General features: G+C 39.9%; 1 protein-coding gene across 1 annotated transcript; it reads left to right on the top strand.

The window, feature by feature from the left end:
* The first annotated feature begins 14983 nt into the window (after nt 1–14983).
* LPL (lipoprotein lipase) lies at nt 14984–44333 on the top strand. Its single transcript, XM_003256730.4, has 10 exons — nt 14984–15732; nt 24977–25137; nt 28605–28784; nt 30140–30251; nt 30930–31163; nt 32756–32998; nt 36107–36227; nt 37979–38161; nt 39176–39280; nt 42382–44333. Coding segments are annotated over exons 1-10 (1428 nt in total). The 5' UTR covers nt 14984–15644; the 3' UTR covers nt 42383–44333.
* Nucleotides 44334–72089: the final 27756 nt, after the last annotated feature.

Below are 72089 nucleotides of genomic sequence, written 5' to 3'. Positions count from 1 at the left end.
ACAAAATTTAAGAAATTTTAAAGCAATATCTAGGAAACCTATGAATATTTGGAAATTATTTCTAAAAGCTCATGTGGTAAAGAAAATTAATACGAGAAATTAGAAAATATTTGGATTAGATGACAATGAAAATAAAATATATCAAATTTTGTTGGATGTACCTAGGCTAGAGTGTTCATAGATTGGAAAATTCAGTACTAAGTTGTCAGTTCATCCCAAAATGATAGATAGGTTCAATGTCATTGAAATAAAAATACTAGTGGGTACTTTGTAGAAATCAACAAGATAATTGAAGAACTTAAAAGGAAATTCAAAGGACCTAGTAAGTAGCTGAAATAATTTCATAAAAGAGAAAATTAGAGGTCTTAAATTACATGATTTCAAGATTATCAGAAAAGTTACAATAAAGACAGTGCAATACTTGGATAAGGATGCATAAATAGATTTAAGAAACAGTATAGAATAAAGGACATATGTACAAATTTGAAATGAGAATTGATAATGATACAATAATAGTAGAAGACTCTAATACTTCACTTGCAATACTGAATAGAACATCCAGGCAGAAAATCAATTTAAAAATTAACATCAGACTTGAAAAACATTATAGGTCAAATGGACCAAATATACATATACAGAACCTTCCATTCAGGAGTGAAAGAATACATTCTTCTTAAGCACACAGAACATTCTCCAGAACAGATCACGTGTTGGGTCACAAAAACAGGTCTTAACAAATTTAAATGGCTGATATCATTCCAAATATCTTTTCTGGCTACAATGGAATGAAACTAGAAAGGAATAACAATTGGATATGGAAAAAAACTACAAACGTGAAAACTAAACAACACACTCTTGAGCAATCATTGAATCAAAGAGGAAATCAAAAGGAAATTTTAAAAATGTCTCTAGACAAACGAAAATGCAAGTGCAACACACTTAAGTGTATGGCATGCAGCAAAAGAAGGGAGTTCTAAAAGGTAAGTGTGTAGCAAAATGCTCGCATTAAAAAGATACCATATAAACAACCTAACTTTCTACTTTAAAGAACTAAAAACAGAACAAACTAGGTTCAAAGTTATTAGAAGGAGAGAAATGAATATTAGAGCAGAAATTAAACAGAGAATAGAAAAACAAAAGAAAAAATCAATAAAACAAATACTTGGCTTTTTGAAAAGATGAAATCAGTAAACTTTTATCTAACAGAAAAAAGGAGAGGAGACTTAAATAAATAAAATCAGAAATGATAGAAGAGACATTAAAACGATTGCCTCAGTAATAAGAAGGATCATAGGGGATGCTATGAACAATTATATGCCAACAAATTGGATAACCTAAAAGAAATGGATATATTCCTAGAAATATACAACCTATCAAAACTGAAGCAAGAAATAGAAAGCAGTAACGAACAGAGCAATAATGAGTAAGGACATTGAATCAGTAAACATGAACCTCCCAACAAAGAAAAATCCAGGATCAGCTGCCTTCAAAGGTGAATTCTAACAAACATTCAAGGAAGAATTAATACCAGTCCTCTTAAACTCTTCCAAAAAATAGAAGAGAGAACAGTTCCAAATTCATTTTATGATGCCAACATTACCATGATACTAAAGCCAAAGACATAACAAGAAAAGAAAACTACACACTAATAACTCTAATGAATCCAGACAGAAAAATCTTCAGTGAGATGCCAGCAAACCAAACTCAGTGGCATATTAAAAGTATTGCACACCAAGTGGGATTTGTTCTTGTGATGTAAAGGTGGTTCAGCATACACAAAACAATACAAGTGATATACCACATTAACATAAAATGAACAACAGAAACCACTTGATTATCTCAACTGATGCAGAAAAATCATCTGACAAAAGTCAACATCTGTCCATGACAAAAACTCTCAACAAAATAGTTATAGAAGAAACTTACCTCAATGCCACAAAGTCTACATATGAAAAACTCACAGCTAGCATCATAATTAATGAGAAAAAAACTGAAAGCTTTTGCTGAAAGATCTGGTACAAGGCAAGAATGCTCATTCTCACTACTTCTATTGAACATAGTACTGGAATTTGAAACCAGAGCAATTAGACAAGAAAAAGAAAAAAAAGGTACTCATAATGGAAAGAAATAAGCAAAATTATCTGTTAGCAGATAACATGATCATATATAGAGAAAACTCTCAATACTCAATGACAACTGCAAACTGTTAAAGCTAATAAACAAATTCAGTAAAGTTGCAGTATATGATATAAAAATACACAAAATGGTGGCATTTCTATACATTAACAAGGAACTATCCAAAAAGGAAATTAACAAAAAATCTCATTTACAATAGCAATAAGAAGAATAAAATACTTAGGAATACACCAAAGAAGTAAAAAACTTTGCTATGGTTTAAATGTGACCCCCCAAAGTCCATGCACTGGATACTTAATCTCCAATGTAATAGTGTCAGTAGGTGAGACCTTTTTAATTTTTTAATTTCTATATATTATACAGATGCGGTCTTGCTATGTTGGCCAAGGTAGTCTCGAACTCCTGGTCTGAAGCAATCCTCCTGCCTCGGCCTTCCAAAGTGCTGAGTTTACAGGTGTGAGCCACCTGGTCAAGCCACAGTTGAGACCTTTAAGAGATAATCAGGTCATGAGGGCTCTGTCTGGATAAATAGATTAATGCCACTATTGCAGGAGTGGATTAGTTATTGTGGGAGTGGACTCCTAATAAAAGGATAAGTTTAGCCCCATTTTCTCTCTGTCATTAGTGCTTACTTGCCATGTGATGCTTTCTACTATGTTATGACCCATAGTGTAAATAGCTGACCAAGAAGATGCCAGAGTCATTGCCTTGGACTTCCCAGCCTCCAGAACCATGAGCCAAATAAATCTCTTTTCTTTGGAAATTACCCACTCTGTGGTGTTTTGTTATAGCAACAGAAAATGAACTAAGAAAGATGTGCACACCAAAAAGTATAAAACATTGATGTAAGAAATTAAAGAAGACACAATGAAAAGACTTCCCTTATTCATGAATTGAAATAATTAAAATTGTTAAAATACCCATGCTACCAATAGTGATCTATGTAGTCAATGCAATCCCTATTAAAATCTCAGCGGCATTCTTCACAGAAGTAGAAAAAAAAAAAAAAACTTGTATAGGAACACAAAAGACCCCAAAAAGCCAAATCAATTTTGAGAAATAACAAAGATAAATATTTTCCACTTTCTGATTTTATAATATACCACAAAGCTATGGTAATCATAACTGTATGATACTGGAATAAAAACAGACACATATATAAATGCAACTGAATAGAGATATATAAATCCACACATATTCCATCAACTGATCTTCAACAAGAGTGCAAAGAACACACAATAGGGATAGGATAGTCTCTTCAATAAATGGTGTTAAAAAATTAGATAACCACTTGCAGAAGAATGAAATTAGATCCTTATCTCACAGAATAAACAAAAATCAACTCAGAATGGATTAAAAACTTAACTGTAAGATCTGCAACTCTAAAACTACTAGAGGAAAACATAGAGAGAAAGCTTATTGAAATTAGTCTTGGCACAGACTTTTTGGTCGTGACACCAAAAGCGTAAGTAGCAAAAGCAAAAACAGACAAGTGGGCTTGCATCAAACTAAAAAGCTTTGCACAACAAAGGAGAAACTGACAGAGTTAAAAGGCAATCTATAGGATGGGAGGAAATACTTGCAAACTATATATCTGATAAGGGGTTAATATCCAAAAAATACAATAAACTCATATAACTCAACAGCAAAATAAATAAATAAATAATAAAAATAAAATAATAATAATAATAAAATAAAAATAATATGATTTCAAAAATGGGCAAAGGACCTGAATAGACATTTCTCAAAACAAGATACACAAATGGCCAACAGGCGCATGAAAAAGTTGCTCAACATCACAAATCATCAGAGAAATGCAAATGAAAACCACGATGAGATATTACCTCACAACTGTTAAAATGATTAACAAAAAGATGAAAGATGAAAAGCATTGGCTGGGTGTGGTGGCTGACGCCTGTAATTCTAGCACTTTGGGAGGCTGAGGCGGGCAGATCGCTGGAGCCCAAGAATTTGAGACCAGCCTGGGCAACATGGTGAAACCCCATCTGTAATAAAAACACAAAAACTGAGGTGGGAGGATCACCTGAGCCTGGGGAGGTCGAAGCTGCAGTAAGCCATGATTGCTCCACTGCATATTCCAGCCTGGGTGACCGTGCGAGACTTCATCTCTAAATAAATAAATAAATAAATGTTGGTAAGGATGTGGATACTAAGATGTCAGCTCACCCCAAATGATAAATAGATTCCATGCTCTTCGCTCTCGAACCTTGAAACTACATCACTGGTTTGCCTGGGTCTCCAGCTTGCAGATGGCAGATTATGGAATTTCTCAGCCTTCATAATTATGTGAGTCAATATCTTATAATAATAAAGCAGATATGTGTAAAATGAATCATATATAGGTAGAAAGACAGATACGTGCATACATACATATCTCCTGTTTTCTCTGGAGAACCCTCTCTAATATACCTGGGGCAAGAGATTCTGGGTGGAGACATACAATGGCACCTAAGGCCCCAAGCAGAAGCTGGTGGGAGAGTTCATACTCTTCAGAGCGACTCTCACTGAAAACACATAACCCCAACCCAGAAAATAACTAGTACTGGCAAGGAGGCGGAGAAAGTGAAATCCTTGTGTACTGCCAATAGGAATGTAAAGTGGTACAGCTACTACAGAAAACAGTATGAAGTTTCCTCAAAAATTAAGCATATAGCTAACATATGATCCAGCGATTCCACTTCTGGGTTTAAAGCCAAAAGAATTGAAAGCAGGAACCAGAACAGATATTTGTGTACCAATGTTCCTAGGACCATTATTCACAGTAGCCAAAAAGTGAAAACCACCAAAATATTCCGTGATGAGAATATGGATAAACAAAATATAGTCTATATATACAATGAAATATTATCCAGTATTAAAAAGAAATGAAATTCTGATACATGCTACAACATGGATGAACCTTGAAGAGCAAATTTTTGTTTTTGGTTAAATGAAATAAACCCAAAACAAAAGGCAAATAATATATGATTCTACTTACATCAGGGATCTGGAATAGTCAAATCATAGAGAAAGAAAGCAGAGGCCGGGCGTGGTGGCTCGTGTCTGTAATCCCAGCACTTTGGGAGGCTGAGGTGGGCGGATTGCCTGGGATCAGGGAAGTTGCAGTGAGCTGAGATTGCACCATTGCACTCCAGCCGGGGCAACAAGAATGAAACTCTGTCCGTGCCACCCCCTCCCCCTCAAAAAGAAAAAGAAAGAAATATTCAGGTAATGAAAAAGAAGCCATAAAGGATGAATAGAGGGGAACAAAAGATGTGACACTAAGCAAACAAGAAGTAAAGTGACATATGTAAATCCAACTGTACAATTACAGCATTAAATGTGAATGGATTAAACAATCAAAACGAAGAGATTGTCAAATTAACTTTAAAAAACAAGACCAACTATATGCTGTGTATGGGATGCACTTTAGATTTCAAGATACAAATAAGTTGAAAGTAAAAGGATAGAAAAAGATGTATCATGGAAATAGCAACCATAAGACAGCTGAAGTGGCTATACAAATACTCAAAAAATAGACTTTAAAACAAAAAAAAAGCTACTAGAGATGAAGAGGGATATTTTATATTGATAGAAGGGTCAATCCATTGGGAAGATTTGGCAGTTATAGACACATGCACCTAAAAAGAGACCCCAAAATACATGAAACAAAAATTGATAGAATTGGAGGGAGAAGTAGGCAATTCAGCAATAATATTGGAGGCCGAGCATGGTAGCTCACATCTGTAATCCCAGCACTTTGGGAGGCCAAGGAAAGAGCACTGCTTGAGGCCAAGAGTTTGAGACCAGCCTGGGCAACATAGTAAGACCCCGACTCTACAAAAAATTTTAAAATTAGCTCGGTGTGGTGGTGCATGTAGTCTCAACAACCTTGGAGGCTGAGGTGGGAGGATTGCTTGAGTCTGGAGAAGGTCAAGCTTGCTATAATCACACCATTGCATTCCAGCCTGAATGAAGGAGTGAGACCCTGTCTCAAAAAACAAAAACAAAAACCAATAACAGTTGGAGACTTCAATGCCCCATTTTCAATAACAGATAAAACAACTAGGTAGAAGAATAAAAAAAAAAACTGGGACAACACTGTAAACCACCTAGATTTAATAGATACCTATTGAACATTCTGTCCAACAACAGAAAAATATTCATTTTCCTTGTGCACAAGGAACATTCTACAGGAGACACTATGAGACACTATACACGAGGTCATAAAACAAGCCTGAGTAAATTTAAAAGGATTGAAATCATACAAAGTATGTTCCCTGACCACAGTGAGATTATAAACGGATAGCTTATAGAAATTCAAAGCACCCAAAATAGCCAAAAGAATGTTTAAAAAGAGCAAAATTGGAGGACAATTTCCTGATTTGAAACTTACTGTAACACCACAGCAATCAAGGCTGTGTGGTAGAGACAAAAGGATAGACACATAATCAATGGAATAGCACTGACAGTCCAGAAACAAATATTCACATTTATAGTCAATTGATTTTTGAGGAGGGTGGGGAAAGAAGAGTCTTTTCAAAAGCAGTGTGGAGTCACTGGATATGGTGCTGAGTCACATGGACAAAAGAATAAACTCAGATCCCTACCTCACAGCGTACATAAAAAATTAACTCAAAATGGATCACAGACCTAAAAGAGCTAAAACTATAAAACTCTTAGAATAAAACATGAGTAAATCTTCATGACTTTGGAGTAGGTGATGGTTTCTTAGATATAACACCACAAGCATACGCAATAAAAGAACAAAATAGATAAATTGGATTTTATCAAAATGTAAATCTTTTTTTTTAACACTTTAAGTTCTGGGATACATGTGCAGAACATGCAGGTTTGTTACATGGGTATACATGTGCCATGGTGGTTTGCTGCACCCATCCAGCTGTCATCTACATTAGGTATTTCTCCTAATGCTATCCCTCCCCTTGCCCCCCACACTCCAACAGGCCCCAGTGTGTGATGTTCCCCTCCCTGTGCCAATATGTTCTCATTGTTCAACTCCCACTTATGAGTGAGAACATGCAGTGTTTGGTTCTCTGTTCCTGTTTTAGTTTGCTGAGAATGATGGTTTCCAGCTTCATCCATGTCCCCACAAAGAACATGAAATCATTCTTTTTTATGGCTGTACAATATTCCATCAGTTTTCTCAAGCTGATGTCAGTCAGCTTCAGCACATTACATGTGAAGATTTACAGTGCTTGAGTGAACAGGGCTTTCTATCTTAAATAGCTGAGACTGCTGATATCCAAGTGACTCTGGGGCCCACTCCAACTTGGCCCAGGAATCAGCCCAGAGCTCCAACTTCTGTGGTCTCCTGCCCTTTCACTGTAGACCTTGCCACCTATTCTCAGTCTTCTCCAAGTCCTAATGAGATCGGTTTTCTTTGGCACTGTTCTTCACTGAAGCTGCTAGAGCTGAAGTTTGAGATGGAAAAACTTCCCGCATTCACGGAAGACTGAGCTGATGGGACTGCCTAATTTCTCCTGGCCAGTCAAGCAGACAAACCATGTTCAAGGCCTCTAGGGAAGGCCTTCGTAATGTAGGATCTAGGTCCTGGCAGATTCCTGCCCCACTTACATTGCTATTAAGTAATAAGTCAACTGGGTTGACCTTCTGAAGCATGAAATGATCCCAGGAGTATGTCTAGGATAGAGTGTGTGCAGAAGGCTTGGGATGGCTGTGGAGAATGTTGGACATGGGTCAATCAAATGCCTGCATACTGAGAGGTGATTGATGTGTGAAGTCTGAGAGTAGAGCTTTTAGACATAATTCTGAAGATCAATCCGTGTGCTGATTTTCCTGGACAGTTGTTTGAGAATCAAGGCCAAGCCCAGGCAAATGTTCACTTCTGAGTGTGATGCTTTTGTTTTCACAACCATGAAGCCTGCTTGTATGTAACACGTTGTGTTATTTATTAGACTATTTAAATATCTCAAGCCAAAGATATTGGTACTGAACAGCATAAAATAATTTTTTGGATAAAACAGTACTCTGACAGTGATGAAAAATAAATTCATAAAAATTTCTTAAAAATGGCAATTAGCCTTACATTAAAATATCAGTTGAAGTAAGAGTAAAAAGTTACCTATGAAATTGTATCAGTTGCTATAATGCATTTAAGTAACATAATAAAAATAAAAATGGTACCATATATAATTAACAATGTTTATGACAATGTAAGCTCAGATCTGAATCTTCGTTTTTGGTTTTGATTTCTTGTATTCAATTATAAATAAGATAACAATGCCATATTCATTTATATATAAACTGCTTTAAAACTCAAAGATTTCAATTTATCATTTTTAATTCTGGCTCTTTAATTATTTTGTGAAGAAAACTAAAAATTGAGTTGTAAGATAAATTAAATAGCTGGCAGTATATACTGATTTTTACCTTTCAAACTTTTACTTCTTCCTTTATTCAATCACTTGTTCATGGAAATGTTTGAGTACATACTCTGCTACCCAGCTCTATTCCCACTGGTAAGGATACCAGGACTATAAATGAGATTTCATCCCCAACTTGGGGGAAGTCACAATTTCATGTAATACACAGACAGTGAATAATACGACATTACAAGTACAACAGTCAAGATGTGAACACCAATTTGTAACACAAGGAGATGGTGACTCACTCTCAGAGGGAAACCTGGAAAATTCCATGGAGAAAGAGGTGTTTAAAAGTCTAGCAGTTCCTCAAAGACTTAAACATACAGTTACCGTGTGACTTAGCAAATATACTCCTGTATACTCCAGAGAACTGCAAACATATTGTCCACATAAAAACTTGTACACAACTGTTCATAGCAGCATTAATCAAATAGCCCCAAAGCAGAAAGAACCCAAACATCTGTCAACTGATAAATGGATAAATAGAGTGCATGATATATGGTGGAATATTATTTGGCAATAAAAAGGAATGAAGTACTGACACATGCTTCAACATGGATGAACCTTAAAAATAACATGCTAACTGAAAGCCAGTTATGAGAACCACGTATTATATGATTGTGTATATGAAATGTCTAGAATAGGTAAATCTATAGAGACAGAAACTAGCCTACAGTTGGAGGCAGGGGAGGGGGGATTAACTGCTAATGGGTGCAGAGCTTCTTTGGAGGTGACTAAATGACCTAAAATTGGTGATGGTTGCATATCTCTGTGAATACACTAAAAACCATTTAATTATATACTCAGTAGATGAATTGTATATTTAAACTATATCTCAACAGACCTGTTTTATATTAAAGTAGTTCATCTATATGAAGCTTTTAGAACAATGCCTGGCACACAGTAAGTGTTATATGAAGGTTAGTTATTATGATGATGATGATGGTATAAAATATAAACTAAAGAAGAGACCACGTTACACCTGCAAGATTGTTAAATAGTTCAGCATCACACAGTAACAGCCAGAATGTCTACAATCAATCATTCTACACTGTAGGTAGAATGTAAATTTGTGCAGTTTCATTGGCAGACAGGTGACTTTACTTATTAGAATAATAAACACTTATGCTTTTTGACTCAACAATTTTAAAGAATTTGTATTTATTATAGCATGGTTTATATTACAAAGATATCTAAATAATTATCAATAGGTGTCTGATTAAATAAATGAAGATAAAACCAAATAAGAAAATCTTATGTGACCCAAAGAAGAAAGAAACAAAATAACTCTTTCTCAAGGAGCTAATCTCTAAGACATGTTGTCAGGTGAAAAATATAAATTGCAGAAGACTGCTCATGGTATGCTGACATTACTGTAAAAAGTAAGTTGTATGTGTGTGGATAAATACATACACATGCACACATTTACAAACACATGTATGCTTGTGTGTTCATAGACTTTTCTGGAAAGGTAAACTTTATAAGAAGGGAAACTAGCAGCATAACTAGGGGATTGGAAGTCTTAGATCAGAGAAAGATTTTGTTTGCTTGTACCTAATTTTGTAGTGTTTGAAATGTCGATTTTAGTGTTTTTGTTTTTGGTTAACAGCAGATTGCTTTTTCAACTAAAGAGTTAGTTAGAAGAAGAGACTGAACAACGTGGCTCACACCTGTAATCCCAGCACTTTGGGAAGATGAGGCAGCAGGCTCACTTGAACCCAGGAGTTCAAGACTGCCTGGGCAACACAGGGAGACCTCTAGCTGTACAGAAAGAAAAAAAAATTTCAATGAGCCAGGTGTGGTGGCACACGCTGGTAGTCCCAGCTACTCAGGAAACTGGGGTAGGAGGATTGCCTGAGCCTGGGAGGATTGCCTGAGCTCAGGAGGTAGAGGCTGCAGTGAGCCATGATTGCATCACTTGCACTCCAGCATATGTGACAGAGCAAGACTTCATAAAAAAAAAAATAATAATAATAATAATAAAGAAAGGAAGGAAGAAAAAGAAAGAAAGAAAGAAGAGAAAGATACCATGCCAGCAAAATTTCCAATCAAATGAAGTTGTCCTCCACTTTTCTAACCCAGATTTGGGCTACGTAAACTTAATTATGTGTCTGTGTATGTGTGTGTGTGTGTGTGTGTGTGTTTGTGGTTTTGTAGTTGTAGTTTCATAATTAATATATCTAGTGAAAGTTTAAAATAAAAGGAACCCTGCTTTCTCCCCCATTTGACACTGGATCATCTTTTACTCGTGTTGTTAATTCACCCAACAACTATTGGCTAAGAACCTCCTAACTTCCCAGCACCATTAGATGCTGTGGGAAATACCCCAGACAGGGAAAGAACAATACCTTCCTTCAGGTTACTTATGGTTGAACAAAAGAAACAAGAAAGCTCAGATCTGGCCCAGTGCCTCATGCTAGTAATACCAGCACTTTGGGAGGCTGAGGCAGGTGGATCACTTGAGCCCAGGAGTTTGAGACCAGCCTGGGCAGCGCAAGACCCCCATCTCTACTAAAAATACAAAAGTTATCCGGGCATGATGGCGCACACCTGTGGTCCCAGCTACTCAGGAGGCTGAGGTAGGAGAATTGCTTGAGTTCGGGAGTTTCAGGCTGCAGTGAACCCTGACTGTGCTACTGCACTGCAGCCTGGGCAACAGAGTGAGACCGTCTCAAAAAAAGAAAAAAGAAAAAAGAAAGCTCAAGTAACAATATAAGAGTTTAGAGTTTATTCATTCATCAAGTCAATTCTATTTCAAGCCTGTTACAAGGGCTTTTTTGGGATATTACAATATCACCAGGAAGTCAGCAGGGGGCATCTCAAACTCATCTTCTGCTAAATGGGGCTAAACTCGTTTTCAGAGCAGGCCTTTGACATGGGTCTGAAGTAATCTCTGAATGTGAAACCATCAGCAAAAAACATTCATGATGTTCCATATTCCAATCATTAACTGGGCCTCAAAGTTTTCTTTAATATTCCACATGGACTTAAATTTTTAATTTTGTTTTGTTTTGAAAAGGGGGGAACTACTCATAAACGAACGTGAATTAGAAATCCAGTGGGTTATTTGTGGGATATTCTTTTTGTGTGTGTGTGAGTTGTGCTCCCCCTTGGTTCCCCAGTTCCTCTGGGACATCATCTGGATAGTGTGCTCTATTCTTTTTCTTTTCTTTGTTTCTTTCTTTCCTTTTTTTTTTTTTTTTTTTTTTTTTTTTTTTTGAGATAGGGTCTCACTCTGTCGTCCAGGCTGGAGTCCAGTGGTGTGATCTCAGCTCACTGCAACCTCCACCTCCTGGGTTCAAGCAATTCTGGGGCCTCAGGCTCCTGACTAGCTGGGATTACAGGCACCTGCCACCACGCCTGGCTAATTTTGTATTTTAAGTAGAGATGGCGTTTCACCATGTTGGCCAGGCTGGTCTTGACTCCTAACTTGGCCTCCTAAAGTGTTGGGATTACAGGCATGAGCCACCGTGCCTGGCCATGCTCTTTACTTTTCCCCTTAACATGAAGTCTCTTCGTGGAGGCATTATTGCAATGCACTGGCTTTTTAAAGAATTCTCTCTTTGTAAAAATTATTTTGAAATTTACCTTCTTAATTTTATTCAGACAAATCTTTTAATGATGATTCTATTATTTCTTCTTCTCTCTTTATGTAGTTTTGCTTTTCTATTGTTTTTGGAAAGGGGAAGGGCATGAACATCCCCAACTCAGGAAAACTAAAATCTTTGAAATGTGTCCAGTCATTCTACACTGTAACTTTATGGTTTGAAGCAGTTCTCCCCACATCCCACCATATCTCCAGGTCCAAGAGCTGCCAATCTCAACTTCATCCTTACCTTCAGCAACACATTATCATCTCTGTTCAGAGCCAGTTTGTGCTACAATTTAAAGGACAGATGTGAGTGGGTAGTGGTGGGAAAGCCTTTTATGACAATTTTTAGTAAACATCTTTGTTTTTTCTTATTTAAAAAGTCAATAGATTTTAGAATATATTTTAATATTTATGACTTTGTATTTATACTTTTTATTTGTATTAGTATGTTTTCTTACATTAATTATACTTTTTATAAGGACAAGATCCGACTCAGTACTGATGTTCTTTAGAGCCTACTTACACATTTCATTGTATTTTACTTTAGTAAGAAAGCCACAAAATAAAAATCTACATTAGAATATGTGTGTACAAAAAAATCTGATTCCCAGCCTATTCCTGTTTTCAATTGCTGCAACATTAAAATATAGCACATCGAATACATTTTTCTTCTCTCCTAGGATCGCCAAAGAAAAAACATCTTATGATTTGTGGTTGCTGTTATTTAATCTTCCCTGAGTTTCATCTTCCCTCGTCTGTAGAAGGGGAATACCATTGACTTTGGAGTACTTTTGTAATAATTAAACGCAGTAGAAGATGAAAAGTGCCGAGTGCAATTAGCAGGCCTTCAATCAAAATAACCTAGCTAGCTAGCTGGCTGGCTGGCTAAATAATGCTTCCCTACATCCAGAATTTCCAGTTGTTTCATTAGATATGCACATTCGACTTTTTACTTAGGTCATTTTAAATGTGTCCCAGTGGCAAGTGTCCTGCTATAGGGATACTGTTAGCTTCTTCTCACCTAAAACTTAGTTTGCTCCAAAAGAAATGCCAATTATGGAAAAAGTGAAGCCTTGAGCTACTAAAGGCCGAGTAACCTCGCCAAAGTTTGGATGAGTCGCTTCACTAATGCACATGCAATTCTGACCTAGAGATCATGTGAGTTTCTGCGTTAGAAGGCAGGCACCTGATCGCTCCCAGTGCAGCCAATCCGGAGAGAGCGTTGCCGCCACACCCACCTGCTCCGCGCTGGCCCTGGGAGAGTAGCCAACCTGTCTTACTTTTTTTTTTTTTTTAAACCAGGCTAAGCTGCTGTAAATTAAGTCTTCCTGGAAATCTCTGCAACTCTATTGGACGTGCTAATGGCACAGTTCACTCCAAACTGGATTCATATTTAAATATTACATATCCTCCAACTCTTTTGAGTGCTTTAATTTTGCTATCTGGTTAGGCTGGGAAATCATTTTTAAAATACGTTATAAGTATCGGACTTTCCCTTAGCAATTACATGAAATCTCCTTGCAGTTTTCTGAAAGGCACAGAAGTGCAGTTTCGTTTGGTTGTCTTATCAAAGGATATTTACGCATGAAAATAGGCTGCAGGAGTATTCTATATAAGATAGCAGGCATTTCTGCACGTCTGTTTATATGCCATTCACACCATGAACACATCCAATGCAATTGTACTCATCTTCTGTCATTTTTTAAAATTAGAGTTTACTACATGATTTTTGGAGGACAGCCACATCATAGTTATTCATCCCTTGCATGGTCTGTTCTGCCACATCTAGAGTTCTGCGACGTTTAATTTTTGGCAGGTTTCAAGATTCTCTACATACTTTGTAGGATAGAGTGAACGTGCACAGTATATTGTGTAATAATTGCAATACAAGATGGTGTGTTGTGTTTTGGCACGGAATGCATCAACTTAAAGACAGAACTGTTGTGCAGAATAGAGACCTTTGAAATATTTGGGTATTATCAACTGTTATTTCATTTTTTGACAAAAACTTAAAAAGCGAGCCCAGTTTTTTAAAAAGCTTTTCATTGTTCTAACCTACAATTGTGCATTGTGTGTTTGTGTGTGTGTGATGGAGGGTGGGATGAGTAAAAGGGGACATTAAAAATATTCAGGCCATAAATATAGTAGATTGGAGGTTCTGATTTGATGAGCCAGTTTCTCAGCCATAAACTGAGAGGGGGTTGGGGATACACTTCATTGTCCGTCCCGGCTAATATAAATCCCTTATATTTAAAAAGATATTTAAAAGTATTCCAAGCATTTTGGCAGAAAAGCATAGTATCCAATGTTATTTTTTTCTTATTTTATGCGCATGCCTCTTATCCATTTAAAAATAGCTTTGTTGACCTATAATTTACACACTATATAATTCTCCCATTTAAAGTGCACAATTCTGTTGCTTTTAGTATATTTACAGAGTTGTACAGCATAAGCATAATGTAATCTAGAACATTGTCATCAACTCCCCCCAAATCTCTCTATTCTTCCCTTCCCATATTAATTACCCAGCCCCAGGCAACCACTGATCTAGTTTTGGTCTCTATAGATTTGTCTATTTGTGGACACTTTAAATTGAATCATACAATATGTGTCTTTTCTGACTATCTTCTTTCACTTATCATAACTCAATACGGCTTTAGATTATTTGACCTCGATGTTCTGCCTCTGAACATAAAATATTATCCTTGCATTCCTTGATGAGTTTGAAGATTGAGAATAATTTGCATGAGACAAAAATTAGAAACTAGTTAGAGCAAGTAGGCTTTTCTCCATCACATAAGCTGATCCATCTTGCCAATGTTAAAACACCAGATTGTACAAGCACAAGCTGGGACGCAATGTGTGTCCCTGTATCCCTACATTGACTTTGCGGGGGTGGGGGTGGGGTGCGGGGTGAGTGAGGGAGGACTGCAAGTGACAAACAGGATTCATCAAAAGAGAGGTGTATTAACGTGCCGAGGAAATGTAATTTAACAGCTTAACTTTCCCTCCTTGGAAAACAGGTGATTGTTGAGTATTTAACATGAATGGATATAAACCTGTATTTGGTGCTTAGACAGGGGGTCCCGGGTAGAGTGGAACCCCTTAAGCTAAGCGAACAGGAGTCTAACAAAGCAAATTTTTCCGTACGCCCTTTCCCCTTCTTCTCGTTGGCAGGGTTGATCCTTATTACTGTTTCCTCAAACGTTTAGAAGTGAATTTAGGGCCCTCCCCCCAACTTATGATTTTATAGCCAATAGGTGATGAGGTTTATTTGCATATTTCCAGTCACATAAGCAGCCTTGGCGTGAAAACAGTGTCAGACTCGATTCCCTCTCTTCCTCCTCCTCAAGGGAAAGCTGCCCACTTCTAACTGCCCTGCCCTCCCCTTTAAAGGGCGACTTGCCCAGTGCCAGACCGTGGCTCCAGCCCTCTCCAGCCTCCGGCTCAGCCGGCTCATCAGTCCGTCCGCGCCTTGCAGTACCTCCAGAGGGACGCGCCCTGAGATGGAGAGCAAAGCCCTGCTCGTGCTGGCCCTGGCCGTGTGGCTCCAGAGTCTGACCGCCTCCCGCGGAAGAGTGGCCGCCGCAGACCGTAAGTTTCGCGCGGAAACTCCCCTCCACCTGCAGACCCGGCGGGTGGCCACTGCCACCCGAACTAAGGATGCGAAGAAGGAAGTTGGAAGGGGCTGTGGATGCGCCCGGGGGCTCTCCCAGCCTGGGCTCTAGCCCCGAAACGGTCCCTGGAGTGGGATCCAGGAGGGGCCGGGAGGGAATCTCCTCCCGATCGTGAAGCGGCGGCCCCCAGTTCCCGCTTTTTCTCTCTCCCGGGTTCCCGCGCTATCCCTTCCACTCTGGCTGGGACTGCGTTCCCGGGCGCTCGGGCACCGCCGGGGAGGTTCCGGGGTGTGGGGGGCGGGACGGCGGAGGCGGGAGTAAGGGCCCGGCTGGCGGTGACCTGCAGTCACCTCGCTGCCGGAGGGGCCCTGGAATGAAAGGCGCGCGGGCCAAGGTGACCTCGGCTTGGCTGGCGCTGCGGCTCAGCCCCCGCCCGGGGACTCGCGGGCCGATCGTGGCCCCTTCTGGGGAAGCCGGGGCGCGGGGAGGCGTTCCAGGCATCTCAGCCGCAGGGGGCACGCTCGCCCTCGGCGGGGACCCTCGCTCCGCTGTGGGAGTGGCAGTGGGTGTCGGGGTGGAGAAAGGACGCGTGGCGCGGAGTCCTGGGGACCCGGCGTCCCACCCGCTCTGGAGCGCCCGGGACTCTCCCCAGCTTCCAGGCTCGCATGCCCCTCTTTTCTTAGTGCCCTAAGAACCCAGCGAGGAGCTGACTGTCCCGAAACCGTGGCGCAGCCACCAGCAATCTGTGGTCGCCGACTCGGGGGTTGCCAGGTCTGCACTTGGCCACCCTTCCTGTCCTGGGGGCTGAGGCCAGCTCCGGGCGCCCGGCCCCGCGGCTCGGCTGCGAGCACGTGGGGTTGCCGGGCGCCGCGGGGAGGCAGCGGGCACAACCGTGGTCACCGCCGCCAGGGAACCGCCCGCTCGCTGGGGTCCAGGCGTTCGGGGCCAAATGAGAATGTCTCAGACCTGTCCACAATGGAGGCAGCCTGCTTAATTAGAACCTCGATTCAGTTAACATGCAACAGCAACATAGAGAGCAGCTGAAGCCATTCATAACAAGCGCCAACATTTCCTTTTTTCTTCCTTGCTAGAATTGCAATTAGGGCGGTGTCGCTTGGGTGTGCTCTCAGGCGGCACGTCCCCAGAGGTTCAAGTTATGATCCAGTCTGTCCATGGCTCTGATTACCGCTGAACGTTTGTTTTATTTTGGCATTAATTTGTGAAACATTTTTGTTAGGTTAAAAAACAAAAAGTTGGCAGGAAGCAGTGGCTCACCCATGTAGTCCCAGCACTTTCGGAGGCCGAGGCCGGAACACAGCTTGAGCCCAGAAGTTCGATATCAGCCTGGGCAACACAAGGAGACACCGTCTCTATAAAAAAAAAAAAAAAAAAAAAAAAAATACAAAAATTAGCCGGGCGTGGTGGCCGGTGCCTGTGGTCCCAGCTAGTCAGCAGGCTGAGAGATCACTTGAGCCAGGGAGTTTCAGGAGACTGCAGTGAGCTGTGATTGCCTCACTGCACTTCATCCTGGGTGACAGTGTGACCCTGTGCCACGAAAAAAAACAAAAAAACAAAAAACAAAAAAAACCCCACTAAGTATAGATTCCAACAAAGCAAAATTGGATAAGAAAAAAAAGTATTGGCCGGGCGCGGTGGCTCACGCTTGTAATCCCAGCACTTTGGGAGGCCGAGACGGGCGGATCAACGAGGTCAGGAGATCGAGACCACGGTGAAACCCTGTCTCTACTAAAAATACAAAAAAAAAAATTAGCCGGGCATGGTGGCGGGCGCCTGTAGTCTCAGCTACTCGGAGAGGCTGAGGCAGGAGAATGGCGTGAACCCGGGAGGCGGAGCTTGCAGTGAGCCGAGATTGCGCCACTGCGCTCCAGGCTGGGCGACAGAGCGAGACTCCGTCTCAAAAAAAAAAAAAAAAAAAAAAAAAGAAAAAGAAAAAAAAGTATCTTTTCTATTGGATCAGTTTGAAAACACTGGAGAGTTGATGAGAAAGTCTTCAACGACTTATGTGGGGTATGTTTCGTATGTTTCCCCTCGTACTGCTTAAAGCTGACAAGAAGATGGTAGGAGCCAACTCCAAATTCTTATTTCAGAAAGCACGCCACAGAATAACGTTATTTTCATCGCAAAACAAGCACCGAAATATGTCAACACATTCAAGTTTTTGCTAGGCTCCCTTACAGGTTCAAGACTCCCTAAATTCTTGGGAGTCAGTGTCACCTCTCTGGGTTTAGGTTCCTCAACTCTGCAATGAGTTTGGATGAGGCCAGTGTTCTCTGAGGCTAGTGTAACTCTTGCCTCTTTAAGTGGACACTTATGTGATTAATTAGTTTAACTGAGTTGTAGCCAACACATGCTTTTCCTGGCTGTAAATATAATTAAGGAAGGATTATTTCGAAGTAGACTGGAAACGATGCCCTCCCATCCCCTCCACTTTCACTCTACGCACCCAATATATCATGCCTCTCCCATCACAACAACTTTCTCCCTCTTTCCCCTCCACATGCATTCATCTAGGACGGTAAGAATTTCAGGGAGAGAAAGATGCCACCGTGGTAGAAAGACAGGGAGCACCTCCGCTGGGCTCTTGAGTTTACTTATTCATTGTGGATTCTTTCTAACAAGAATATGAGGACCAGAGGCACTGCCCTCAGGCACTTTGTCCTGGGAGCCACCACCATCTCTGCATGGCCCCAATTAGGAAATGTGAAGAGCTAGGAGAGGGAGAGTATGGTCAGTGTTTAGCAGCCTAAGTTCCACTTGCCTGGCCATCGTGAATTTCCAGGCTGTCTTCTGAGTTGAACAAGATGACAAAGGAGAGCAAAATAGCAGATGTCACTGAAGGAGAGCTCAGCGAGGGAGTGATTGATTAATAGCTGTATTGAAAGGTGGGAGTCAGGTATGGGGGAAGAGCTGCGATGGAAAATTTTCGCTTTCTTTCAGCAGCCTATTTTTAACTCAGCTTTCTGTTCTTACTTTATTATGGAGGAAAGATTGGGCCATACAGTTTACTGCCTTATGCCAGATTGTTCAAGAAAGTGCCTTGCAACTTACAACATTTTGCAGCTAGTTTCTTCTGTGACCACCACAAAGACTGCATTGACTTAAATATGAAGATGTTCCAGCCATCAAAATGATGGTTGGCGACGATTTTGGATCACAAAGTGTAAGGGAAGTATTCAAGACATGGGTATCTTGATTTTTTAAGGTCTGGATGAAGAGACCATTTGGATTTACTCATAAGGTAAATTCCAACTTTTATGGCAATAAAAACAACAAAAACACTTATCAGTGTAAAGCTTTGGGATCATTTATCCATTAAATGAGTTTGTCACCACAGTGAACTAACTACCTTTTATCAACAGAGACTTTCTAACCTGGGAGTAAAATCTTTGTCACAGTGCTTTTGTCACATTCTCTCTTTGCAAAAGTTGAAGGCTCCGTTAGTTTCTGAAGGACGAATAGGATAGGGTTCCAACTTACTCAGAGGCTAAGAGTTTGAAATTTACTCTGAACAATGTCTGTTCACTAGACTGCGTGACTGCACTTTGCTGTCTTGTGGTCATTTTAAGATTGTCTGTGTGCACTGACACCATTTGCGTACCCAACAATAGATATCTACTAGGAAGGAAGGAATGGATTATCTTAGGTGCTATATATATATGTGAGTTCTGCTGGAAGTGAGCCTATTAAACTTGTGCCAATTCATTCCTTTTGTTCTTCCCAGACTGTTCTCTCAGAATGATCAAATGCTATCTAAGTAGTGTGGTGATTTTGACTGTGTGAATGAATAAAAGAAAGTGTCTCCCACCATTATTTGACAGTAGAATAGAACAAAGATGACCCAGTTGGCGTGGCCACACTTTGTCTAATCCAGCCACCTTGCTCACAGCACTCAACCCACTTTGGTGTGTGAGCTCATCTGTATTTTCGTAAATGCTGAAGTCTCTTTCTATGCAGTCAGGTAGGGGTAATACCATTCTGCCTTGGATTAATTTGAGTGTAGTACAAAGTTTAGAGAAGCTTTTAAGTAGCATGAAAAGTCGGATGCTTTCGGAGGGATGGTGGTGAAGGTAGGTAAATGGAGCTACATTTAGAGATCCTCAACAGCCCTTCATTCAAGATACAGCTATCACGACAATAATGTACCTTTGAAAAAAAATTGGCTGCAGAATTAATTATGGTGAAAAATCATATAGGAGTTAGCACTTACATTTTAACTAAAAAGAATAGCGTCCCCATGTTTATTCAGCCTTCCCTCCAATAAAACAATTGTTGGCAAAGTAACCATGGACTTTCATTGTGTTAGTTTGAGACAACTGGATGTTTCCATTTGCCATCCTCAGCAACAAGAAGAAAGTAGTCTCAGATTAACCATGTAAACATGTTGTATTTCACTTAAAAAATCTTGACTTAAATATGCCTATGTGATGACACTCAACTAAATTATTTCATTAACCAGTCCACATGATCTCTTTAAATAATGATGGCTTATTCACACTTGATGGTTTAATTCAGTGGGGCAATTTTAACACACATCTCTGAACCTATTTTTTAAACCCTCTTTTCAGTAGTGTGGAAGGTTAGCCCTAATATTGGAGAAAATTCAGGGTAAAATTCAGGTGATTCATACAGGATTTATTTTTACTATTCCATTAATAAAACATATTTTATAAAAATAAAAAGTAGGCTGGCGCAGTGGCTCACGCCTGTAATCCCAGCATTTTGGGAGGGTGAGGTGGGTGGATCATGAGGTCGGGAGTTCAAGACCAGCGTGGCCAGGATGGTGAAACCCCATCTCTACTAAAAATACAAAAATTAGCCAGGCGTGGTGGCAGGAGCCTGTAATCCCGGCTACTCGGGAGGCTGAGGCAGAGAATGGCTTGAACCCAAGAGGCAGAGGTTTCAGTGAGCCAAGATTGTGCCACTGCACTCCAGCCTGGGCGACAGAGCAAGACTCCATTTCAAAAAAGAATAATCAAATAAAATGAAATAAAGTAAAGCTGCATGTTAGATAAGTCAAGAGCATTATTTACATTAGAATACCTGAACAGACCAATCAATTCAGTCTGATCATGATATTGATGTTTTTCTTCACCAAATCGACCACATCAGTAATTCAGTTTGTTCTTCGATCTCCTACAGACACTGCCTGAGTCGATAACTATGACTATCAGTCTCAGAGAGCAAATGAATTAGTGAGGAAGCCCTTTAGGAGTGAGAGAAAAGGGGAGAGAGAGAGAGAGAGAGAAAGGGGTGGGGGGTTAACAGGAGAACAGAAATTCCAAAGAGAATTGCATTCTCATTGAGTTCTTGTACCTCATGTCATTGCATAAATGTTCATCTTACTCACGTGATGATTTTGATCTGCCTTTAAAGCAGCATCTGTTGCTTTCCCGGGATGCTCAACGCTTCCCTCTTTCTAGCAACAAGAATTACCAGTCTTCCCCTCTATACATTTATCTTTCTCTACGTGCTTTAACTTCTCAGCCTAATTTCGTCTCTGTGAGTTATTATCTATGTTAGAATAAATTCTTTGTCTTTGTTTATGCACTCAGATTTGTAGTTATTTATTTAGGAATTTAGGAATAAAGATTCCATAGTCAGGAAAGGCATAATTTATAACTTGCGTGTTACCCAAAACTCTCCCCTAAGGGCTTAATATGGACATTTCTGATGAGGCCTGATTGGCAGGTGGTACGGTCATGCTAAGTTAAATTCAGAATGAAGGCCTGCCTTTCCTTCCCTCCTTCCTTCCCTCCTTCTTTCTTTCCTTCCCTCCTTCCTTCCTTCCCTCCTTCCTTCCTTCCTTCCTTCCCTTTCACCTTCTCCTTCCTTCCCTCCTTCCCTCCCTCCCTCCCACCTTCCTTTTCCCCTTCCCCTTCTCTTCCTCCTTCTCCTTCCTTCCCTCCCTCCCTCCTTCCTTCCTTCCTTGCCTCCCTCCCTCCCTCCTTCCTTCCTTCCTTGCCTCCCTCCCTCCCTCCTTCCTTCCTTCTTTCCTTCCTTCCTTTCTTCCTTTCCTCCCTCCCTGCCTCCTGTACTCCTCTTCTTTCTCAATTCTAAGGTGGCCTTAATTTCTAAGGGACATGGTAAAAGACAGTCTAGTTGGATGAGTGCAGTCACTAATATTATTTCCATGTATGGAAAATAACAGTTTCTTTAGTAACAGTTGCATCAAATCAGTTCAACTGGTGCCCAATAGCAATCACAGGATGCACTGGGACAACTAAATATACTGACTGCCCCACAGCCAGGGTCCATCGTCCTACCCATCACTACATGGTCTAAGTCAGTTAGTAGAGAGCTGATTGAAGTTTGGGAAGCACATTCATCTTTAGGACACTGAGACATCATCGGGGGGTTGCAAACACAGGTAGTGTGAAAATTATCAGAACATCCAAGAAAAGGAAAGTTTGACTAAGTGCCAATAAGATTTATGATTTCATGTCTGACATAGAATTGAAACCATCACATAGCACATAGAGTGGTATATTTTCAGGGCAAATGAAAATCATTTTCTTTAAAAGTGAAATGAAAGTCTCTAAATACAAATTTACTAGAGGATGTGTAAATTTCCTACTTTTCATTACATACTCTGGACCCAACAGACGGAAATTGGAGCTGTCAGTGAGCCATACGTGCAATCTGGTACAGGATCTAAGGATTGAATAGACTTTTTTTCATGGAAGTACACAAAGCCAGTCTCAGTCATTTCAAAGAAAATTTGTGGTCATTTCAAAACCACCAGCAATTCCAGGCACACCAAGTTGCATAATTCTAGGGGAAAGTGGACTAAAAGTGAATGGCAGCCTCTGGAGTTGTACTGAGCAATACTCTTAAAATGTCAATTTGGCAAATAGGTGGTAAGCGAGATCTGTCTGCCAGATTGTTCACATCATCTCTGCTTTAAAAAGATTGATAATAGAATATGTTAAAATAAGACTTGTGGAGAGGAGGTATGAGCTATTTAAGGTGGAAAGGTGTGGGAGATGGTGTAATTAGTTTTAAATTTTCTAAGCACTTTTTAACGGGAAAAGAAGTTCTTGGGCACTGAAGGCAGAATTAGATTAAAAGTATTCAATACTCTTTTCCATTATCAGAGAAATAGTAAAGTTACTAGAGGGCTTTCTGGTTGGGAAGGAAGAAGGTGACCAACATCTTCAAATAAAGATGAGAGGTAGAGCATATATTTGGTGGATGGATGGATTCACGTGCACTTTTACTATATGCAAATGAAAACAGCTTTAAAGATGAATGGTTTAGCACAGACTCTTATTTGAATAAGTGATCTTGGAGTGTTTAGCCATTGTAACAAAACTCCTTTTCTCATAATTAGAATCATTAAGAAATTTCTCCTACATTTTAGATGATGGAGGTGTCTGTGCACGTGTGTGTATGTGTGTGTGATCAACTCATTGCGTATTTCTTAAACCACAATATTGTTAAAGGAATTTTAGAAAATAATTACTCAATAGGAAAATGTTGGCCAATCCTCAGATAATTAGATAAGACTGATTCAAATGCCTGTACTTCCACTGTTGTTACTATGACACTCTTATTTTTATTTTTGGCCTGACTTCTGCAGTTATTTTGAAATTATAGATTTTTAAATTTTGAGTTGAAAAAAAAGCAAATTTAGATTAAGAAATGAGAAGTAGTCCCCGCAGCCGCATGAATCTCCTGAAATTTTGAATGGCAAAATCTAAAATCTACAAGTTATTACCTTCTTACAGTAAATAGGTGGATTTTATGGGTTGTTTTCTTTTTTTACTTTTTTACGTGAAAAGGAATTAAATGATTTCCCTTTAACATAACTTCCCTTTGATTGTGCTCTGCTTCGTGAAGTCTGATTTTATTTGCAGTATAATTTACTTCAACTAGTCACTGTACCCGATGAAGATTCAGCAGCATTTATAACTATTGTCCATAGTTTCAAAAACTAGGTTGTCTTTCTCTTCTCACCAAGTTTGGGATTAACTATGAAGAACCAAAGTGAACCCTTTCAACAACAAGCTTTGCTGTGGTTTTCAAGTTTTGCCTTTGTGTGGAAGATTGTAATGACATAGTGGGAAAAGAAATATTTGGGGAGAGAATTAACTATGGCTCATACATAGCACGAGTATTTCTGAACAACCTACTAAATTATTTCTTAGAACATTTTGAAGTATATCTTGCCATAGGAGTGGGAATAGATTCATACAAAAGCCTCCTCATGCTTCCAACTTTTCTTTAAAAAATATTTTAAAAATTATTTTATTAAAAATAGAGGCCCAGTCCGATGGCTCACATTGGTAATCCCAAGCACTTCAGGAGGCTGAGGCAGGCAAATCACTTGGGCCAGGACTTTGAGACCAGCCTGGCCAACATGGTGAAACCTCATCTCTACTAAAAATACAAAAATTAACCAGGCCCTGTAATCCCAGCATTTTAGGAGGCTGAGGTGGTTGGATCACTTGAGCCCAGGAGATAGAGACCACCCTGGGCAACATGGCGAAACTTCATCTCTACAAGAAATACAAATTAGCCTTGCGTGGTGGCACACGCCTGTGGTCCCAGCTACTCAGGAAGCTGAGGTGGGAGGATCACTTGAGTTCGAGGGTGCAGTGAGCCAAGATCGCACCACTGCACTCCTTTGGCCTGGGACACAGAACAAGACCCTGTCTCAAAAAACAAAGCAAAACAAAACAACCCCCCCCACACACACACACAAATGGTGGAACTATAGCACACAAGAGCCATGCATGAGTCAGTGTTCTCCAGGAAAGCGAGCTTCGAAGTGGAACCGAGAGACCTGGTTCTGATCCTCACCCTCCCACTAATACCAGGGTAACCTTGGCCAAGTCACTTAAATTCATGTCTTGAGAGAAGACAGAATTAACTAAAGAATCCCCAAATAGCACTTCCCTTACTGGAAATCATGAACATACACACACACACCCTGACTAAGGAGAGCTTCAAGAAAGGCTGGAAGACTTAGGAGAGGTCAATGGTTTCAATCTTAATTCAGAGTTAAGGTTGTCTCTCTGTCAACTTTGCTCAACGATGGAGCATCTGTTGTTCTCTTGCAATCCACATTCGTTTTCGAAAACACTTCAGAAACAAAAATAGCATCAGCGGTGGTTGCCTGTGAACCTAAAACATACCATTCCAATGAATAAAATCAAGCAACCCTCCAGTTAACCTCATATCCAATTTTTTCTTTCCAGAAAGAAGAGATTTTATCGACATCGAAAGTAAATTTGCCCTAAGGACCCCTGAAGACACAGCTGAGGACACTTGCCACCTCATTCCTGGAGTAGCAGAGTCCGTGGCTACCTGTCACTTCAATCACAGCAGCAAAACCTTCATGGTGATCCATGGCTGGACGGTAAGGGAGGCTCTTTGGGGAAGAGTGGATTGGGGTGGCGAGGTATCCTGATTGGCCTTCCCAATTGTTGGGGACCCAGTGATGGGTCCGCACCCCACATCTCACGTGGCTCTCCTTTACACTTGAATAAAGACAGTTCTGGCTCAGGTGGGATCTGAAGCCACATGTTCATGAGAACTCCCCCTAAGCAGTGCCAGCCTTCATTTTAACACTGTACCTGGTTGGTGCCCTTGAGCCAGAGCTTCTTGCGAGGTGTGTAAAGGATGCTCTGCCCAGCTACAGAGCAGAAGATAGGTGATTCTTGTGGGGAACTGGTGGAACCCTGGCATGATCCTGCATCATCCAGCACATTGCCAGGAGAACCTTTCTAAAGGACACAGCATGGAAGAGTGAGGAGAGGGCTGGAGTGGAGTGAGGAAGTGTGGGGTCCATGCGGGCTTTGCCATTCTCCAGCTCTGTGCTGTGGATCAAGTCACTTTTCATCTCTGGGCCTCCATTTACTGATCTGTAAAGCAGAGGTTGCACTAGATGTCCTCAAAAACACTCTACTTCCAAAATTTTCCAGTTGTAAACTTTAGGGAGCTTTTCTGGAAATTAAAAAAAAAAAAAAAGGGCTGGCCAGGGAACTGACATGCCAGATGATTAGAAAAAGTGAAACTGTGATTAAATTTACTTTTAAAAAATATTGTTAAAAGTCCCCTCTCTAATATGTCACACAGACACTTTACATTATGTGGTTCTTGCTTAGTTTGTTTTAAAATGTTTCAATCCCAAGTGAGTAGACTGTGTAATTTATTTAAAAGGATTTATGTAAAATGGATTGTTAAAGATATATTATCTATCCATTATGTCAGAGCTTGTGAATATTATAATACTAATTTCTAGTGGGAACTAGCTAAAAATAACATTCATCTAGTCCACATTTCTTTTCCTACATAATTTAAGTGCCTTTGTTATTGACTGAAGAGGACAATTGCTACAATTTTTGTAGAGATGAAGACTACTACTAACAGAATTCACACAGATGTTTAATAAAATATAGCCATTTCCTATGTTAACATAGTAAATTCAGTATTTTGTGATAAAAGCTCAAATTCCTAAACATAAATCCTTTTATAGTTTAATAGGTGTAAGTAGGAAAAAGGAATCTTTTTCTTTTTTGAGAAGGAGTCTCACTCTATTGCCCAGGCTGGAGTGCAGTGGCGCAATCTCGGCTCACTGCAACCTCCGCCACCTGGGCTCAAGAGATTCTCCTGCCTCAGCCGCCCGAGTAGCTGGGACTACAGGCGTCCACCACCATACCCGGCTAATTTTTGTATTTTCAGCACAGGCAGGGTTTCACCCTGTTAGCCAGGCTAGTCTCGAACTCCTGACCTCAAGTGATCCACCCACCTTGGCCTCCCAAAGTGTTGCGATTACAGGCGTGAGCCACTGCATCTGGCCCAGAAAAAGGAATCTTTAGAGGCCCTTTGGTTATACACAGAACTTGGCTTTTAATATTTTTCAAAAAAATCTGAGCTTAATAAACACATTTATACAACAGAAATAAATTGAGTATCTCAGTCATCTCAATCTTATCCCTGAGAGAATTTTATACTTTGGGAAGTTATGGGAAAAAAAATGTTTCTTTTTCATACTAAGATGACATGACCAACCCAACATCAACAGATGGTGCCACTTCCTATCATTGGTCCTACCGCCTCACTAAGCCCACCTGTATCTTTCACATCATGTGTCCTGACATTCTGAGTGCTTGAGCACAGAGACTGCTGTCTGGCTGTGGGACCGAGTTGGGTCTGTGCAAGAACTAAGCCAGCCACGCTGATCTTGATTATCTCAGTGAACTCACTGGCAGGGTCAGGTGGCTCACCTGGTACAGGCAGCAGGGAGGGCTTCAGTTCAGCTGCATGTCTGAAAACCAAAGATTTAAAATATAGTAATTATTGAACCTCAGAAGAAAAACTCAGATTGAAAGAACTTAGAATAAGACCCTTTTTGAGTTGAGAAAGGTGAGTACTTAGATTTTTCACTCGCTTTGTTTGTTAGATTTTTCAGTCGCTTTGTTTGGGGTTACTTACATCAGTATTTTATGTTGATCAGAAAGAAACAATTCAATTAGCTATTGTGCAGTTAATAAAAGTGTCAGCCACTGTAGGAGTAAGTTAGATGTCCAGCCCTTTTAGATTGCTTAACTTAGAAACACTGGGCCGGGAGCGGTGGCTCACGCCTGTGATCCCAGCACTTTGGGAGGCCAAGGCAGGCAGATCACTGGAGGTCAGGAGTTTGGGACCAGCCTGGCCAACATGGGGAAACCTGATCTCTACTAAAAAAATACAAAAAAAATTAGCCGGGTGTGGTGGTACGTGCTTGTAGTCCCAGCTACTCAGGAGGCTGAGGAAGGAGAATCGGTTGAACCAAAGAGGCAGAGGTTGCACTGAGCTGAGATCATGCCACTGCACTCTAGCCTGGGCGAGACAGTGAGACTCTGCCAAAAGAAAGGAAAGAAAGGAGGGAATAAAAGGAAGGAAAGGAGGGAAGGAGGGAGGAAGGAAGGGAGGGAGGGAAGGAGGGAGGGAGGGAGGAAGGAAGAAGGAAAGAAGGAAAGAAGGAAGGAAGGAAGGAAGGAAGGAAGGAAGGAAGGACGGAAGGACGGACGGACAAAGAAAAGAGAAACATTGGTAAGACAGAAAAACTTCTAATAGGGGCCTAGAGTAAACCCAATTTTCTTGCCTTATCTGAAATAAGCTGCCTGGGGACTCACAGGCACAGATGAAGGGAAGTGAGGAGGCTCTCTAGCTGTGTCATGAGACACCCAAAAGAATGCTTAGCACGTAGCATGCATGTGATACATCCCAGCATGTTGCTTAGACACAGCTATCTGGGAGCTTTTCCACTTGCTTGGATGTCACTGGCTTTAAGTACAGGGTTTCCATTGTGAAGTAGGGGATCCTGGCTGAAACAGGGAGACATTAACATTACATTCTGAAGAAATGACATCATCCTCTCTTGATCTCGAAAGCCAACTACAAAGAGTGCCCAACACCCCAACCTCGAAGGGAGGCAAAGGCGAGTGGGACTGGACCAATTCCATGGGGTTCTGCTCCTAGCCAGGTGCTCCTGCTAGTTTCCTCAAAGACCCACTTTGCATTCAGACCAATCTTTCCTTTTAATAGTATAAATGATCAAAATTTTATTGAATGCCTAAAATATACTTTTTAAATGGGAAGCATGGTGAACTCCAATCTGCCGTTCCTGAACTCAACTCAATGCCTTCCTGGCGTACTTAGATCTGCCTTGGAAGGGACAGACCTGTCTCTAAACACTCTTCCGTTATTTGATTTTTCTATCTGTGCCAATGGGCTTCCTTTCAAGTTTGTTTTTTCCATTTCATGCAGGTGTATTGGGCTGATATATCTATGATAAGTGGTAGGTGGGTATTTTAAGAAAGCTTGTGTTATCATCTTCAGGTAACAGGAATGTATGAAAGTTGGGTGCCAAAGCTTGTGGCTGCCCTGTACAAGAGAGAACCAGACTCCAACGTCATTGTGGTGGACTGGCTGTCACGGGCTCAGCAGCATTACCCAGTGTCCGCGGGCTACACCAAACTGGTGGGACAGGATGTGGCCCGGTTTATCAACTGGATGGAGGTAAGGCTGGGAGAAGGAGACTTATGTGTCCAAAACAGTGTTTTTGACTGGAGCCAGAAAAATGGCTGTTCTTTCTTGCTTTTCTCTTAGATGTAAATATTTTCTGGGGGCAATTCAAATCTTCAGAATGAGCATGGATATTATTTTATATCCAAAAGCAACATTTTGATAAGAATAGACTATAAGGCCAATAAATAGTCCTGCCCTGCTCTATCATTTGATATTTTCATAGTGAATAGATCTGCTGAGACCAATAACTAAGTGGGCCCAACAGAAAAAAGCTTGTGATTTTCCGACAGAGGAAAGATGGCATGTTCAGCCAAATCCTTCCCCACCAGTTGGCTGGCCTGTGGACATCTTATCCTCGCCTTGACGTACCAATCTCTTTCATGAAAATATTAATAGTACTTATTCTTTAGTGTGAAATAGGATTAATGTTTTTGCTGAGCATTGGGAGAGTGATGGAATTGAGCTAGGAAGATGTTGGAAGGGAAGGTGCATAGGATAGAAGGGAACTGAGGTCTGGAGTTCTGACTTAGCTGCAAGAAACCCACTTTTTCAGACGATCCCCTGAAAAGCACCTCTGAAAAGTATCTTGGGATTGGAAAGAAGCTGATACTCTGACCAAGCCCAATTATTTTAACCAAGTAATTGGAAGTAAAAAATAAGATGTATTTATTAGACTGATCATAAACGACAAAAGTTATTTTCTTGTCTTTTTTGCTGACTGGGCAAATGAACATGGGCAAACGGGATCACCTCCCTGGGGCTCAGCCTTCTCACCTGTTAAATGAGGGGCTGGACCATGTACCTCTGGCCCCTTCCACTGAATGTTTCCTGAGTGTGTCACTGCTTGGCTAACCTTCAATGATAAAGTGATACAGATATTTAGAGTAAGGAATAATGGGAAAACATATACCCATATACTATACATTCAAACATACACACATATACGCATATGCATGCATATATATGTATATGCATATGTATGTGTATATGTTTGTACATATAGTATACGGTTATATATGCAAATACATATATATGCAAACATATGCATATATTATATACATAAATAATACTATTTCAGATGCATGGAAAAACTTTGTAATTTAAATCTGTTATTAAAGAAAGAGAAAATCAATACTAGATTTGTTTATAGAAAAGTGAAACAAAAGAAAAAGAAAATTTTAACACTAGAGAATATTTTTTCTCTCTTACCTGTAACACAAAATTAAGTAGAATTAGTTTTCAATATTTCCTATATTTTGAAAACAATATTTATATTCATTTTGTTTCTTTTAGTTTTATTTTTGGCAGAAGTGTAAGAACCTTCATTTTCTTTTTCTCTTCCAAAGGATGAGTTTAACTACCCTCTGGACAACGTCCATCTCTTAGGATACAGCCTTGGAGCCCATGCTGCTGGCATTGCAGGAAGTCTGACCAATAAGAAAGTCAACAGAATTACTGGTAAGAAAGCAATTTCATTGGTCTTATCCTAAGAGGCGAGAAGACTGTCATTCTGAGAGAGAATCAGAAAAAATTTTGTTAAATACCCACATGTGTGTGGTGTTCCCGGAGACATGCCCAGCATTTGATTATCTCATTTTAGGGCTCTTTATTAGGGATAAGAAAAAACACAGATGCTCTGACTGGCTTACTATCCACTGGCAACAGCACAGAAATAAGGCAGAATTACACACAATGACTGCAGATTTCCCCCGACTCTCAGCTCTGTGTTTTAGTAGTGTAATGCTGCACATCAGTACTAGGAGAAAAGAAAAAGGACCAATTCCAGAGGCCACTTGGAAAGAAGACCATCATCTAGGCAAAGGTGTGGCATACACAAAGAGAGAAAGAACCTACCACTGTTTATACATCTTCTTGACATATTAAGAAATAATCTACAAAAGGAAATCCAGCCATCCTGAGTGGAAATTGCTGTATAAGGCTAGTTTAAGAGAATCAAATTCATTTTAGAAGGAGCCAAGCCTCCATTTTATGTCTCTCTAAGATCCAGTGACTACAGAATAGGAGCTAATAAGAATCTAAATACCTGCCAGTGCATTCAAATGATGAGCAGTGACATGCAAATGTCATACGAATGCAAATTTACAAATCTGTGGACCCGTTTTTTTCCCTTTTAAGGCCTCGATCCAGCTGGACCTAACTTTGAGTATGCAGAAGCCCCGAGTCGCCTTTCTCCTGATGATGCGGATTTTGTAGACGTCTTACACACATTCACCAGAGGGTCCCCTGGCCGAAGCATTGGAATCCAGAAACCAGTTGGGCATGTTGACATTTACCCGAATGGAGGTACTTTTCAGCCAGGATGTAACATTGGAGAAGCTATTCGCGTGATTGCAGAGAGAGGCCTTGGAGGTAAATATTATTTAGAAGCAAATTAAATGTGACTCTTATCCTTAACCCTTATTGACCCAATGTCCTACTCAGTAGCTTCAAAGTATGTAGTTTTCATATACACATTTGGCCAAATTATGTTTCTGAAGAATTCTGCAATGTTCAGCATGACCACCTTAGAGCCAGGCAGACAGCCATTTTATCATTTATTTACTATATTGTAGGCTACATCGAGCAGTGCACTTACAGTAGCAAGAGAAAAAGGCGAGATTTTAGACAGGAAGTCTCCACTGATCTCAATAATGGCATCACAAAATGCTTGTCATACCTTGAATGTAGTTGCAAAGCCAATGGAAAGATTTTAGATGTTATTGGAACAGAAGGAGATGTTAATTAGTATAAATCTTCCAAAATGTTCAGAACATAATGTTAGCTTAATGTTTTACTTTAATAATGTTAGCTTGTGTTAAATTTATGATTTTTTTTTTTTTGAGACAGAGTCTTGTTCTATTGCCGAAGCTGGGGTGCAGTAACACAATCACAGTTCAGTGTGACCTTGAACTTCTAGGCTCAAGGGATCCTCCTGCCATAGCCTCCCAAGTATCTGGAACTACAGGCACACACCCCCATACCTGGCTAATGTTTTTGTTTTTTGTAAAAACAGGGGACTTGCAATGTTGCCCAGGTTGGTCTCAAACTCCTGGCCTCAAGTGATCCGCCTGCCTCAGCCTCCCAAAGTTCTGGGATTACAGCTGTGAGCCACCATGCCCAATTTATGATTTATTTTTAAGAGCCTCTTGCATACTTTGTAGACATTGGGACCTACCTAGGATATTCTCGTTATTTTTGTGCACATGTTATAGAACTTACAGCATAATGTTACTATTTTCGATTGTCCTAAAAACTTACAAGGAATTCATTCTTATGGCATTGCTGATTATTTCTATGTTCATTTGATATAAAAGAGTGTTAGTAGGGGCAGAACCCTCAATTATACATAATATCAATGATAAAATACAATTCATTTAACAATTACCCTCTTAAGCTGTGGTTTCTAGAAATACAAATTGTCCTTAACTTACAGTTTTCCAACTTTATGATTGGGCTGTAACACCATTGTAAGTTGAGAAGCACATGATGGTTTGACTTAAAACTTTTTGACATTATGACGGGTTTTGGGGGTATTAAGTGCATTTCAACTTACAGTATTTTTGACTTATGAAGAATTTATTGTAAGGCAAGGGGCATGTATATGTTTCTAGAAGCACCTAGAAGTGTTAGACACTTTCAATGTAAGAGAAGGATGTGATAAACAAGGAAATCAACCTCCACCTTGGAGGCTTATTACAGCTTCATAAACATACTCATAAATATGAGAAGCACAAAAGTCAAAAATTCCGTGTGAGCTTGCAACTTTCACTGTCTTGGAGGTAGGTGGGCCGCTACCACCACGAATATCTCCTGAAATAGGGCCCACAATCATAAATACACAGGACTATATCCTTGGCTCATTTTATTCTAACGCCACATCTAACCTATTTTAGACACGCCAAATGAAACACTCATTGTGGATTTCTGCCGAGATACAATCTTGGTGTCTCTTTTTTACCCAGATGTGGACCAGCTAGTGAAATGCTCCCATGAGCGCTCCATTCATCTCTTCATTGACTCCCTGTTGAATGAAGAAAATCCAAGTAAGGCCTACAGGTGCAGTTCCAAGGAAGCCTTTGAGAAAGGGCTCTGCTTGAGTTGTAGAAAGAACCGTTGCAACAATCTGGGCTATGAGATCAATAAAGTCAGAGCCAAAAGAAGCAGCAAAATGTACCTGAAGACTCGTGCTCAGATGCCCTACAAAGGTAGGCTGGAGACTGCTGTAAATAAGGAAATCAAGGAATCCTATTTCATCATGCTCACTGCATCACATGTACTGATTCTGTCCATTGGAACAGAGATGATGACTGATATTACTAAACCCTGAGCCCTCACTGGTGTTTCTGTTGATAGGAGGTTGCATTGATCTATTTGTCTGAGGCTCCTAATTCCCATTGCCAGCAAGGACCCAGTGCTCAGCGTGGGATTTTCAGCCTTGCTCGCTGCCATCCCCTGTAAATGTGGCCATTAGCATGGGCTAGGCTATCAGCACAGAGCTCAGAGCTCATTTGGAACCATCCACCTGGGGTCAACAAACTATAGCCCCTGTGCCAAATCCAGCCTACTTCCTGCTTTTATAAATAGTTTTTTTTAACTTTTAAGTTCAGGGGTACATATGTAGGTTTGCTAAATAGGTAAACCTGTGACATGGGAGTTTGTTGTCCAGATTATTCCATCACCCAGGTATTAAGCTTAGTACCCATTAGTTATTTTTCCTGAAGCTCTCCCTCCTCCCACCCTCTGGGAGGCCCCAGTGTCTGCTGTTCCCCCTATGTGCTCGTGCAAAGTTTTATTAGGACACAACCACACACATTCATTACCATATTGTCAAAGGCTGGTTTCATGCCACCATAACAGAGTTGATAGCCCACAGAGCCTAAAATATTTACTCCCTGGCCCTTTACAGAAAGTTCACGACTTACATAAAGGCAAGGACCATCTGTCTTATTTATTTATTTATTTACTTAATTTGAGACGAAATCTAGCTTTCTCCTAGGCTGGAGTAGAGGGGCACGATCTTGGCTCACCACAACCTCTGCCTCCCGGGTTCAGATGATTCCCCTGCCTCAGCCTCCGGAGTAGCTGGGATTACAGGCATGCACCACCATGCCCAGCTAATTTTTGTATTTTTAGTAGAGAGGGGGGTTTCACCAAGTTGACCAGGCTGGTCTCGAACTGCCGACCTCAGGTGATCTGCCCTCTTTGGCCTCATCTGTCTTTTTAAATGCAACTATTTCTGGAAGGCAAGAATATCTCACACCTTCTAAGATATTGCCATTTTGCCAGGAGTTTGTTTCACATTTGAATTTCAAGCGTGGCCTCTTGTTTAGAGCCAGACCTAATCTGGTGAGAGGAACCAACTTCAGGAAGGGTGGCTTTTGTGGAATCCAGGTGGAAACCTGAGGGAAGGAATGATATTACAGAACAGTGGCCCCAAGTAAAACATACGGCACTCATGTGTAAGGTGATTCTTAGAATCTGTAGAGGTGTCTTTCGTGGTATAGACGTTGGGGCACCTGTGCTTCAAGGAAACCTTAACTCTTCAGAATCAGGCAATGTGTATGAGGTAAAGAGGGGACCGCAGGACCATAATCTTGAAGACACAGACAGGCTTCACTCATCCCTGCCTCCTACACCAGTGGGTTCAAGGCTCTGTCAGTGTCCCCTGGGGGCACCTCACCACTCCCAGCTTCTTCAGCTCTGGCCTGTCCTGCTGCCTGCAAGGGTTTTGTTTAATTCTCAATTCAATGTCTCTTTATCTTTTAGTAGCTGTGGGGTTTTGTTGTTGTTCTTCTGTTTCTGCTTAGTATCTGACTACTTTTTAATTATAAAAAGAGATGTATCTAAACAAAATAGAGATTGTTATCAGAAGTTCACAACATTTATTGAAAATTTTTTCACCTGGACAAGAGTCTAAAGCAGCATAAAAATATGGTCTGCTATATTCTAAACCATCAGTCTTAAGAGATCTGTGTCTCAGCTTAAGAGAAAGTACATTTAATAGACAGTAACACAAAAAGAAAAAAATCTGACCAAAGATAGTGGGATGTAGAAGAAAAAACATTCCAAGAACTCTTTTTTTTTTTTTTTTTTTGAGACAGAGTCTCGCTCTGTTACCCAGGCTGGAGTGCAGCAGCGCAACCTTAGCTCACTGCAACCTCTACCTTCCGGTTCAAGTGATTCTCCTGCCTCAGCCTCCCAAGTAGCTGGGATTACAGGCACTCGCCACCACACCCAACTAATTTTTGTATTTTTCTTAGTAGAAACAGGGTTTCACCATGTTGGCCAAGCTAGTCTCAAACTCCTGACCTCAGGTGATTCACCCACCTTGGCCTCCCAAAGTGCTGGGATTACAGGCGTGAGCCACCATGTCTGGCCTCCAAGAACTCTTTTCTCCCCCCATCATCGTGGTTTTATTTTCGTCCTGCTGCATTTCCTTTTAACCTCTCCCCAGGCTCATTTGCTCAGGGTTTTTGGTAGAGACCAGAGGAGAGGCAGGGAGGAGATACAGAAGTTCAAGTACCTGCTTCCAGAGGCTGTCCCTAGTATAGAATACTTTAGGAGCTGGCTTTACAAGGCAGTCCTTGTGGCCTCACTGATGGCTCAATGAAATAAGTTCTTTTAAAAAAATTTTTTTTTTATTTCCATAAGCTATTGGGGAAGAAGTCATGTTTGCTTACATGACTAAGTTCTTTAGTAGTGATTTGTGAGATTTTGGTGTGCCCATCACGAATGGAAAAATCAAAGAAATAAGTTCTATGGTGCACCTACTAGACACCTACTCTGCGCTAGATGGTAGGGGAATTAAGAGCGTGGGCATGATCCTCTGACCAGAAGCCTGCTTACAGTCAGGGTGGGAGGACAGACCTACTCATGAAACAAACACAGTGACATATACTGACACAGAAGCAAATGCTGAATGTGCTTGCTCCAGATGCTAAGGGACAAGATGGCCAAGGATGGCGGAGTTTATGGAGAAAGCATCATGAGTGTTTTGGCCTTCTGATTTGATCTCCCTAGCACCCCATCAAAGACAGGTACTTCCTAATGCTGCTTGGCAATTCAGACACATTTGGGTTTTTCCTATGCATATAACCACACTTTTCTGAAAGGGAGTAGAATTCAAGGTCTGCATTTTCTAGGTATGAACACTGTGCAAGATGAAGTCTTTCCAAGCCACACCAGTGGTTCCATGTGTGTGCACTTCCGGTTTGAGTGCTAGTGAGATACTTTCTGTGGTTCTGAATTGCCTGTTTGGGGTTGTGATATTTTCATAAAGATTGATCAGCATGTTCCAATTTCCTCCCTGACAGTCTTCCATTACCAAGTAAAGATTCATTTTTCTGGGACTGAGAGTGAAACCCATACCAACCAGGCCTTTGAGATTTCTCTGTATGGCACCGTGGCCGAGAGTGAGAACATCCCATTCACTCTGTGAGTAGCACAGGGGGGCGGTCATCATGGCACTGCTCCCTCCCCTGCCATAACCCTTGGTCTGAGCAGCAGAAGTAGAGATGGATGCCTAGAAAACAAGTCTCTAGTTAAAAAAATCAAAATTTCAAAATTGAGGTCTTCCCTGATTTCATATTGAGAAAAAAATGCTTCAAATTGGCCATTTTATTTTCACTTACTAGTTATATTTTTTAATTTATCATCTTATATCTGTTTCTTTCTTTTATAAAGCTGCTGTTAAACAATACAATTAAACTATCTCAAAAGGTTTGACATTAAAGTAAATGAGCAATAGTAACAGGAAACCACTCTATAGATGTACATATAATATGTATAGAAAATATAAGTACTAAGAAGTCCATGACAAAGTGTTAGCCCTTTTTTTTTTTTTTTTTGAGATGGAGTCTCTCTCTATTGCCCAGGCTGGTGCGATCTCAGCTCACTACAGCCTCCACCTCCTGAGTTCAGGCAATTCTTTTGACTCAGCCTCCCAAGTAGCTGGGACTACAGGTGCCCACCACCACGCCCAGCTAATTTTTGTATTTTTAGTAGAGACAGAGTTTCACCATGTTGGCCAAGCTGGTCTCGAATTCCTGATCTCAGGTGATCCACGTGCCTTGGCCTCCCAAAGTGCTGGGATTACAGGTGTGAGCCACCGTGCCCAGCCTGCCCTTTACTAGTAATCAAAGAAATACAAAATTAAGGCAACTTGATACTTTTACAATTACCAGATGAACAAATCTTTAAAAATAGCCAGTGCAGACAAGGTAGTGAAGCAGCCCATGCGAACCTACCGTGCATCGTTCACGGCTAGAACCCTCCAGGTGTGGAAGGTAGTATTTTAATAACTTTCCATAGCTATAAAATATTATTATATAGAAGGGAGTGATTTTTTTCTAATATTTATCCTAAAGAGATAGTCAACAAACATTTTTTAAAACATCAATTACAGTGGTACCTATACTAGCATAAATTAGAAACCCAGTATCCAACATTGAGTCAGTGGTTAAATGAATTGTGGTTTATCAAGTCATTAAAATCGATCCAGCCTTTAAAAACTATAATTCTTGAACAATGAGAACTCATGGATACAGGAAGGGGAACATCACACTCCGGGGACTGTTGTGGGGTTGGGGGAGGGGGAAGGGATAGCATTAGGAGATATACCTAATGCTAAATGACGAGTTAATGGGTGCAGGAAATCAACATGGCACATGGATACATATGTAACAAACCTGCACATTGTGCACATGTACCCTAAAACCTAAAGTATAATAATAAAAATAAAAATAAAAATAAAAAATAAAAAAACTATAATTCTAGGAAACCCAGGAAAACATGGTAAAAAATGGAATATAAAATATAAAGAAAATAAAGAATAGAGAATCATATGTGTGCTATGATTGCATCTAAATAATGTTCAAGTATCAATACAAATTGAAAAGGAATACATGAAAATGAAAATTATATTTCTGAATGATTGACTTCAGGATTTTCTTTTAGAATTGTATTAAATAGTTCATGTCATTAGGATAAATGGTGGAATGTGGATATAATTTAAAATATACTAAATGCCATCGACCTTCATTTTGAGTATTTTGTTGGGCATTTTTTGCATTTTTAAAATATCCCCTAAACAATAAAGCTATTTATATTTGGAGAGGAGAAAAAAAAGTGGGGGGCAGGGAGAGCTGATCTCTATAACTAACCAACTTTATTGCTTTTTTGTTTAGGCCTGAAGTTTCCACAAATAAGACATACTCCTTCCTAATTTACACAGAGGTAGATATTGGAGAACTACTCATGTTGAAGCTCAAATGGAAGAGCGATTCATATTTCAGCTGGTCAGACTGGTGGAGCAGTCCCGGCTTTGCCATTCAGAAGATCAGAGTAAAAGCAGGAGAGACTCAGAAAAAGTAATTAAATGTATTTTTCTTCCTTCGCTTTAGACCCCCACCTGATGTCATGACCTAGGGATTATATTTCAGGGGTCTTCACGATTCAGGGAGAGCTTTAGGAAACCTGGTATTTATTACTATATAATGTAGACTTTCTTTAGGAGTCTTCTTTTATTTTCTTATTATTTTATTTTTTGGGGAAGTGACAGTATTTTTGTATTTCATGTAAGGAAAACATAAGCCCTGAATCGCTCACAGTTATTCAGTGAGAGCTGGGATTAGAAGTCAGGAATCTCAGCTTCTCATTTGGCACTGTTTCTTGCAAGCACAAAATAGTTGGAGAACAAACCTCCAAGATGTTACTTGGACAATCAAAGATTCAAGCCAACCTCTTCAAGAAGGATGAGATTCCAAGATAATCTCAACCTGTCTCCACAACCCCACCCACGTGTACCCATAAAATGAATTACACAGAGAATGCTATAGGATTTAAAGCTTTTATACTAAATGTGCTGGGATTTTGCAAACTATAGTGTGCTGTTCTTGTTAATTAAAAAAAACTCTTTCAGTTAGGATTCACAAATTATTTCTCTTTAGTCATTTGCTTGTATCACCAAAAAAGAAAGAAAAGAAAAAAGATCTTGGGGATGGAAATGTTATAAAGAATCTTTTTTACACTAGCAAGGTCCAGTTGAAGGCAGATGCCCTAATTCCTTAATGCAGATGCTAAGAGATGGCAGAGTTGATCTTTTATCATCTCTTGGTGAAAGCCCACTAATATAAGACTGCTCTAGGCTGTCTGCATGCCTGTCTATCTAAATTAACTAGCTTGTTTGCTGAACACTGGATTAGGCTCTCAAATTACCCTCTGATTCTGATGTGGCCCGAGTGTGACAGTTAATTATTGGGAATATCAAAACAATTACCCAGCACGATCAGGTAGTATTTAAACAGTCCTGACAGAAATGTACCTTCGTGAACAGTGCTTTTGATTGTTCTACATGGCATATTCACATCCATTTTCTTCCACAGGGTGATCTTCTGTTCTAGGGAGAAAGTGTCTCATTTGCAGAAAGGAAAGGCACCTGCGGTATTTGTGAAATGCCATGACAAGTCTCTGAATAAGAAGTCAGGCTGGTGAGCATTCTGGACTAAAGCTGTCTGGGCATCCTGAGCTTGCACCCTAAGGGAGGCAGCTTCATGCATTCCTCTTCACCCCGTCACCAGCAGCTTGCCCCAACTCATGTGATCAAAGCATTCAATCAGTCTTTCTTAGTCCTTCTGCATACATATCAAATGGGTCTGTTGCTTTTTGCAATACTTCCTCTTTTTTCTTTCTCCTGTTGTTTCTCCCAGCCCTGGCCTTCATCCCAGGCACACATTTTAGGTTTTATTTTACTCCTTGAACTACCCCTGAATCTTCACTTCTGCCTTTTTCTCTACTGCGTCTCTGCTGACTTTGCAGATGCCGTCTGCAGAGCATGTAACACAAGTTTAGTAGTTGCCGTTCTGGCTGTGGGTGCAGCTCTTCCCAGGATGTATTCAGGGAAGTAAAAAGGTCTCATTGCATCACCTGCAGCCACATAGTTCTTGATTCTCCAAGTGCCAGCACACTCCGGGACACAGAGCCAACAGGGCTGCCCCAAGCACTCATCTCAAAACCCTCAAAGCTGCCAAGCAAACAGAATGAGAGTTATAGGAAACTGTTCTCTTTTCTATCTCCAAACAACTCTGTGCCTCTTTCCTACCTGACCTTTAGGGCTAATCCATGTGGCAGCTGTTAGCTGCCTCTTTCCAGAGCGTCAGTACTAAGAGGACACTAAGCATGTGACCTTCACCACTCCTGTTCTGAATTCCAGGAATATGCCATTTTCAACCCTCCACAGACCCCCTGCCAGACAGCAAGTGCTAATGGGTTACAGGAACAAAGGGGAGAAATATTAGATCCTGTCATACAAGCCAGTGACACAAGAAATGATAGGAAAGGCTGGACACAGTGTCATCTGGAAATAGGAAAAGCAATTGCTTTTGGTTTGTTCTCTTTTCCTAGTTTGCATTTGAGACAAAAGTATAGAATAAGAGTTGCCTTCATGCCTACAATCCCAGCACTTTGGGAGGCTGAGGCAGGCGGATCACCTGAGGTCAGGAGTTCGAGACCAGCCTGGCCAACATGGCGAAACCACCTCTCTACTAAAAATATAAAAATTAGCTGGGTGTGGTGGCACAGGCCTGTAATCCCAGCTACTCAGCAGGCTGAGGCGAGAGAATTGCTTGAACCGGGGAGGCAGAGGTTGCAGTGAGATGGGATCGCGCCGCTATATTCCAGCCTGGGCAACAGAGAAAGACTCCGTCTCAAAAAAAAAAAAAAAAAAAATGCCTATTAGGAAAAGTATATTAAAGACCCTTTGTGTGACATCTTTAATATTTTTAAATTCTACTTTATAATAGATTTTATACATGTTTACTATAAATAGATTAGGAAAAATGAGCAAAAATAAAATAAAATCACTGTGACCATATCACTCAGAGACAACCCCAATTAAAATTTTTATTTATATTCTTTCGTACTTTATATATACATAATATTTATATGTTTTTCGTCTTTTACAAAAATACAGTTATGGTGTATATACTCTGAATGACTAGATGAGACCACCTCGATCAAAAGCATTAATGTAAGAGCATTCAAGATAAACTCAAAATGGAGAATAGTTTGTGGTATTGAGCCAGGCAAAATAATGCAATTCTTATCTAACTGGAGACTTTTCTTCTAAGAGTTTATTACGTTGTTTTTCGTCATCACAAATCTGAGGCAATATCATACTTTCTTCAATTCTTAGAAAGAGACTTTTAGATGAAGTTTTTTTTGTTTGTTTGTTTTGTTTTTTTTCTTGAGATGGAGTTTCACTCTTGCTGCCCAGGCTGTAGTGTAGTGGCTAGATCTCAGCTCACTGCAACCTCCACCTCCTGGGTTCAAGTGATTCTCCTGCCTCAGCCTCCCAAGTAGCTGGGATTACAGGTGTCTGCCACCATGCCTAGCTAATTTTGTATTTTTAGTAGAGACAGGGTTTCACCATGTTGGTCAGGCTGGTCTTGAACTCCTTACCTCAGTTTATCCACCCGCCTCGGCCTCCCAAAGTGCTGGGATTATAGGCGTGAGTCACCACACCCAGCCCTAGATGAAGTTTTATACGTGCATTTGTATTACACGTAAATAGCATGCATACTCTCCCAGAGCATCTACAACTTCAAATCTACATGTGAATGTAAAAATAAAACCTCATTAAATTAGTAAATAACTCTAGCTGCTTGTAAAGCATGTCCAGTCATATTATTTATATAAGTTACAAGACTTTATCTGAGATAGCCTAATGAAGCATTCCTTGTCTGATTATAGGATACCGACAGGACAGTTATTTAGACAGAGAATGTTCAGATGCATTTTATTTTTATTTTTTACTTTTATTTATTTATTTTAGAGACAGTCTCGTTCTGTTGCCCAGGCTAGAATGTGGTGGCGTGATCTCGGTTCAATGCAACTCTGCCTCCCGGGTTCAAGTGATTCTTGTGCCTCAGCCTCCCAAGTAGCTGGGATTATAGGTGCCCGCTACCATGCCCAGCTAATTTTTCTGTTTTTAGTAGAGATGGAGTTTCACCATATTAGCCAGGCTGGTCATCGAACTCCTAACCTCAGGTGATGTGCCTGTCTCAGCCTCCCAATGTGCTGGGATTACAGGCATGAGCCACGGCACCCAGACAGATGCATTTTTAAAAATGTACCTGAACTTTATCTAGGAGGTAATTATAAATTAGACTAATAATCTTCTACAGTTTCTTTCTTCTGTGATTAAAATCAATCATATCAAAGATTCTCTTTCTCACACCTTCTGCTAACTCCTCAGAAACCTCACATCACAAGAAATGAAATGGAACAGGCTTTTCACTTGATACATTTTAGAATAAGAAATCCTCTAAATTTAGAAGCCATTTGGCCCAGTCCTCCAAAAATGATGCACCTTATTGGGACGGGGCTGAATAGTTTCTCCAGTGTCTTCCATTCCTATGAACCTGCCATTCTCTGATCCATTATACACATCTCCCCTGGGTTTATTCTCACAACCTTTGTTCTGAAATTCCATTTGAAGGCTTTTTCCATCCTAAAACCAGTGGGGGATGGGCGGGGATTGTAAAACACTCAGAAGATAATAAATTGCGCTTTTTCCTGTGCTTTTTCTCAGAAACTGGGCGGATCTACAGAACAAAGAGCGGCACATGAATTCTGTGAAGAATGAAGTGAAAGAAGTAACTTTTACAAAACATACGCAGTATTTGGGGTGTTTCAAAAGTGGATTTTCCTGAATATTAATCCCAGCCCTATCATTGTTAGTTATTTTAGGAGACAGTCTCAAGCACTAAAAAGTGACTAACTCAATTTGTGGGATATAGTGGCCAAATAGCACATCCTCCAGCGTTAAAAGACAGTGAATCATGAAAAGCGCTGTTTTGTCCTTTCAGAAAGAAATAATTGTTTGGGCACAGAGTAAAACAAGGCTCCTTCATGTGGCATATTGGGCCATCGCCTACAATTGGTTAGAACCTCCTATTTTAATTGGAATTCTGAATCTTTCAGACTGAGGCCTTCTCAAAGTTTACTCCAAGTCTCCAAGAATACAGAAAATGCTTTTCCACAGCATGAATCTGACTCATCTACCTAGCAGTATGCATGATGTTTTAGAATGATTCCCTCTTGCTATTGGAATGTGGTCCAGAAGTCAGCCAGGAACATGTGACTTGGAGAGGGACAAAGAAAGGGTCTGATAAACACAGAGCCTTTACACAGTCCCTATCGTTGCTTGCACGATGACAAAGTTACAAATTCAAGGAGATATAAAATCTAGATCAATTAATTTTTAATAGGCTTTATCGTTTATTGCTTAATCCCTCTCTCCCCCTTCTTTTTTCTTTGTCTCAAGATTATATTATAATAATGTTCTCTGGGTAGGTGTTGAAAATGAGCCTGTAATCCTCAGCTGACATATAATTTGAATGGTGCAGAAAAAAATGATACCATAATTTTATTATTAGATTCTCCAAATGATTTTCATCAATTTAAAATCATTCAATATCTGACAGTTACTATTCAGTTTTAGGCTTACTTCGGTCATGCTTCAGTTGTACTTCCAGTGCGTCTCTTTTGTTCCTGGCTTTCACTTGAAAAGATAAGTTTGAGTCCAAATTTTGCATTGCGTGAGCTTCTATAGATTTTAGACATGGACCGTTTTTACTAAGTAAAAGGGTGGAGAAGTTCCTGGGGTGGATTCCTAAGCAGTGCTTGTAAACCATCGCGTGCAATGAGCCACATGGAGCACCATGAGGGTTGCTATTTGTTGTTTTTAACAACTAATCAAGAGTGAGTGAACAATTATTTATAAACTAGATCTCCTATTTTTCAGAATGCTCTTCTATGTATAAATATGAAATGATAAAGATGTCAAATATCTCAGAGGCCATAGCTGGGAACCCGACTGTGAAAGTGTGTGATATCTGAACACATACTAGAGAGCTCTGCATGTGTGTTGTCCTTCAGCATAATTCAGAAGGGAAAACAGTCGATCAAGGAATGTATTGGAACATGTTGGAGTAGAAATTGTTCCTGATGTGCCAGAACTTTGACCCTTTCTCTGAGAGAGATGATCGTGCCTATAAATAGTAGGACCAGTGTTGTGATTAACATCATCAGGCTTGGAATGAATTCTCTCTAAAAATAAAATGATGTATGATTTGTTGTTGCCATCCCCTTTATTAATTCATTAAATTTCTGGATTTGGGTTATGACCCAGGGTGCATTAACTTAAAAGATTCACTAAAGCAGCACATAGCACTGGGAACTCCGGCTCTGAAAAACTTTGCTATATATATCAAGGATGCTTTGGCTTTACATTTTATTTATTGGCTGTAAATACATGTGTGGATGTGTAAACGAAGCTTGTACATATTGGAAAGGTCATTGTGGCTATCTGCATTTATAAACGTGTGGTGCTAATTTTGTGTGTGTCTTTATCAGTGATGGTCTCACAGAGCCAACTTACTCTTATGAAATGGGCTTTAACAAAACAAGAAAGAAACGTACTTAACTGTGTGAAGAAATGGAATCGGCTTTTAATAAAATCGACAACATTTTATTACCACACTAAGTCATTATTTTGTATCATTTTTAAAGTAAATTTATTCTTAGGTCAGATTCACTCAGCATGTTTTGACTAAGTAACCACTGTACTTAGTAAACCAAAGAGCTTCTGAGAATTATAGTGCACATTATAGATATTTTTAACATTTATGTTTGTATAAAGCTAAAGAAAGCCTTACATATCCTTTAAACTGACTATAGAAGAAAATGATACAGAATTTTGCCTGCATAAAATACACAGGACTATTCTTGCCTACAATATGCTTTTTCACAAGCAAAATGTTAGACTAATATAAAGTGTCTTTGGCCATTTTATAGTATACATCATCTCTATTTCTGAGGCCTCATTGTTAGCTGTAACACAAGTAGCATTTGTGCAATAAAATGAACTATTTGGGATGGGGGGGTACATTTTTTAGAACTTTGCTTTGGGTTGCCTTGATAATTAATAGCATCTAGTCCATTTATGCAGCTAAGTAGGGATTGCTTGTTAGTACAGTCAGGAAAAATTTAGCCCAAAAAACAATTATTTCAATGGCCACTGACCCAAACTTCCAGGCTGGAGTGCAATGGCGTGATCATGGCTCACTGCACCTCCACCTCCCAGGCTCAAGTGATTCTCTCGCCTCAGCCTCCCAAGTAGATGGTACTACAAGTACATGTCACTGCACCCAGCTAATTTTTGTATTTTTTGTAGACATGGGGTTTCGCCATGTTGCCCAGGCTGGTCTTGAATTCCTGGCCTCAAGTGTCCGCCCTCCTCGGCCTCCCAAAGTGTTGAGAATTACAGGCATGAGCCACCATGCCCAGCCCGATCCAAACTTTTATTGTCAGTTAGCTATTGGGGCTTCTGGAGTTTCAGTCTCCCCTGACAGGAGGAGGCTCCCCAGTTTACCCTTGGCCACTGCCCATCAATGCCTGTTGATATGATCAACAAGATAGAAAATTGCAAATGTTGCTGCGGATGTGGAGAAGTGTGAACCTGTGTAAGTGGCTGATGGGAACGTAAAACGGCACAGCCACTATGGAGAACAATTTGGTAGTATTTCCAAAGTTAAGCATAGAGTTTAACCCGTATGACCTAGCAATCCCACTCCTAGGTATATACCCAAGAGAAATGAAAACATAGATCCACAAATATTTGTACACAAAGGTTTATAGCAGCATTAATCAGATTAGTCTCAAAGTGGACAACCCAGATGTCCATGAACTTGTGAAAGAGATAAGCAAAATGTGACAAATTCTTATAATAAAATATTATTCAGAAGTAAAAAGAACAAGCAGCAGATATATGATACAACATGATGAGCCCTGAAAACCTTTAGCTATATGAAAGAAACCAGATGCAAAATGGAACCATGGGCTTAGGGCAGGAGAACGGGACAATGGTGGAAAAGTTGCAGAGAGGAATAAAAAGGCTACCTTCCTCACTCCCAGGCCAAGTAACACAGGAGGAAAGAAAATATCCACATTTGAGAGGGCTAAAGGAAAGAGGTGTTCTCAAGATGAAGTAGGAGGTGGGACTCAACTCTAGAGATGGGCCTCACACACTGTACCAAATTGAGGACTAGCTAAAACAGGGATGGGGTGAAAGCACCTTTTCCTAAGACATGCCCACCATTGTCCCGTTCTCCTCCCTTAAGCCCTTGTCTTGCTCATGTCAACAAGCTTATTGCCATCTATTCTTCATAGTTACAGACATCTGTAGGGCTCTGAATTTTTTCCCTAATCATTATTTTAGAACCTGGTTCACTCTCTCTCCCTTCTACACTAGTTCTGTCACTATTATTACTGATTTTAGTATCTCTGAGATGACATTTTATTTTCCAGTGGCAGCCACAACACTACCTCCCATTCTATATGTTCCACTGCAATGTTGCCTTAACATCCCTATTAAGAGTTGGAATCTAGTCACCCCACTTTTCTAGTCTCCCTACTCCTTTGAACTTGTGTGGGCCCTAAGATTGCTTCTACTAGTAGAATAGAACTAAAATGACCCTGGACCAGTGTGGGATGCAGCCCTTAAATGGCTTGGCAGCTTCTGCTTTTGGCTCCTTCAGGCAATCACTCTTTGGAAACTTCCATTTGGAATTCAGCATTCACGATGTGGGAAGTCGAAGCCACATGAAAAGAGCATACGGTGGTTCTCTCAGCTCCCAGCCAACAACCAGTCTCAACTGTCAGCCATGCGAGTGAGGCATCTTGGACCTCTGGCCAGTTGAGCGTTCAGAAGACTGCAGCTCGAGCTGGCATCTGGATGCAACCACATGAGAGACGCTCTGCCCAGCCAAGCCCAGCCAACTCATAGTACTATCAGACATACTTATAACTTGTTGTTGTTGTTATTTTTTATTAAACTTCAAGTTTTAGGGTACATGTGCACAACGCGCAGGTTAGTTACATATGTATACATGGGCCATGTTGGTGTGCTGCACCCAGGAACTCGTCATTTAACATTAGGTATATCTCCAAATGCTGTCCCTCCCCCCTCCCTAAGTTTTTAGGAGTTTGTTTTGCAACAATAGATAGTTGAAACATCTGGATGATGCATCCAATATTCTGGCTCCTCACTGCCTTTACCTCCTCTCTCCCATGGCCTTGTCTTCTAAATCTACATTTACATAGAAAAATTCAGTCATGTGCTGTACTATATCATGCCATTACTAATAACTCATAAACTCAATTTCAACTTCTCCCTTTTTTGGCTACCACATGCTATCTTTCTACTTTAATCGGTCTAGTGCTCTCAGTCCAACAGCTCCTCAACTACCCCAGGACCTCCAATACATTGATCTATCCATCCCTTGTTTCCTTTCTTAGCCTCACTTTGATCCGTACTCAGCTTAGATTTCAAGGCCCAAGGTTATTATTACTCCAATGCCAAAACTCTAAAGAGCTGTGCTTCTCTCACCCTCAACTGAGCTCTTCAGGGCAAAACATAAACCCTGAATATATCCAAATCACCACTTAACTCCATAACTGCATCTGAGAAGCAGAATGTGATAGGTAACACACCCATGCACACACAGCCCTGCTGCCCCTCACTTTACCGCCTCACTCCATGGATCCCTTACAGCTGTCCAGCAGTCCTCCTACATTTCCCTAGTCCAAGCAGGCCTCACTCTCCCAGATGATGATTTAATCTCAGACCTCTAATAACTTCTCGCCTCTCTCCACACTCAGCTGATTGCCTTATTTACTGAGAATATAGGGGCAATCATAAACCTCTATGTGCTTCACTCTTAAATCTATCCACCTCCCTGCTCCTGTGTCCATACACTCTGCTTTCCCTTCTGATATGAGACATTTTGCCTCTTTCTACCTCTGACCAATTCTTGCACAAAAAGATATTGCAGGACAAGGAAGTCCTTTTCTCCTACTCAAAGACATTGCTCTGGAGTTGTTCCTGTTCTCTCCTGCTCCTCAGTTTTCACCTCCCTATTGGATCATTCTAACAGCAAACAAAAATGTATACTTCCCACTTAAAAACAAATTAAAACTTGCTTGAACTCACTTCCATCTCCACCTTCCTCTTTTTTTTTTTTTTTTTTTTTTTTGACACAGAGTCTTACTCTGTTGCCCAGGCTGGAGTGCAGTAGCACGATCTCAGCTCACTGCAACCTCCACCTCCCTGATTCAAGCAATTCTCCTGCCTCAGCCTCCTGAGTAGCTGGGATTGCAGGCATGTTGCTACCACACCCGGCTAATATTTTTAGTATTTTTAGTAGTGATGGGGTTTTGCCATGTTGGCCAGGCCGGGCTCGAACTCCTGACCTCAAGTGATCCATCCATCTTGGCCTCCCAAAGTGTTGTGATTATAGGTGTGAGCCACCGCACCCGGCCTTATGTTCCACTTTATAGCAATTGTTTAATCTCTACTAATGGTTTCTACTTCCCCTCGCAATCCTTGAACAAAGTCTGATCAAGCCACTTTCAATCTACCAGACTTATTCTTTCTAAGCTTACTGATGAATACCATGGCAGTAAACCCAATGGTCGATTCTACTTTGTCCTCTTACTTGACTTCCCTGTGTAATTTGAGCCAGGTTGCTTTTCCCTTGCAACAATTTTTCATTGGTCTCTTAGGACTCCACTATTTGCTACCGTCTTTCTCTCATTAGCTACTCCTTCTCACTCTTTGTTGATTCCTGCTCATCTTCCTAACCCTTGATGTGTTGAGTGCTCCAGTGCTCAGTCTTCAGCTGTCTCAACTTCATTTATATCTATTCACAAGGTGATACTTAGTTCCATGGCTTTAAACACCACGTAGCTGCTGATGAATCCAAAATTTACATCCCCTTCTTGTATCTCGCTTCTAAATTCCAGACGTTTTTATATATCCAGTTGTCTATCAAATATCTCCACTTGGCTTTCTAATAGGTTTTGTGAACCTATCATGTTATAAAACATTGTTATCCACCAGTTTTCTCCTCCCAGTTAAAAGAATTTCTTTCTTCCAGTTGCTTGGGAGGAAATCTTGGAATCCATACTTGAGTTCTTTCTTCCTCAATACATAATGAGTCAAAAAAACTGGCTTGGTGTCATGGCTCATGCCTGTAATCCCAGCACTTTGGGAGGCCTGGGCAGGAGGGTCACTTGAGCCCAGGAGTTTGAGACCAGCCTAGGCAACACGGCAAGACGCCATCTCTACTGAAAAAAAAAAAAAAAAAAAAAAAAACACTTAGCTGAGCATAGTGATGCATACTTCTATTTTCAGGAGACAGGTTTGAGGATAGCTTGAGCCCAGGAGGTTGAGGCTGCAGCAAGCTATATTAGCAAAAGAGCACTCTAGCCTGAGTGACAGAGAAAGACCCTGTCTCAAAAAAAAAAAAAAATTCTATCAGCTTCATTTCAAAATACATCCAGAATCTGACTACATTTTACCATTTTTAATGGTACGCCGTCAGGAATCAGGTTTCATTGGATTATTTCAATAGTCTCTCCTGGTTTCTCTGCTACTGCTCTTGCTTCCCATTGGTCTGTTAATAATGAATCAGGTGAACTTTCTAGAGTAAATCGTAGCACCCCATTCCTCTACCCAATACTTCATCTCTCTGTATTTTTCATCCTGCCTAACAACAAAAAAACTATATTGTTTGCATATGCATGTGTGTGTTTGTATGCATACTGTTGTTATTCATCCTGTTTTACATTTAGCCCATTTCTAGCTCATTTTTGTATGTGGTAGTATCTGTGGTTAGAGGTGTTTTTTGTTTTTGTTGTGGTAGTTGTGGCAATAATTTTTTTTACACAGTCAAATTGTTCCAGCAATTTGTTGAAAAAAATATCCTCTCTCCATCGAATTACATTGGCAACTCTGTTCTCTGGTCCTCACAGATCAGTTCCTCATGATGACTGATTTTTCAGGAAATGTGGGCTTTGAACAGACTTCACTCAGAAAGCCTGTGCAAGAGTTCCAGAATAGGGACCTCATTCCTTTATCAGGGATCAGATCCTTCATCCTCTTGTAACAGGCTCTGGACCTACAATGGAAATCTGCTGACATGAGATTAAGAGAAGGTATCTGGAATCAAGGCACTTCTCTGACTCCACCCATTCCTCAGACAGGGCTCCAACAACTCCAGGGTCTTTTAATCAAGAGATCGCTAAGCCAAAGACAATGCCTCCTTAGCCAAATGTGAAACACAAAGGTTTCATAATGAAAATGAAATTCCTTCTTAGCACACAACTGGAGAAAGCTCTAAAGGAGATAAGAATCAATAATAAGATTTACAAAATTTGGCTGCATAAGCTGAGGATGATGATATTTCCCTTAATCTTTGTGTTTCCAGATGGCACTGGTGTGGCAGCAGAAATCACATCATGGATGAGACACTAAGAACTGGCACAAGATCTGCACCTTAGATCCAAAGACTATGTGATCCAGGCCCTCAAATACATCTTTTCTAATCCTCATAATAATTCTATGAGGTTGGCATCATTGCCCCGTTACAAATGGGGAAAGGTTATGTGCAAAGTCCAAGCTCACACCACCACAATGGGATAGCCTGAGGATGCAACCCCAAGACCATTTCGTGAGTCATGCCGTGCTAGGCCAAAATTTGGGATTCCTGAAGTCCGTTAATGGTGATCAAATGGTCCAAGTTGCAAGTTAAGGAGAGTAGGTCGGTAGAGACAATAAATCATTGTACTCCCCAGACTTCTCCAACTCATTGCAGTTATTCTTCGTGCATTTAACATAAAGCTCTTCGCCAGACAACCTGGCCTCTTACTCTTTCCCTAAACAAGGTTTTTTTCTGTAGTCTCTATATTTTTGCTCAAACGGCACTCTCTGCCTATAATGACCACCCTATTTTCTAAGTACCTTTAAAGACTACATTCACTCTTCTGAACTCCCTTCTGCAACCTTTTTTTCTTCCATTGCTATGTTACCACTACGACCTATCTGTCAGCACAAGTGTTGCATGTACTTGCTCTGATATTGTGTTACTAAAAATAGTCACTACCAGTTTTTCTGCATCAACTATGTGCCAGGCACTGTTGGAAGTGCTTGGTTAATATTTGTTTTATTCTCACAATAGCCTCCTAAAATAGGTATTTTTATCTTCTCTTTATTGATGAATAAACTGAGGTGCAGGGAAATGAATTAATTTAGAAATCAAAGCTAGTAAGTGGGCGAGTTGGCTTTTAAACCAATGTGTGACTTCAAAGTTGGGGTCGTTGATTTTATCCCCTTTTGAGTTTTAAGCCTGTTTGAACATATCTAGGGCACTTGGAGATGGTGCACCAGAAATATATTGGCAGGAAAAATTTTTCCTAAGAGAAAAAAGAAGCAAAACACATAAAAGCGACTCATGGATGGAGGCCCAAGATAGACAGGAGAGGCAACTTTGAGTTCCACCATGTGTCTGTTTCTATTGTCTGGCAGCCCAGCCTATGGGGGAATGCCTGAGGTTTAGGGAGAAGCAACTATGATACTCTGTGAATTGCTAGATTTGGCATCCATGGTGTGGGGCATGGTGGCCCAACATTTTCCCAGCAAGCTTCTAATGTGCTGGGGTCTATGGTGGCTTTTGTAAGCTGCACTGACTTCAGTGAGGACTCCGTAGGTCAGGGAACCTTGACACCCCCGGTGCTTCAGCAACTCATTTGTGGTGGGTTGTGACAAGTGATATTATTAACAGCTAGATGGACAAAGGAAGGAAAACGTAAGGTCAATGCAAATTTTTATCAGGTACCTATGATACGCGGGCAATTTTGCAAGGTGCTAGTGTCATGCAGCCTGTGGCATGTTTGAGCAGACTTATGGGAGTATATAGAAAAGCTAAGAGTGACAAGGGGTCTTCATGCACTTATCTTTTTGTAATTCAGCTGCCCAGAGTGGGCAAATTTTGGTAATTCATGCACAGGCAGTATACTGTACATGCTAACCCTGACTTTACTCACTGCTCTGTTTCTCACCCAAGTTTGTTAGGAATGATTTAAAGATGCTGAAGATACCTGCATATAAAGAAGGCGGATGAAGAAGCTAGAAAAATGCTATTGCAATATTATTTTGGCCCTACATTTCCCCCAGCATTCTGTTGCCCAGAAATTGATTTGCATCACTGTTTGTCTTGCCTCCTCAGTTCCTTTGGCAATAACAATTATATCATCCATCTATTTTTCTTTTAAAAATTCAAAGTATAAAAATAAGTGTATTTAATAATAATTTGTTGAAAATGCATACATAAATGAATAAAGACTGTCATGAATAAGTACTTTTAAACTCCAACAAGCAGCATAAATGAATGAAACGTCTCATTTTTCTCTCCATGTCTCCACTTCTGTAGGTTTCTACAAGCAGAGGGTGTAATCAAAATTGACCAGTACACTCATTCTTCCTGGGAACAGAACATGTAGGATGCTCTAAAAATACCTTCTTTGATTCATTAAACTGAGTTTCTCAAGGATGTAACGAAAAGGAACACAATTTGTTCTAGAAAGAGATTTTCGTATATGTCCTAAGAAGGAGAAAACAACCAGGAGACAAAAAGGAACTGAGATACTGACCAAAATAGATCATTAGGAAAGAGCGGGTGATTTTGAGTTGGGTTTTTTTTAAAAAAAGTAACAGAAAACAGAAGTTAGAAAGAAGGAAGGAAGATACTCATGTCTTGATATGCTATCATTTTAGTAACTTAATATTGATTTTAAAGTAAAAACCAACCTTATTTTTTCCATTGTATGGGCCAAAATCATGTGAGTTTGTGTCACACATTGAGGGCAATGACAGTGCTAGTTAAATAAAGAGCTCGTTGATGTGCCTGAGTAACAGTGTGAACTCAGCATTTTGATAACCATGTAAGGGCTAGAAAATTAGGCTTTTAGATGTCCCCAGGTCAGAGGTGAGCCTGGGTTGTTAAATGAGGCCCTAAGATTCCTCTGCTACCACATGTGATTTGGCTAAGATGACAATGGTAAGTGTCCCTTCAGAAGTATGGAGCCTTCTGAGACCAGGCCACTCATTATTTCAAGGTGACCTCAAGTCCAAGGGCACATTTTAACTTCACGTACAACAAATAGCATCATGCTGCTCCTTGATGTTTACTGGTTCATTAAAGGGTAGGATGTACGGTGTGAGGAAGTGAGGGTGGTACCTTTTATTCACACCAGTAAAAGAAGAAATGTTCAAGTTATATTATATAATTTCTACGAAAAAAAGTAGCAGAAATCAGCACATTATTTTTATAAGGCTCACCACATGTGGATATCTTTCCAAAAAGTGATTTGTCAAAATAATTGACATAACTATAGTGTTTCTCACATTTTCTCCTAAGTCACATGCCTAAAAGCTAAGCAGAAAAACTAATGGAAGAAAATGTAACCCATTTAAGATAAGCTGAAATATAAGCAAAGTCAAAAGATAACAAACTGATCCCCCCAAAATTGACATAAAAAAAGTAAGTTTTGGCTGAATGCAGTGGCTCAGGCCTGTAATCCCAGCACTTTGGGAGGCTGAGGCGGGAGGATCACCTGAAGTCGAGAGTTCGAGACCAGCCTGACCAACATGAAGAAACCTATCTCTACTAAAAATACAAAATTAGCTAGGTGTGGTGGCGAATGCCTGTAATCCTAGCTACTTGGGAGGCTGAGGGAAGAGAATCGCTTGAACCCGGGAGGCAGAGGTTGTGGTGAGTCAAGATCACGCCACGGCACTCCAGCCTACGCAACAAGAGCAAAAACTCCATCTCAAAAAATAATAATTGTGAGTTTCTAAAAATCAGTAAGAAAATCACACACACACACACACACACACACACACAAACGAAAAAAGAGCAAAAGATGGGAACGCAAACATAAACATAAAGTGGTCCTTAAACATATGAAAGGTAGTCATTGTCATGCATAATAAGAGATAGAATTTAATAATATATGAAAATGCCACTTTTTACCAATTTAGATTCAGAAAATCCCAAAGTTTAAAAATACACCTTGTTGGCAACTCTAAAGGAAAATAAGAAGTCTTACATTGCTGATAGTAATGTATATTGGTGCACGCCTTGTAGAAGACAATTGGTAATACCTTTCAAAATTATAAATACACATCCTTTTCTAATGGTTCTGCTCTTGGGAATTTACCTTGAAGATACACATCTGCAAAAGGATATTAGCAAGTGTCAGTCATTACAATTTTGCTTGTAATAGCAAATTAGTGAACAACACATATATCTGTCAATTACGATTATTTTGCAACCATAAAAAATGAAGATAAAGATGGATTTATCAAAATTTGATATTCATTCATGATAAAAAGAAAAACTCTCAGAAAATTAGGAATAGAAGGATATGTCCTCAACCTGATGAAGGGCATCCACAAAAAACCTACATCTAAAACTGTATTTAATGGTAAAAGATTAAATTATTTTCCTAAAATCAGGAAAAAAGCTAACATAGTTGCCTTACAAGACCTATTCAATATTACACTGGAGGTTCCATTCAGTGCAACAAGACAAGATAAAAAAATAAAAGGCATCCATATTGGAAAGGAAGAGGTATAACTCTCTTTGTTTTCATACATGATCATCTATGTAGACAATCTGATGGAATAAACAAAAATGATCTACAAAGTTGCCCATGGGATTTAATGAACAATTGATAGTCTTTTCAACAAACGGTGCTAGAATAACTGGATATCTCCATGTAAAAACAAAAACAACAACAAAACCCAGCCACCTCTATTTATAGCTTGCACCATATATACAAAATTACTAGAACTGAGCCTAAATATAAAACCTAAAACTATAAAACCTCTAAAAGAAAACAGAAGAAAATCTTTCTGACAGTGGGTTAATCATAGCCTTCCTGAGATATAAAAGGCACAAACTATAGAAGAAAATACTGATAACAAAGACTTAATCAAAATTTAAAACATTTGCTCTTCCAAAGATAGTGTTAAGAAGATAAAAGGTCAAGTCAGACTGAGTAAAATATTTGCAAAAAAAAAAAAAAAAAATCTGATCAAGGTCTTATATTCAAAACTATTAAAGAACCCTTAAAACTCAGTATTAAACAACACAATCCTTAAAAGATTTCAAAAATTAAACTAAAAATGGACAAGTAAGCATACAAATAGATTGCAAATAATAGAAAAACATATATCATGCAAACAAATACCACAAGAAAGGTGATGTATTATTCTAATATCAGACAAAATAGACTTTAAAGCAAAAGAAAATGTTACTGGAGACAAAGAGAAACATTTTCTAATAAGATTGCCTATCTGCCACGAAAATATATAATAATTATAAATTTATATGCAACTAATAACAAAGCACCAAATACATGAAGCAAAAATGGACAGAAATGAAAACAATTCAACAATAATTGTAAGAGATCTCAATATCGCATTTTGAACAATGTATAGAAAAACTAGACAAGATAGCAACAAGGTAACAGAAGCCTTAAAGAATAAACGAAGTAGATCTAACAGATATCTATAGTACACTTCACCCAGTAACAACACAATACACAATTTTCTCGAGTTCACATGGACCATTGTCCAGGGTAGGTCATATGCTAGGCTATAAAATGCTTCATAAATGTAAAGAATAGAAATAATATAAAATATGTTCTCCAACCACAATGGAATACAATTAAAAATCAATAGCAGCAAAAAATTAGGGAAACTCATAAATGTGTAGAAATTAAACAGTATATTCCTAAATAACCAATGGATCAAAGAAGAAATCAAAAGGGAAATCAGAAAATAATTTGAGATGAATGAAAATGAAGACACAACATACTCAAATTTATGAGATGCAGCTAAAGCAATTCTTCAAGGAAAACTACTAGTTGTAAATTCCTATATTAAGTAAGAAGAAAGATCTCAAATTAGTAACATTCTTTTAGGTTAAGACTCTGGAAAAAGAAAAGCACATTAAATCTATAGCTAGCAAAACGACAGAAATAATAAAAAATTAGAGAAGCAATTAATGAAACAGAGAATAGAAAAACAATAGAGAAAATCAATGAAACCAAAGGCTGTTTTTTTAAAAGATCAACATAATTGACAAAGCATTATTTAGACCAACCAAGAAAAAAAGAAAGGAGACTCAGATTACTAGAACCAGAAATGAAAGAGGGGACATTACTGCCAATGCTAACAGAAATAAAAGGAATTGCAAAGAATATGATGATAATTGTATATCAACAATTTAGATAACTTAGATGAGATGGACAAATTCCTAGAAAGACACAAACTGCTGAAACTTACTCAAGAAGAAATAGACAATCTGAATAGACCTGAAACAAGTAAAGAGACAAGCAATTATTTTAAAAATTAGCTGAACTGGATTTCATCAAAATTAAAGACTTTTGTGCTTGAAGATGCATTAAAATCAAAGTAAAAAACTGGTTATATTTCTACACAAAGAATAATTTGCAATAGAAAATCTGCAAATAAAGTCAAACAAATATTTGCAATCACATCAAAACAATAAAATAGTGAATAATAAATTTAACAAAATAAATTAAAAAATTATACATTGAAAACTACAAAATGTTGTTGAAAGATATTAAAGAAGCTGTGAATAAACAGAATAGCATCTCATATTTATGGATTAGAAAACTTAACAGTTTTTAGATAGCAGTACTCCTCAGATTGATGTACAGTGCAATCCCTATGAGAATCCCGGTGTCTTCTTTGTAGATACTGACAAGCTGATTCTAAAATTCATATGCAAGGGTCCCGGAATAACCAAAACAATCTTGGAAAAGAGGAACAAAGTAGAAGGGCTTACATCTCCTGATTTCAAAATTTACTACAAGGCAATGATAATCCAGACAGTGTAGTGTTGAGATGAAGATAAAAATGTATAAATTAATGGAATAGAGTTAAAAGTCCACAAATGAACTAATACACCTATGGTCAACTGATTCAATGAGGGCTCCAAAACCATTCAGTGGCAGTGGCAGTGAGGGTAGGAGAGGAAGAATCATGGAACTGAAACAACTGAATAGCTACATGCAAAAGAATGAAGTTGGAACCTTTCCTATGTGCAAAAGAATCAAGTTGGAACCTTTCCTTACCTTTCCTTACATATCCAAAAATTAACTCAAAGTACTAAAACTATAAAATTCTCAGCAGAAAACACAGGGGTAAATTGATACACCTTTGGATTTAGCAAAGGATTCCAAGACACAAACTTTTTCAAAGCACAGAAATGAAAGTAAAAAGTAGATAAATTGTATTTCATAAAAATTAAAAACTTTTGTGCTGAAAGATGCCATTAAGAAAGTGGAAAGACAACCCAATTATAATGAATGAAGTTTGATTTATCTATGAGCTAATTTTTACATATTATGTAAGGTAAGACTCCACTTCATTCTTACAAGTCAATAATAAAAAGACAAACAACCCAACTTAAAAATGGGCAAAAGATCTGAATACACATTTCTTCAAAGAAGATGTATAAATGGCCAACATATGAACAGATACTTGATGTTATTAGTCATCAGAGAAATGTAAATCAAAACCACAAGAAAATAACACTTCACATTCACTAGAATGACTACAATAATAAAGTCAGATAATTATAAGTGTTTCTAAGTATATATCAGAATCCTCAAACATCGCTGATAGAAAAGTAAAATGCTTCAGCTGCTTTCAAAAAAGTCTGGCAGTTGGTCAAACAATTAAATATACAGTTACCATAAGACTCAGTAATTCCATTCTGGGTACATAACTAGGAGAAATTAAAACATATTTCCACAAAAAATGTGTACATAGACATTTATAGCAGATTTATTTATAAGGCACAAAAGGTGAAACAACCCAAATATTCATCAACCTATGAATGAATAAACAAAATGGGACATAATCATACCATGGAACACTATTCAGCCATTAAAAGCAACCAAGTACTGATACATGCTATTATTTACCACAACCCAGATAGACCTGGAAAATATTATGCTAAGGGAAGGAAACCAGCCACAAAAGGCTACATATTATCATTCCATTTGTATGGAAGTCCAGAATAGACAAACCGACAGAAACAGAAAATAGATTAGTGGTTGCTGAAGGCACGTGATGGTAGTGGGGATGGGAAACTGTTTAAAAATGAACAAATATTTTGACAATTCACCAAAGAAAAAATGTTATTGGGAAAGAAACACATGAAAAGATGCTCAACATAATTTGTAATATTATACAGGTTAAAATAAAAAGACCAACTTTATTGTTAGCAAAGATTTACAGCAACTAGAACTCCCAGACATTGTTGGTGGGGATGCCAGAAGGTACAGCCACTTTGTAAAACAGTTCTGCAGATTCTAGTAAAGTTAAACTCACATGTATCTAGCACCCAGATTTTCACTCTTAGGAATTTTACCCAACAGAAATGCAAAATATCGACACCAAACCTACAGTAAATATTTAGAGCAGCTGTATTAGTTTCCTATTACTACTGTGACAAATTATAACCTTAGTGGTTTAAAGAAAGACAAATGTATTATCTTACAATTCTGAGGTTACAAGTTCAAAATAGCTCTTAGGCTAAATTAAAGTATGTTGGGTTTTGTCCTTTCTGAAGGCTCTAGGGGAGAATTCACCTTCTGGCCGATTCTGACTTCATTCCTGGATTGTAGCCTCCTTCATTTTCAAAGCCAGCCATGTAGCATCTTCAAATCTGTCTGTCTCTCAGACACACACACACACACACACACACACACACACACACACACACAGCTCTGCTTCTCCTATCTCCCTCCTTCCCTTATAAGAACCTTTGTGATTACACTGGGCCAACCTGGATAAACCAAGATAATTTCTTTATCTCAAAATTCTTAATTTAATCATACCCACAACATCCCTTTTGACATTAACATATTCACAGTTTCTGGAGATTATGATTCAAATGCATTGTGTATAGGAGACAAAGGAGTAGGGCCAGGCGCAGTGGCTCACACCTATAATCCTAGCACTTTGGGAGGCCGAGGCGGGAGGAATCACCTGAGGTTGGGAGTTCGAGACCAGCCTGACCAACATGGTGAAATCCAGTCTCTACTAACAATACAAAAATTAGCCGGTCCCAGTGGTGGGCACCTGTAATCCCGGCTACTTGGGAGGCTGAGGCAGGAGAATTGCTTGAGCCCGGGAAGTGGAGGTTGCGGTGAGCTGAGATCGCACCACTGCATTCCAGCCTGACCAACAGAAACAAAAACAAAAACAAAACAAAACAAAAAACTCTCAAAAACAAAAAACAACAAAAATGCAGTGGAGCAGGTATTATTCTGCCTACTACAGTAGCTTTATTTAAGATTGCTAAAACTGGAAAAAATGAAGATGGCCTGTTACCTGATGAATGGATAAACAAATTGTGATACATTCCACAGAGTGGACACAAAATCTGAGACACCGCAACACCACTCCCTTACATAATCTTCTCACACCAACATGCCTGACACATGTGAGAAGTGAATGGTAAGGCTGGTGTGCATCTCAGAGTCACTGACCTCCTGACAAAGATTCTCTCTTTGACCAAACTCTGGACAGGCTCCTCTGAGCTCTTCTTTATTCAGTCCATGTCCTTGCGTGTGTTCTCAGGAGTCAAACTTTAGCAAGAACTCTGCTAAGTCAGTTTAGGCAGGACCCTCGATATGTCACCTTTGATATCTGATTGGGTTCCTCATCCTCCACCATCCCCCCAGGTGACATCCGATTCACCTAGCCTGCCTTCAGTCAGAATCCTATCAGCTGGATTTAGCCAGAATCTCCTCGAACTCTGATGTTTCCTCTTAGTAATTTTCCATCCACTGCTAAAAATTGGCTATAAATTCCCAATTGTTCTTGTTGTGTTTGAAGTTGAACCCAATTTCTCCTGATTACTGCAAAACTCCATTTAGTAGACCTTATACCAATGGTGAAGGTCCTAAATAAAGTGTGCCTTACCATTTTAACCAGTGTCAGGAATATTCTTCTTTAACACTGCTCATGTTATGGACAGAAAACTATCATCTGAAGAGATCAGGAGACTTGCCCAAGTGCACACATCTGAGATCTCCTGCTTCTTGGTTTGGTACTTTCCCTACCATACTCCACATTAATCCTTACTGAGTTCCTAGTCCTAAGAAAATCATAATATGAATGAAAATTAATAGCATAAAGCACTACACGGTGGTCTTTCTTTCCCTTAAAGCATGAGTTTGAGAGGGCTTTATGGTACAGTCATTAACAACTCAGACTAGGGGACAAACAGGTACAGTAACAGGTCCTGGCTCTGCTACTTCCTAATTAAGTAATTCTCTGTGCCCTAGTTCTGCCTTCATAAAATAAAGCTAATAATATCTAATATTCAGGGCACTTGTCAGAATTAAATAGGAATTTGCTGGTAAAATTATTAGTGTGACAAGTGCTTAGTATCCGGTGGCGATTATCATTCTTGTCACTATCATTATCCCTGGTCTTTATTGAAAATCAGAGCACAGCTAACAGATGCATGTAGGCCCTTTAGCATCCACTCTTCTGAAAAAAACAGTTTGTAGAAAGGTACACAAGCCTTTTGTTGAAGTTCAAAACTGGCCGAAAGGAGGCTTTGTTTAAAAATATAATGATAATTTCTTTGTAAAATACATGTTTGTAGGTGACTGGATTCAACTGAATTCTACCGATTATTTTAGAAAATAATCAGTTGCATGAATTTTACATCTTAAAATAAGCTAGTCTGTCTCCAGATAGGCAAGGTGAATAGAGTCTTCAGAACAAGTAAATTTCATCCTTACTTTCCTCAGTTAGGTTATATCACATTTAATGTTTAGTGAGAAGCAAAGATGAGTGTGATCACAAAGTGTTACAGAAATACATATAAATTCAAACCGTATATTTTGGAAGTGAGATAGGGTTTGTATACAATGCAAAATAATTGATTTTACCTAAAATTTCAAACTTTGTAAATTTTGTCACCTGTGCAGTTGGAATAGAGGTGTTTATATTGCCTGCAAACCCTGCCTTTGGGGTTTGCACAGAATTGTATAATAATATCTCATATCTACTGAGCCTTTACTGTTTGCTGGGTTGTGCTAAGCACTTTATGCAAATTAACTTTATGTGCATGAACTTGTGCACATTAATTTTTAAAATCTTCACAGCACACCTGTGAATTAGGCCCCTTATAGTCCTTATTTGAACAATTAGGAAATCAAGACACAGAAAAGTTAAGTAACGAGCCCAAGGTGACGTGTGGAATCTAGACTCACTCCTGGGCCTCCTTAGCAGGGGGACAGGCTGTGGATGAAGCCAGTGGGGTCATGGCTGAGGGTGCAGGTCCAGGTAAGGAACGAGCAGGCTGGGCAATTTGACAGCAATTAAAAAACCTTAGAGAACCCTGTCAAAGTAAGATCAGGAGGCCGGGGAGACATAGCAACCAACGAAGGTAAGGTGGGGAAATCTGTGAACCCTTCTTTAACATAGTAAAGAGAGTAGGGGCGGTGGGGGGAAGCTTATTTGACCTCATAGAGAAACGTCTAGTAAAGGGAGACAGAAGACAAGTTTAGGGAATTACCATTGGAAGGATGCACCTCCTTTGCTGGAGAAAAGTCAGGGATCTTAATTAGGCTGCTGCTTCTGAGGAATTAGTGGAGGAATCTCTTTAGCTCAAGGAGGGCCATTGCCAGAGGACACATGGGGGAGCATCCCTTGCATTTAAATGTTATATAAATTGCACATGAGTCTCGATCATTCTTACAAAATTCTCCCTCCATATCCCTCAGTCTCTCCAGTAACAAGTGAAATAGGAGGCAGGGGCTTGCCTACCTGTGTACTTCCATTGATTGTGATAAGCTTGAGTGGATCCTACACTCATTCATTCTACAAATATTTATATTGAAATGTTTACTTCACACCCCACTGACACACACAGAAACCTTAACAATTTAAAATAAATCATCTCTAAAAATCATGTTTCAGCCTGGTGCGGTGGCTTACACCTGTAATCCCAACACTTTGGGAAGCTGAGGAAGGTGGATCACCTGAGCTCAGGAGCTAAAGATCAGCGTGGGCAACACGGTGAAACACCATCTCTACCAAAAATACAAAAAATTAGCCAGGTGTGGTGGCATGCACCTGTGGTTCCAGCTACTCAAGAGGCTGAGGTGAGAGAATCGCTTGAGCCCGGGAGGCAGAGGCTGCAGTGAGTGGAGATCATGCCACTGCACTCCAGCCTGGGTGACAGAGGGTCTCAAAAAGAAAAAAATCATATTTAAAATCAACAAGGCCCCAGTACATTCCCTTCACTTTATAGATGAGAAAAATGAGGCTTCCAGATGTAAAATAACTTGCTCAGGGCCATACAGTAAATTAACCAGGGGACTCTAGATGAATGTGAAATTATCCTGGCCCCTGTCCTACCAAAATGCACCCTAGTTCCCACATGCCCCATTTCTGCTTCTCTTTATTCTGGTATGAATGTACATGTCTACGTACACACACACACACACACACACACACACACACACACACACACACACACTTCTCCCAACTATCCATCCGTTTCCAGGAAAACCTGAGAGCTGCAGAGGCAGATTTGCCATGAAACCAATGAAATTTTAGGCACAGGCATTTCTAAAGCCCTGTATCTCATTCTGCATTTGTATTTCATATTCTTTTAAAAATATGCCCTGAAATTATATCAAGTCCAAATACCCAGAGGCAGTATTCTCTATCTGCCCCTGGGAAGCAGGCCTATGGAGGAAGCATGAGTTACACTTGCTGAAAACTCAGTGGAGCAAATAATGATCAAAGTGAGAGTGCAACCCAGAAGGAAGCAGGCAAAGGACAGAATCAAGGCATCCATTGGCATCACAGGTAGAAAAAGGTGACTCAGCAATCTTGCCCCTCTTTTCCATTAGGTGAACTTCGTGAAGAAACAGAAGAAAGTTGGCTTGAGAATTGCAGAAGGCTTCTGAGACCTGGGGAAGCTGAGCAGGTCACAAGGAGGATTGTGGATACGGAGGTAAGGTGGGACAGCCTGGTGGCTCCTCACCAGTTGTGTGCTGGAGCTGGCTTATATCAGGCTTGAAAGGGCCCGCTGTTAAATTTTTAGAAATCTTTTAAGCCAGGCCGGGCATGGCAGCTCACGCCTGTAATCCCAGCACTTTGGGAGGCCAAAGTGGCTAACACGGTGAAACCCCGTCTCTACTAAAAAAAAAAAAAACAAAAAATTAGCCAGGCATGGTGGCGGGTGCTGTAGTCCCAGCTACTCTGGAGGCTGAGGCAGGAGAATGGCATGAACCTGGAAGGCAGAGCTTGCAGTGAGCCGAGATAGTGCCACTGCACTCCAGCCTGGGCGACAGAGCGCGACTCCGTCTCAAAAAAAAAAAAAAAAAATAGAGATCTTGTAAGCCAGTTGTTAAATGCAACCCTTGGGGCTCAGAAAATGATACCCCACAATATAGCACTCTGACATGCCGAACTAAAGAAGGAGTCTCAAGGTCTCTGATCTTCCCCTCTAAACTAAATGGGACCAGAGAAAATTGTCTGTCAATCCTCTGTCTCTCCCAAAGTAGAAGATGAGACCATTCTCTGAAGTTCCCATATCTACCTACAAATGGGACCTACTTCTCAGGTCCCATTTAGTTTATAAACAGAATCATTTACAATCTAATTGGGTTAATTAATCTCTCCTAAAATCATTTACTACCCTTCTAAAATTGCTTACAGCCCCCTACTTCCTTCTCCCCTATAAAGAATGTATTTAAGCATCAACCATTTGGTCTTTCTTTGAGTCTCATACTTTGTGAGTGGCTTCTGTGTTTATGTATGTTAAATGAATTTGTACACCTTTTTTTCTTGTTAATTTGTCTATTGTCAATTCATTTCAACAGACTCAGACTCAAACCTTTGGAGGGAAAGTTTGAACTTCCCTACATAGCCATCTAAAAATCAAATTATATTAACTTAAAATTAAATAAATTGTATTGAAAACAAAAGTAATAAAGACACAGAACTTCTCAATTCCTAATTATTATGATTTATATCTATGTTTTTACATCTAAATTCTCTACAGTAGCGTTCTACTGTGTATCTCTTCCCAACTCTGTATTCAACAAAATCATGTTGGTGGCTGGAAATCTGCCATCATGGGAGTATTAGCACCAAAGAAATCAACAAACATTACAAATCAGGGCTTGATTTATTGTTTTGTGGATTGTCTAGACTTAAGAATGTGACAGAGAAGTGTTAGCAATGCAGATTAAACATAAAAGCAATCTGTGAATGCTGACATTACCTTGTAAATATCACAAGAATTGAGAAATGTTCTTTCAATATTTAAAAACTGTTATCTGATTTGGCAAAAAAATCACTCATGTCATTTGAGAAACAAGTGAAATTCTGACATTCATCTTCATGATTTCAGTTTCATCTTACTTGTTAAAGTAAATGAAAATATCAACCAATATTCATGGCAGAATTACACAAGGAGAGTAGACTCTGAAACATTTACCAGCACAACACTGGTCCTAATCTAGGGTCTGCAAGCCCCTTCCTAGGAGGTCTTTGCTCATGGATGATTTACAGAATGTCTATTAAATTACATCTAACACTTGGCATAAAGTTTACTTTTCTGGAAAGTGGTTCACAGCACTTACCAGATCCTCAAAGAGCATGATTAACAAAAAAATTTACAACTCACTGATAGACAATGCATCTGCCTGGCATTCTAAAATCCAGCTTCAGCATTTATTATCTCTAAGAGTTTGGTCTACTTACTTAACTTCTCTGGATCCCATTTTTCACATCTAATAGATGTGGGACCTACTTCTTAGGTTATAAAAATCAGATAGGGGAGCCCACACAGTAGATACCAAAACCAAGAAGACACAGATTCTCATCTAGCTACTTCAGTGACCATGTGATCTTGAATCATTTAAATTGACTGGGTCTCACTTTTCTCATCTGTAAAATGGGAAGATAGGTATAAGTATTTTTCAAATTATTTTAGTTTGCAGAACTTTTCTTCAAATAAAATCATACATTTAGAAATAGTATAAGAAACAAAATTATTGCTTGGAATATGAGGGAAAGAGGAGAAGAGGGAGTTTCCCTTGATGTCTCTCAGATGCTTCCAGAACATCGCTAATTCTCCATAGAAAACCACTGAACTACACTGTCTTTAACATACATACAGCACAGTTCTAATTAGCCAGGCATGGTGGTGCTCACCTGTAATCCCATCTACTTGGGAGGCTGAGAAACTTGAACTCAGGAGCCAGTGAGCCAAGATCGTGCCACTGCACTCCAGCTTGGGCAACAGAACGAGGCTCTGTCTCAAAAGAAAACCACCACCAACAACAACAAACCCATAAAAAACAGTTCTAAAATTATCTGTATTGTTTTTGCCCTCAGAATAGACAAAAACTCCAGCGACAAGAAGAGCAGATGAGAGGTGATGACTCAGCCCAAACCCATCCTACTCTGACCAATAAAGTAATGCCTGGAGCAGCACTCCCAGGAAGGATTCTTTATATCAAAAGATATAAAAACAGAAATGATGGTTTCTGAAGGATATTTGGTTGTTGCTTATAGCCTGAACCCTCCAGATCAGCCTATCTGTCTAAATGTCCTCTGTTGACTCCATAAGACACAGGAGAACTGCCCAGCAAAGCCTGTCTGAATTCTTGGCCCACAGAATTTTTAGGTATGATAAAATGGCTGTTGTTTTACATCACTAAGTTCAAAGAAATTTTGCTATTCAGCAAAAGATAAAGAAAACCGGAACAGTAGTGGCTTAATCAAACAAGTACATTACTAGCTTTTTTTTTTCTTTTTTTTTTCAGACAAAGCCTTACTCTGTCACCCAGGCTGGAGTACAGTGGCACGATCTCGGCTCACTGCAACTTCTGCCTCCTAGGTTCAAGTGATTCTCCTGCCTCAGCTTCCCGAGTAGCTGGGATTACAGGTGCATGCCACCATGCCTGGCTAATTTTGTATTTTTAGTGCAGACGGGGTTTCGCCACGTTGGCCAGGCTGGTCTCGAACTCCTGACTTCAGGTGATCTGCCTGCCTCAGCCTCCCAAAGTGCTGAGATTATAGGTGTGAGCCACCGCACCTGGCCAGGAACTCTAATTTTAAGTGAGAGATGGCTATAGACTTAGGAATGTCTCCAGGATCCCAGCGAGTGAGGGTGCTTTTGTTGGCTTCTTGGCCTACAGACTACTTGGGGAAAAGTTACACTCATTCCAAAGAGCCTCAGCTAAAGCAGGACGTGGAGGCTGCCTGGCCTTGCTATGGAGGGTAGGTGAGAATGCCAGAGGTCAAAGCACTGCAAGTCCTTGAACTTTCGGGTGATTTGCCTTATAGATACAGATCAACAAAATACTATTTCTGAACTTCTTGAACAAGTGGAGTCATCCTGGCTAGGTTTTCTCAGTGATAGAGAGAAATGGGGGTGGAGGAGTCATGGCTGGGCATGAAGACCTCCTGGGATGTCAAAGCACACAGCTGGGACAGAGTTAGGACCCAGGCCAGGAACGGAAAGAATCTTAAAGTAAGGGAGACCAAACACAGCACTACAACCTTCTGCTTGGCTTGGTGTCTTTGATTCCACTTACTTTTTTCAAGTCTTCTGGGGACCACTAATTGTCTAGACTGACATCCTCTAGTCCGTGTCAGGCAGGCCATTATTGGATGGCATTTGGTTCTCCCTTTGGTCTCTGTTTTAAGAAATATTTGCTAGAAGTGATTTTGCCTATAGAGTGATCTTAGAACTAATGAACTGTGCTTTTGTGAATCTTGAGAGTTAACTGTGAATTGACACTAATTTCTTTTATTTTATTTTTTTATTATACTTTAAGTTTTAGGGTACATGTGCGGTATGTATGTGTTTTCAAATGCACAAAACAAACAGCAGCCAAATACTCTATAAATATGGTGTCTCTAATTGGCTTCGAGAATGATGATTTTAAAAGTATTTAAGGCATATCTCACAGTGCATTTAAATCATTTCCCTGTTAGCATCTATCACTACCTTTCTTACATTGTGCTAAGTTGTGTGTCTCCACCCTACCATCTTGTGAGCCCCAGAGACTCAGCACTGAGCCTCATTCATTTCTGTGTTTCTGTTAGTACTTAACTGAGCACAGATCTAGAAGTTCATCCATGAGGAGCTTCATAAATACTTGACGAATTAAAGTGATCTGGCACCTGGTCAACATGGACCATGCTCCATGTTGTCTCCATCTGGCTTCTGTGGACAGCACATATGTCAAGGATGGATGTTATCAACCCAGCCTGGACACTGTTTATGGCTACAGTGAACATGAACAGGTGGGCAGAATGTCAACAAACCAAGTCCAAAAATATAGAAAGAACAATGTGTATCGCTGCCAATGATCTGGAAATTCTAAGCCATTTAAAAAGATATAATGCTAAATGCCTCATCCAATTACTACAAGGGTTTGAGATAATGCAATTAAATTACCTAGCAAAGAGCCTAGCTCATTTGCTGAAGTGGTAACATTATTATTGTTATAATTATTAATACATTAACAGTAATAAGCCACCTGGTATAACAATAGAAGGCTGGGAAACAACTTGGCCTATAGCAGAGCCAGAAACATTCTTTTTTTGAAAAACAGTATTCTGGATTTAATTATTGGCAACCAACTGGACAAAGGATAGAGACTTCTATTAATGGTACTTCCATAAACTCTCACCTTGGCTGAGGAAATCCTACATGCCCTATAAGATTCAGTTCCATAGACTTCTGTAAAGCCCTTCCCTCATCATCTTCTGCTTTCTCTCCCATGACGGTCATCAAAGGCACCATCCTCTCCAGTTCCAGTTCTGTATATCTAAAGCTGTTGCCAAGCTCCCATCACCCTCTACAGTACGTGGTACCTCCAGTTCTTACCAAAGAGAGCCACGTATGCTTAAAGGGATATTTTATAACCTTGGCGTGGATGGACAGAGAAGACAAGCACATTGAACATGAAAGGGTCTCCCAAGAGATTCTAATATGCCCACAGCACCAGCTCATTTTGAGAAATGCTGAATTCTTTTACCTATCCTCTATCAAAAAGTGCTCTTCACCTTTATATTACTATAGCTATTATATATGGTATTATATATAATGTTGATATATATTACATAACTGATATATATATTAATTATATTAATTAAATAACTTGACTCAATATAGTTTTAAAAATGTTTACTTCTTAGCTAATTTGCAAGTGCAAATGTCACCCATACTTGATAAATGTATGATCTACAGAAGCCAGGCAGAGACAATATGGAACACTGTCCAAGTGCCAAACCAGTTCAACTAGAAAAGCATTTATTGAGCATCTGCTATGCATCTAGGTTTGTGCTGGGCTGGGTGCTAGTGCATGCATCTGTTCCTGAGAGTGCTTCTTTAAACATTGTGCCCTGGGCCCCTCTTGCCTCACCCTATTTCCTGCAGAGAAGTACTGACCTCAACCCCAGACACTCCTCTCTCCTGTCTGCATCTGCTGCTGACATCAATGAGAGGTGTGAGTCTCTAGATTCCTCCTTCTGACCTCTGTGTATTCTGAATTTCTGCCGTGTATTTCCTGGTTCCTTTCAGAGCCTCCATGGCATCCCAACCCTCAGGATGAGGAAGGCATAGAGAAAGAGCCAAGTGTGGAATCATTAGAAGTGACGATGAGCTGAAATGTTGGCTCTCCCATTTAATGCTTGTATGACCATACATAAGTTTCTGTATCTCCCTGACCACATCTATAAAATGAGGATAACAATTCTTCCCCACTAAAGTCAGTTGTGCAGATTAAGTGAGGTATGTAATGTGTGCCTGAAAAAAGTCTATTCCCGACACTCACCTCCCAACTGTATCGTTTCCCTGCTCCTCAGTCAGACCCAGTCTCAGCTTTCAGATTGCCCCGCCCTGCTCTTTGAAGATTTCAACTTCACCCTAATCCTGGAAGACTTTGTGGCTCCAATGCCTGAAAAACCCTAAACTTCTCACCCTGGAGTGGGGTGTAATATGCAATGCTGTCTAAGACCTAGAGGTGAACAAAACAAAAAAGATGGCCCCTGTCCTTGAGGAGCTTGTAGAGACTTAAAAAAAGGAATAGGTAACTGGCCTGGCATGGTGGCTCACACCTGTAATCCCAGAACTTTGGGAGGCTGAGGCGGGTGGATCACTTAAGGCCAGGAGTTCAAGACTACCCTGGCTGTGGAATCCTGTCTGTACAAAAAATACAAAATGTAGCCAGTCATGGTGGTGCAAGCCTGTAGTCCCAGCTACTCAGAAGGCCGAGGCAAGAGAATTGCTTGAATGTGGGAGGCGGAGGCTACAGAGCCAAGATCACGCCACTGCACTCCAGCCTGGGTGACAGAGTGAGAGTCTGTCTCAATAAATAAATAAATAAATAAATAAATAAATAAATAAATAATAGGAAACTGATGTGACAATAATATAATATAAGGCATATATGCTATAAGAAATGTACAAACAAAATGCTACAAAAGCACAGAGAAGGAAAATATTTTTTTCCAGCCTAAGAAATGAGAACACTTCATGGTTAGACGTAGTTGAGCTGAGTCTTAGAGGATGGGCAGGATCTGAAAAGGCAGATAACAGAGTGCATTCAGAAAGGCTGAAGCAAACACTCAGAGGCAGGAAAGCACCTGGAGCTGTCTGGTTTGGGAGGGATGTAGGATGACTTCAAGGACCCAGCTAAAGATTCAGCTGAAAAAGTAGAATAAAGCCAGACCCCAGAAAGCCTTCAAAAGCCACCCTGTTGCTTCTACCTGGAAACTCATCTTCCCCCTTCATTCCATATCTAAATTTTACTTAGAATTTACCTATCCCTGTGGATGTAATTTCCTGCAGGAAATCTCCCTGACCCTGAGTTAGGGCCCCTCTTATATGTCCATCCTGCATCTCTTATGGTGGTCCTGAAAGGCGCCCCCCTCTCCAGCCCCGCTCTGTGTATCTAAAGCAGTTGCCAAGATCCTATCTCCCCCTACAGTAGATGGTGCCTCCACTTCTTACCAAAAGAGAGCCATGTATGCTTGCATCCTGCATCCTGCATCCTATGCCTCCATCACAACACTGCCTACCATCTTGGAAATGCTCCTTTTGTTCCTTCTCCTATGAGAACTTGAACTACATGATGTATCTGTAGCCAATGCCTCACATAATGTCTACCAAATACTAGGGGCTCAGCAAATGCTTGCTCAAACGAATGAATGAATGAATAAAAGCAAAAGCTCTGATAAGAAGCTTGGACTTTACTTGGTAGACACTGGAGAAACATTAAGAAAAAATTAAGATTCAAGAGGCTAGGTTTAAGAAGATTTCTCTGGAATAATTGGATAGAAATAGTTTAGAATGATGACAGGGTTGGTATTGAGAGAACAGTCAATCCTACAGTAATTCAGGAAGGAGAGGCAAGTGTTTCAGGGAGGGAAAACAGCAATAATTCAGATAAGAGATGATAAATGATTCAACAAGGTTAGTAATGCAGAGAAGGGACAAAGGAGAAGGAAACATCTGTAAATCAACTTCAAGCCTACATGAAAGGATAATTCTGCATAAATAAAACCAGAAAATATACCGGTTGTGGCAGCTCAAACCTGAAATCCCAGTGCTTTGGGAGGCCAATGCAAGGGAATCACTTGAGGTGACGAGCTTGAGACCAGCCTGGGCACTAAAGGCAGACCCCTGACTCTATGAAAAAAACAAATTAATTAGCTGGACGTGGTGGTACAGGCCTGTGTTCTCAGCAACTTGGGGGGCTGGGGCAGCAGGAATGCTTGAGTCCAGGAGTTGGAGTGAGCTATGATTGTGCCACTGCACTCTAGCCTCAACAACAGAGTGAGACTCTATCTCTAAAAACAAAATATTAAAAAATATTAATGAGCCAGAATATATTGGAAGAGATTCCGTGCTATGTAAGATGATGGGCTTATTTTCAATAAATTGACCATAAAGGTGTAGAGGAACATCTACATGATGATAGATGATAGGAGTTTTGGAGAGAGGTCAGAGATCACAAATGTAGATTTTAGGGCTGTGTCTATGGAGGTGACAGCTAATTAAATAAGATAACCAAGGAAGAAATAACGGTGAGAGAGTAATGTGGGACAAAATTGCTTCAAAATTGCCACAAAATTGACCTTTGTGGATAGGTAAATTTAGGAAAGAGATGGTAGAGGAAAATCCACTGAAAAAACTTCAAAGAAGCTGTAGGATATGTGGAAGTTATCAATGTCAGAGACAGAAAGTGTCTACAAGAAAATGAAGCCAGTTGACGATAACAAGGAAAGTGCCTGGGTCTGCCAGCAGAACTATAGATGACTTCTTAGAATATAAATTCTACAGAGTGACAGGAACAAAAGCCACATTGTAAGGAACAAAGAATAAATGGGACTTTCACAGATGGGGTCAATGGCCTCTAGAGAAGTTTGCAGGCAACTCAAGAAGGGAGAGAAGATGGTAACCTAAGAGGTAGTACATAAGAAGCAAGATTTTTATTCTATTTTTTATAGAAGAGATATTTAGGCATTAGCAAAGGAGAAGAGACTGATTTCAAAGAAAATATAAAAATAACTGACAGAGCCTTGAAGAATAGTGAAATTGAATGACACACAGTTATGGGAATACATAGACTTCATCTTGACAACCATGGTTTCAGTTTCTGGAGAGACACCTTGATATACATATATGCACTTGGTTCCCAGTGAAACATTTTTGAAAGGAAATTACTGTAATTTGCTTTCCTGTCACACCCACACATATACATGACAACATCTGCATCAAATTTCATCTAAAGCCAAAAATATACATACTCATGTTTATTCACACAGATCTGGTTCTTAGTAGTCAGTTATTTCATCTTTGTTGAATGTCTTTAGAACATATAATTCTGTCACTGCATTGACTGGCTTTTATTATGCCTTCAAGTGACAAAATATATTCCAATTAAAAAAGGTGGCCAGGCGCAGTGGCTCACACCTGTAATCCCAGCACTTTGGGAGGCCAAGGCAGGTGGGTCACCTGAGGTGAGGAGTTCAAGACCAGCCTGACCAACATGTTGAAACCCTGTCTCTACTAAAGATACAAAATTCGCTGGGCATGGTGGCACATGCCTGTAATCCCAGCTAGTTGGGAGGCTAAAGCAGAAGAATCGCTTGAACCCAGGAAGCCAGAGGTTGCAGTGAACTGAGATCATGCCATTGCACTCCAGCCTGGGCAACAAGAACAAAACTCCGTTTCAAATAAATAAATAAAATTTAAAAGGCAATGTATTTCTCTTTGTATATTAATATGG

This window comes from Nomascus leucogenys, chromosome 4 (genome assembly GCF_006542625.1).
Source record: "Nomascus leucogenys isolate Asia chromosome 4, Asia_NLE_v1, whole genome shotgun sequence".
Classification (NCBI taxonomy): Eukaryota; Metazoa; Chordata; class Mammalia; order Primates; family Hylobatidae; genus Nomascus; species Nomascus leucogenys.
Note: the sequence above shows the minus strand (reverse complement) of the source record. Positions and strands in the feature narration are given on the sequence as shown.

Excerpts from the sequence above, each read along its gene's own strand:
- LPL (XM_003256730.4), top strand. The coding sequence starts at position 15,645 with ATGGAGAGCAAAGCCCTGCTCGTGCTGGCCCTGGCCGTGTGGCTCCAG. Across the intron at positions 15,733-24,976 it reads AAGAGTGGCCGCCGCAGACC|AAAGAAGAGATTTTATCGAC; the intron begins GTAAGTTTCGCG and ends TTTTCTTTCCAG. Across the intron at positions 30,252-30,929 it reads GAAAGTCAACAGAATTACTG|GCCTCGATCCAGCTGGACCT; the intron begins GTAAGAAAGCAA and ends TTCCCTTTTAAG.